Raw genomic sequence first — 72,089 nt, 5'->3', positions numbered from 1 at the left:
TAAACACAAAATTATTTGTACAATATTCTAAAAGTGATAAAAATTAAATTAAAACTAAAATACTTGCAATTCACAGTTGGATCTGGTTATTAAATTTCTTACTTTTAATAAGGGCTAGTTGTTTATCAGTGACCTAAAAGCTGTGTAATGAAGGTTTTGCTTTTAACACATGCAAAAGCAGCATACTTCTGTAAGCTGCTTTGAAACAATGTCCATTGTTAAAAGAGTCATACAAATAAGTTTGACTTTGAATTTAAATAGAAACTGGGAGTGCTGGGTTCCCCTTTCATGGTCTGGTGGGGAAGTGTCCCAAATATCAATGATAGCAGAAACATGTATATTTTGACATAGATTAACTTTTATTCAATCATTTATTTATTTATTTAGTGTTAAAACTTTGCAATAATGTAAAAAAATGTTTAATTATTTAATCTACAAATAGGTTTATAAATTCTAATGAATATGATCCATTGGATAATTTAATATTTTTTACTTGCCTATTCATATCACACACTACTTGCTCATCCATATCTCATCCTGTCTGCTGATGGAAAACTAGTGACATGTTGTCAGGAACAGCTGGATAGTTCCCTGGCAGGCCCAGAGAGAGCGCTAACAGGTGAATCTTGGAAGCCTCCTTCTTTGTTTGTATTTTGTGCCACGCCTTTCCCATTGTTCTCCTACCCTGTTGTGTAACCTGTTCCCAATTAACCTTAATGTGTAGCCCTATAAATAGGGATCCTTGTGTACCTGTCATTGTTGAATGGTCTGTGTGTTATGTTTCAGTTAGAGTCATGGCCAAGTCCATGTTCAGGTTTTTGTTTGTGTTTAATTGGTGCTATGTAGTGTCTTTGTAATTAGGTTAGTCTTCCCCATGTCTGTCTACATCAATAAAGCAGTGCTTCGTGGAATCCTGTGTATGGGTCTGTCTTCACCACCATAGAGGTCCAGGTTTGAGCCCCGCACAGGGTGGGGGCATCCAGATGTGACACATGTGAAGACATGCAAGGGGAAGCAGAGTTACTCCTCAGAGAGATTTTATGAGGTGCATATCGGAGGGAAAAGTTTTGGAGTGGCCACAATGTCCATTAACAGGAAGAAGTGGAGTCAATTACACAGCCCTGAGGATGGATTGTGGACTGTGTTACTGAGGAATGAGAATCAGTATAAGGCTTGTTTTGGTCACTCTGCCCCCTCTCACACTGAGAAAGAAGGTGGAGAAGGTGTGGGTGTTTATGGATTATGAGGAGGGTCTGATTTCCTTTTATGATGTGAAGTCCAGATCTCATATCTACTCTTTCACTGGTCAGATTTTCTATCCTAACTCTATCCATACTTCAGTCCAATGTGATTAAAAATTCAGCACCACTGATCCTCTCTCCTGTATTTAAAACTGAATGTATTTTACCTCATAAATTCAATGTTCAATTAAATGGTAAGAATGACAAAGTTTTAATTTATCAGGTTAAATGTACAAATACATATTCCCTTTTCAAATGCTTTACAGTTCATTTTAATACCTGTAATAGTTTGTTTTCTGAGATTATTATTGTGAAACATTGTCGAATAAAATATCAAGTTCAAGATATAGTTTACACTAAACTTTACTGCAGAATTTAATATGATCACTGTTGTTGTCTTTCGACTGCTCCCTGTTTGGGGTCACCAAAGAGGATCATCCGATCCACATATTTGTTTTGGCACAGGTTTTACACTGGATGCCCTTCCTGACACAACTTTAACATTTTTTTCTTGGCTTGGGACTGGCACTGAGCCCCTCAGTGGTTTGGTTCATGTAGAGCAGTTCATGTAGTGCAGCATTAAATGTCAGAGCCAGTGTTCTGGTCTTCTAGTGGTTCACTTCCCCTGTTTCTCCATCAGTGTGCATATGTAAAATCATTAGGTCAATATGTGCTAATTTCATTATTTTGTATTCATTACTGTAAGGTAGAGTTCAGGTTGCCTGTAAAATAGTTTGGAATTAAATATGTGCTTTAAAGCACAGACTGTTTTGTTGTCAGAGTCCAGAGTCCAGTAGGTAGTGTGTGTTATTACTTTAGGTTCCTGATCTTAACTACACTCTAGATTTTACTCTGAGAATAAGTGAATATAGAAAAGTGGTTTCCTGGAGTATTTTGCAACTACATTACATTTATATCCTATTGTTGTGGTACAGATGTATATACATAAGTTTCATTCAGCAAGATTCATCTGTACATCATTCTTTTACACTAGACCACAGAGAGAACTGGGTTAGCTGGTACTAGTGGAAAGGATATTTTCTCTATATTATTACAGTATATTACACCTGATATGGCTTTGCACTACAACAATGATGATAATCTTTGTCTCTTCATGAACTCTGCAATTTTCATCCATATCCTTTAATGTTTAAGAATACAAAAGAAACAGATTACACTGAGACTAATGTAAAGTAGCTCAGAATTAAAATACTACAGTGATGCTAGTAATGTGTTCTATTGATTCAACTCATCACACCACCCCAGTTGCAAAGTTTGGGGAGATGGATGGGGTTATCTGGAACCACCCATTTTAATAACTGGCTCTTGTAAGAAACCACAGTGAGTGACTGCTACTAGTACTCTGTATTCAGAGTAAAACATCATGAAATGTATGTCAATCAAGTTGCAGAACTGCAGTTCATTGAGAAATGTATGGTGCAAAGATAAAAATGTCTGTACCCATTATCATAGAAATTAAAGTTGTCCTTGGTTTCTTGTGTTCTCTGTGTGAATGAAAGTATTTAATTAAATATGATGAGCCAGTTGGCCATTCTGAATATCTTTGTTAAAATACTCAACTGGATAAAATTACTTTTACTTTGTGTACAGAAAAAAATAGAAATAAAAAGAGAATATATTATTTATAATTAAACAATTTTTAAACTTAAAGTTTATAACCGATAGTTTGAATTATATAAAGTAAGCACATGTAAAATGTACCATATTAATGTAAATTATGCAAATACACTATGAAATCTTGAAAGGATGTTGTCAATTTATAGAAACTATAATTGTTGTAATTTCATTACATTATTAAAACATTGAATAAAGCATGGCTGTTGCAGAATTTCAGTGGCTTGGGTTTGATCCTCATTTTCTCTTTAGACAGAGCATGGAGATTTTTAAAAATATTTGATCAAATCATGTTGGATGTATGAAACCCAATTATCCTAATGTAATTCAGTGCAATTACATGGAACTGATATACACATTTGAATGCAAGTTAATATTTTTTTTTGAGTCATTATAGATCGGGAAACACTCTTAAAATGGATGATTTAATTTCACATAGACTATAGGGCTAGAAGCTAACACCTAATTTCTAATATCTTACACTATCAGTATAATTAATTTCTACTAGCAGAGAAATGAACAGGAAGAATGAGTTGAGCACAGAGACAGAGATAAAAATACAGCTTTGCTCATCTGTTTATATTTAAGCTTTTCATGATAATGCACTAGTAAATAAATTCAGAACAGTCAAAGACCATCAAAACAGTGAAATGTTTTATTCATTGAAATAGCACATTATTTGGGTCACTTATCCTGTAAATAATAAATGACCTGCTATAAATGAAAAAAAACAAAACAATACAGGATTACATATATTCTATGTTATGGACAGTTATGAACAATTACACAATGCCTGCTTAATATCATACATAAGCCATCCATCCATCAGCCATAAGTTCTATCAAGCCCCTCTTTACTGAACCATAATTTTTGTTTTTCAAACATATTTTCTCAACCACATAAAAACATTTTGGGCTTAATTAAATTTTAATCATGTTTGAAAAAAATGTACTTACTTGTACAAGTAAGAAAAAATACATACAATACAATACAATACAATACAATACAATACAATACAATACAATACAATACAATACAATACAATACAATACATTGGACTATTGCAATGTGAAGTAAAGTTAATTACTACATAGAGGATAGGGAAGCTGTAGAAAAACAGGTGTGACTAAAGTACAGGTTACACAGGTTACATGAATGAAATTGTAAGTGTTGACATAGACAAAGAGGCATTTACCATCGTCTCACTAAGAAAAGAAAAACATAAACTGAAAAATGAGTAAGTATTTTGAGTTTTTGGTATAATTGATGTGTGATCTAGGTTAAATTCTTCACCTAGTGTAATTCGTAAAGTATTATTAATCTTGTGAAAAAGACTGAGGCATTGATGATAAACTGTCTTTCAGGGATTATGCTTTGGTGTGTGACTCTGATTCTTTTCAGCTTTATCGAATCTCAATCAGGTATAACAACTCTCTCTGTGTGTGTATGTGTGTGTGTATGTGTGGCTATTCACTGTGAATTCTAAGCTTGTTTTTATGACTAAAGTGATTTTTGTGCCCTCTGAGTTGTACATTTAGTGAAGTTATTAAATCAGTTTTTGAGAGTTTCTGATTTCTGGAGTAAGGGCAACTTAAAAAATGTCTATATATAAATATAAATTCCTCTTTGTGACAATGATGGCGGCTACCAGTTGCCAACATGCTGGAAATCACAAAGCAAAATAGAAATGCATAAAACATATACATTAAACTGGCAGCATGCCCACAGAGGCTCAGAAACAACAGCTGCAAATTCTTCTGCATACTGTACATATCAACTGCATATAGATACACTATATTGCCAAAAGTATTCGCTCACCCATCCAAATAATCAGAATCAGGTGTTCCAATCACTTCCATGGCCACAGGTGTATAAAATCAAGCACCTAGGCATGCAGACTGTTTTTACAAACATTTGTGAAAGAATGGGTCGCTCTCAGGAGCTCAGTGAATTCCAGCGTGGAACTGTGATAGGATGCCACCTGTGCAACAAATCCAGTCGTGAAATTTCCTCGCTCCTAAATATTCCACAGTCAACTGTCAGCTGTATTATAAGAATGTGGAAGTGTTTGGGAACGACAGCAACTCAGCCACAAAGTGGTAGGCCACGTAAACTGATGGAGCGGGGTCAGCGGATGCTGAGGCGCATAGTGTGAAGAGGTCGCCAACTTTCTGCAGAGTCAATCGCTACAGACCTCCAAACTTCATGTGGCCTTCAGATTAGCTCAAGAACAGTGTGCAGAGAGCTTCATGGAATGGGTTTCCATGGCCGAGCAGCTGCATCCAAGCCATACATCACCAAGTGCAATGCAAAGCGTCGGATGCGGTGGTGTAAAGCACGCCGCCACTGGACTCTAGAGCAGTGGAGACGCGTTCTCTGGAGTGACGAATCGCTCCATCTGGCAATCTGATGGACGAGTCTGGGTTTGGCGGTTGCCAGGAGAACGGTACTTGTCTGACTGCATTGTGCCAAGTGTAAAGTTTGTTGGAGGGGGGATTATGGTGTGGGGTTGTTTTTCAGGAGCTGGGCTTAGCCCCTTAGTTCCAGTGAAAGGAACTCTGAATGCTTCAGCATACCAAGACATTTTGGACAATTCCATGCTCCCAACTTTGTGGGAACAGTTTGGAGCTGGCCCCTTCCTCTTCCAACATGACTGTGCACCAGTGCACAAAGCAAGGTCCATAAAGACATGGATGACAGAGTCTGGTGTGGAGGAACTTGACTGGCCTGCACAGAGTCCTGACCTCAACCCGACAGAACACCTTTGGGATGAATTAGAGCGGAAACTGAGAGCCAGGCCTTCTCGTCCAACATCAGTGTGTGACCTCACAAATGCGCTTCTGGAAGAATGGTCAAAAATTCCCATAAACACACTCCTAAACCTTGTGGACAGCCTTCCCAGAAGAGTTGAAGCTGTTATAGCTGCAAAGGGTGGACCGACGTCATATTGAACCCTATGGATTAAGAATGGGATGTCACTTAAGTTCATATGCGAGTCAAGGCAGGTGAGCGAATACTTTTGGCAACATAGTGTACATGCTGCAATCTAAGAAAACATCTGCAATAAGCTGAAAACACAGCATACATTTTTTTTATAGGAAAACAGAAAAATTTCAAAAGGACACGTTATATTAAGCTGCCTTCAAGTAGTATAGAGTTATTCTACTTCCCATTTCTGAAGTGGTAATACAAGTGTATTACTCAGTTAGCTTGCTAAGGATAAGGGAATTTTGTTGCTTATATACATGAATGAATATGAACAAATTGGCAAGCGTAATAAACAATAAAATTGGATAAGTAAGATTAACCTGTTCACATAAAGTGCATGTGTGCAACCTTGTGGAAACAGTGCAAGACATGAGACAGTACAAACAGATAATACCATAGAATTCAGTGGGGAAATTCATATTTACGATAATCATATGCACATGAAGGCAGCATAACTACTTGTCGGAGCATTTTATTTACTTTACTCAAGTTTACTTAGGTTTTAACAGTCTGTTTATTATTAACAGTGATGTTTGATGTAAACCTTTACTGCAGTTCTTCACTTGTACCTGCATGATTTTATGTATTGTACCATCGACACATGATTGGCTTATTGAATAAGTTCATACTGTAAATGAACAGGTGTACAAGTGATCCTATTAAAGTGGACAGGGAGTGTATATAGTGGTAGTGTTACACTATGCAACACAATCATGAAAAGTTAAAATGATAATTTTTTTGTAAAGGTTTGTAAACAAATTAAGTATTTTACTGAATTCATGTGTCTATTTATGTCTATTTCACATCTTCACCATTAAAATGACTACATAGCTAATAGAACATCATTCATCCACCAGAACAGTGTGACTCTGATTAGTGCCTAATGGAAACTACTCAGATGTATTTATCTTTAGTGTTTGCCATGAATGAGTGTTTTATTTGAACTTAAAAATAATCAAGATTTTTTTGACAAAAGCGAGTGTTTTCTGTAAAAACAAGTACAAACCTGCCTCTATGTTAAAAAATAAGTTGTACAAATAAATAAAGTCAATCTTGTTACATGCACAAAATTTATTGATATATTTCATCATCTTTTTTGCCCACAATTCAGAGCATTTAGAGTTGGTTGGTCCAGAAGAACCTCTTGTTGCTGTTGCTGCTGAAGATCTGATTCTGCCGTGTTTTATCAAACCTAACAGCAGTGCTGTGGACATGACAGTGGAGTGGTTCAAGCTACATGTAGAAGACTCATTAGTTCATCTCTATAGGGATCATGAAGACAAAAATGAAGGTCAGGCTCAGTCCTACAAAGGAAGAACATCACTGTTTAAAGAGGAGCTTAGAAAAGGCAACGCTTCACTCAAACTCTCAGCTCTCCGAGTCTCTGATGAGGGAGCATATAAGTGTCTTGTTGAGGACAAATCCTGGTCCGATGACATCACTGTGAATGTCATTGTCGAGGGTAAGATCTACTTCCGCACTGAAGGTTTATACTGTGAAAGTTATTGTTATTTTTACTATTAACTTTATATATATCAAATTCAAATTTTATTGGTCACATACGAAATCATACACCATACGACATGTAGTGAAATGCTTTTACGACTAAAAAAGAGTAAAAAAGAAAAATTTAAAGAGTGGACATGAAAAATAGGGGATATATATATATATATATATATATATATATATATATATATATATATATATATATATATATATATATATATATAATCTCTTTGTTCATGCATAAAGCTCTTTAAATCTATAGCATTTGAAAACCTGTTAAAGTGGGAGTCACTGAGGACTTTATTAGGATACAAATACTGGCTATATGCTCTCAAAACTGTCTCACTTCTTTTGTGTCATGGATTCCACAAGATGTTAAAAACATTCCCTTGAGATTCTGGTCTATATTGTCATGTTTGCATCTTGCAGTTCCTGCAGATTTTTCAAGAGAACTTTCATGTACACTAATTTTTAACAAAGAAGCAGCTAGAAAAACTGGCAATAAATGTTAATAAGTGTTTGTATTTTAGTCATTTGCTTGTTTGCCTAAAAATCACTTGCCTAACACAAATGCCATAGGTGCTGATATAATAAGTACTGTATATTTATAATGTAATATAAAACAAATATTGTTATGCTACTTCTATGATGTTTAACAAAATGCTAAAAGAAGTTGATCAGTAAAACAAACTGCAATTTTACAAAAACAAATTTTTGCCTTGTCTTGTTTTTAGTATTTAGTGTTGAACCTCTGTTGGGAAGATTACAATACTGATGTTTTATTATTATTGACGCTGATTTTCTAATTGATGTTTATTGCTGTTTGTTTGTACCATTAAAAGTTCATTTTTTTGTCTTTACTGATTGTAGTTCAGGGAAGCCACCCAGTGATCAGGATGGAGAGTTATGATAACTCAGGAGGGATTAATCTAGTGTGTGAGTCCAGAGGCTGGAAACCTGAACCTGAGGTTCTGTGGCTGGACAGAGAAGGAGTCACTCTGCCTGCTGAAGATACACAGATACACAGAGACACTGAGGGCTTCAGTGTGAAAAGACGCATCACTGTTTATGATTATAGCAACTCCAACAGGTTTTACTGCAGACTTCAGCAAAAACATCACATGATGGAGACAGAGGTTATCATCAATAGTAAGTGTCTATGATTATAAAACATGTTCATTTAGGTTAGACTGTAATCATTACAGATTAAGGTAATTACTAATGATGCATGAGCTTGATGAACACATTCTATTTACACATCTAAACTGCATTACCGCAGCAATGTTCTATGTAAGAGTATGCTTTATATGAATAAATTAATTTAATTATTTGGTTTCTTTAAAATATATGGTGTGGTAAATGTGGTTTCATTTTAGGTAAAATCTTTGATGCTTGGAAGTGGATTGTCGGGATTTCAGTCTCAGCATGTCTTATTGCTGTTGGATTGATAACTGCAGTTTTTTGTCACAAGAAAGGTACAATTTAAAAAACTTTATTTAATAACACCATAGAATTAAGTTATGGACTATACAACACAGCCATCTTTATTCAGGAGCCCAGTATATCTTTATATCTTATATATATAGATATATATTAGACATATATTTTCATGTTATATTTCTAAGCTGGTTATATAGCTCTTCGAGAAAGTTTCAGTTTGATCGAGACGAGAACATTTTTCAGTATACAGTCATATATAGTCATAGGGCTTAATCATTCACCAAATATATAACAGTATAAAAAGTGAAAACAATCATAAGCATTTTAGGAAAAATAAAGACACAATTACCTGCTTGTATAAGTGTGCAAAACCTTTTATTATTGTCTTCAGAATGAACCAGTCACATTCAATCTCATGTTTAAAAGTGATTTACCTCAAAATAAAGATCAGCTTCTTCTTCAAGACTGTCTTCAAATTGTTTTGGTTCATGTCACAAATAACAGGATTTCCCTCCAAAATGTATGAATGGACAAGACAAAAAACATTCCATAGAGGCTGTGAAGAGACTACATCAACATTACTAGAGACAGCAATCTCTTATGTTCTTAATATGTCTTGGATATGGGGTAGGGTGGTTGACAGAAGCCGTCAACAGAAGCACATCACCAAAAGACCACCATACCCATGACAGCGGAATAAGGGCTGCTTGTCTTCAGCCAGAAGTGCTAGATGAAGATAAATCAGCAAAGAAATGGTTTAAAAAAGATCAATATTTTTGATTGACCTAGCCAGAGCCAAGACCTGAATCAACTGAAACTCTGTGGGTGACCTGACGTGGGCCGTGCACAGGAGATGCCCTTACAATTTAACGGATCTAGATGGAGAGTCAAGGTGTGGCACACTAATAGATTCTAACTCAAAAACATTGTAGGGGTGTAATAAAATCAAAATATGCTTCGACAAAGTATTAGTTTGTTTTAGTAGTGTTAGTATTTCCTCTGGGATCAATCAAGTATCTATCTATCTATCTATCTATCTATCTATCTATCTATCTATCTATCTATCTATCTATCTATCTATCTAGTTTAGGGCAGTGCACTCTTACAGTGGTTAAACATTTTATACTTTTGTTTATATAGAATGTAGACAAAATATTTAAGACAAATTTGTTTAAATCAAATGTGTTTCATCAAATCTCTTTTATTCTCAGAGATGCAGAAGGAGAAGCAGTCCACAGGTTAGAATGAATTTTTGTGCTTTTCAGATCATACTCATACTGATTATGTTCTTGAGCAATCTATTGAAAGAACATCTATGAAACAATCAACAGACTCCAACCTACAGTCAGACAATTTAAATCTGTTAAACAGTGAGAGGTGTCTTCAGAGATGTGTTCACCCTAAATAAATGTAATCACAGAGATATCTGGGAAGTTAGGTTGTTTTGGATGCTGTAGTGATGTAGGTTTCACACCAAAAGTGTTTGAAACAGGATTAAAAAAATAATAACTGTTTACTTAAATTTTCCAGATTAGGGTGTATGTTGTTTGGTCAGAAGTAAATACAAATAAATGATTAAGATATCTTTATAGATGGCAATAGTACTGAACACAAAATCTGCCATTTTACCAGGGGTGAAAAGAAATTTTTGTTTCCATTTTATTGGCAGAAATTACAATCCAAAATTACTACCTATTGTGATGCCCAGTGATCCACTAGAAAACACAAAATGTCCTGAACTGAAAAAACATACTATACTGAACACAGAAACAGATCAAATCCACTCAAAATTAACTTGAAAGGAAATATTTAATTTTGTTAAAGTAGTTAAACATTTCGCAGATGTTTCTTTTGACAACATGTAACTATTACATGTGACATGCAAAAACATCTATAGCTGACTAATAACTGTAATATTAACATTTTAATGTTGTCTGTTTTCAGAGAGGCAGATACAGAAGCTGAATGCTGGTAAATATACCTGAACTTATTAACTATTTTATACAGTGTCTGCAGCACTGTGAGTTGAGAGCATGAGTTTCTGTCTGTCAACACTGCATGATATACTGCTGCTTTTAATGCTGAGACATCACCTGGAGTGTCTGTGGTTATAGGAAAAGAATTTCTTGGCAAGTTAAGGTAATCACTCATTTTTAAAGATATTGAAATGACAGTATAAGCAGAGAATATAAAAACAATTTTCAGATGGATAACTTACTGCTGAGATGGATGTAATTCACTGTCAGCAGCAATATTTCCCCCCTTAAAAATAGTTTTTGTTGAGTGTTGACTAGGCCATTATAAGTTGCACTTTATGTATTGATGTAGTACTGTAGGTAGTGCATGGAGGAAAAGAAAGAACAGTATCCTTCAGTTCTATATTTTCATTTATTTGGGTCTAAAAAGCAGCTTTGTGATCTTTACTATCTTCTGTAAACAAACAAATAACCTCAGATGACCACAAACAAACAAAATATTTAATATTTCATTTCATTTTTCCAAAAAAGTATATTTTTGCTAAAGAATTGCTCTGACAGATTATAGTCTATTGTGAGGACAGAGTGTTGTGTTTATGATTTTTGTTCCATAGTTTGTTTGAGAAAAGACACAATCATAGAACAGCTACAGAATCTGCCAGCCTCGACCAGCTGATTAGTCTGTATAGTCTTTTCTAACACCAGGTAGTTAGACCTAGCGAGACAACATCAAGACGATCCTCAGTTACCAGTTTTGATGATGTTAGGAGATTAAAATAAACATGTATAGCTGATGTTATGTACGGGATATCATTTAGTAGATCTTTTCAATTTAAGGGTAATAAAACCTAGCTTAGAATAAATCCTGACAGGTGCTAATAAACTAATTTTACTAGTTAGCTACTATTTTTGCTTAGCTAACAAGACATTTTATTACTAGTGTTTAGTTTGTAATGCTTGCCTTTATTTGTGTTTGGTGTGCATACAGTGCATGCATTGTACTGCTGTTCCTCCAGGTCAAGCTGATCAAAGAGCACTATGTAACTTATTAAGTTTATTTAAACAATAAAAACCCTTTTTTTCAGTTTGAATGATCACTCAGTTTTAAAGTTCACTCAATTATAGCTACACCTGTTCAGTCTATATTTCATACTGATGTCAGTGAAATATGATGTTTTGGTTAAGCAAGGTTAATTGAGAAGAGATTTGTTTACAGTGTACATAATCATAATGCTTAATCATTAACCAAATCTATAACAGTGTTTAACCAAATATATATTCATGTATAATTACATTTCATAACTGCAATCTGATTTGTGCTGTCACTCTTACAGTGCTTAAACGTTTTATACATTTGTTTAAATGTAGACAAAATATTTAAGACAAATTTGTTCAAATCAAATGTGATTCATCAAATCTGTTTTATCCTCAGAGATGCAGGTGGAGAAGCAGTGCACAGGTGAGAATGAAATTTTTGTGAGATCATAGTGATTATGTATTTGAGCAATATACTGTATAGAAAGAAAATCTATGAAACAATCAACAGACTCCAACCTACAGACAGACACTTAAAATATTTTTAACAGTGAGAGGTGTCTTTAGAGATGTGTTGAAACAGGATTAGGACAATATTAACTAACAATATTAATATTTTCCAGTTTGGGGTGTGTGTACATTTGTGTGTGTGTGTTTGGTCAGAAGTAAATACAAATAAATGACTGAGAAGGACTACAATCTTAACAGATGACATAAGTGCTGAGCACAAAATCTGCCAATTTAACATGGGTGTATAGACTTTTTATTTTCATTTTATTGACACAAAATTACAATCCACAATTTACAGCCATTGTAATGTCAGATGATCCTCTAGAGCAGTGGTTCCTAGCCTTTTTCTCAGGAGACCCCTATTTTAACATTCAAAGATTTTGTTGACCCCCCATACTCCCCAACCACCATTATTACCACAACAAACACACTAGCAGATGCATAACACTTAGTGATGCTACAGTGAGCTACAACATGCTCTCACCACAGATTACACACTCAATTTTTACCTTGTCCATTGCTTCACTGAAACCAAATTCAAGATAACTGTCCAAATAAATCCTTGTTTTCTTTTCAGCGCATACATTTTTCTCTTCTCCCTGGCGTTTCTCCATATTCGCTTTATCACATCTTTTTGTTTGTCCTATGTGTGTGTGTGTTTTTTTTAAACTGTGCCTGTCTATTCCCACTCTTGCCATACACAGTGTAAAATTCTTAATGTTAAGGAAATTATTTCTCATATATTGACCATTATTAAAATAATACAAATGTAATTATTTATCCTGCTGTTTAAAAAAAAAAAATCATGTAACCCTCAAACTAGAGTGAGCTCGGTGACCCCTGTGAAACTTTAGTGACCCTAATGGGGGTCGCATCCCCCAGGTTGGAAACCACTGCACTATAGGACATATGGCATAGCATTTGGCATATTAAAACAATATTACAGAAAGCAGGAATTAAATTGCATTAATGCTTATAACTCATTTCATGTTAAAAAAATGTTTGCAGATTTGTCTTCAAAGGGAAAAACAATGATTAAGTATTATAATGAGTTGGCTGATTAAGATATCTGAGATGTGTTTTTACAAACTGAAAATTCCTGACACTTAGAGAAAGCTGTAGAAGGAACACATTGTGCTTCATAATACTGTAATAAATATACATTTGATTGACACTTTAGTTTGAGGTCATTACATTGATTTGTCTGGCAGTCATATGGGCTTCATAAAATCAATAAGAATGTCCTGTAATAGGTAGATATCACAGTATAGGGCAAAAATGTGTTCACCTGCCTTCTGTGAGATACTAATTTACTCTTACAAGATCACAGAACTGAATGATCAGTCCTTTTGTATACATTTTTAATGGAGCTTTGATCTAATTCAGATTTTTATGAATAAAGCTGACATGCCAGCCATATGAATGATTTTAATGCCATCAAATAATAATAATAATAATAATAATAATAATAATAATAATAATAATAATAATAATAATAATAATAATACATAGTTTTTCATGGGGAACTGCCTGCAGGACCAGTTGGTGTTGGATAACGTTTTCCCCAGAGTAAATTAAATTATATAACTGTAATATTAACATTTTAATATTGTCTGTGTTTAGAGAGGTGGATACAGATGCTGGAAGCTGGTAATTATACCTTAACTTATTAACTGTTTTATACAGTGTCTGAAGCACTGTGAGGTCAGAGCTTGAGTTGAAATGTTTAAAACATTTAAAACAAATGTGATCAAATCAAATGTGTTTCATCAAACCTGTTTTATCCTCAGAGATGCCAAAGGATGAGCTGTACGCAGGTGAGAATGACATTGTTGTGCTTTTAAGATCTTATCTTTATGTAATTGAGCAATATATAGAAAGAACCTCTATGAAACAATCAACAAACACCAGCTGCCTGACAGACAATTAAATCTTTTGAACAGTGAAAGGTGTCTTCAGAGATGTGTTCAAGTCAAGTCAAAAAGCTTTTATTGTCATTTCAGCCACATATAGCTGACGCAGTACATAGTGAAATGAGACAATGGTTCTCCAGGAACCTTGTGCTACCTAAGATAACATAACATATAGCTATAGAACAAAAACAACAACACAGAGCTAAGAACAGAACGTCTGTCCTAGCTACATAAAGTGCAACATGTGCAACCAGGTGCAAACAGTGCAAGACAGAAGACAGTGCAAACAGAAAATTAAAGAAAAAACTACACAAAACAGTCCCAGTGTAAGGATGCGCCTGAGGCGGAAGCATTAGATTCCATATGCACATTTATTTAGCAGGCAGAAAGCAAACTAAGTCAAAATCACTAGCTCAGGTCAAAAATACCGGGAAGTAAAAGGCAGATAAATATAAAACAGCGAGACAGTTCAAGGTCAAGAAAACTGGCAGGGTCAACACAGTAATCCAATACAGAGGCAAGGCAAAAGTCATAGGTCAGATAAACAGGCAAGATCATACACAGAACAAACTTAAAACAATACAATACAAATGCTCAGTATGTCACATAGAACGACACCTCATGAACAATGGAGTGTGCATGTGCCTTAAATGTCCGTGGGGAAACCAGGAAGTGAACCATGTGATTAATCAAAACTCGGGAGAGGGATCCCTCTGGGGCTCAAGGTTCTGGCGAGACAACCAGACACACAGTGCCAAAAAAATATCCAAACAAAAAATATGCAAACTAGAAGAGCTGGAAACCATTTTTTTTTTTTAACGTTTATGCTTGTAACCATATACATATAGCAGCAGTTCAAAGTCAAAGTCAAAGAAGCTTGTCACTTGAACCATATATAGCTGATGCAGTACACAGTGAAATGAAACAATGTTCCTTCTGGACCAAAGGTGCTACACACAACAAAGACAAAGTACAGGTGACGCAGACAAACAGAGCTAAACATAGAGATAAAACTAAACTATACTTAAGGTGCAATCTTTAGAAACTAGACATACAACAGAAGTGCACAGGATGACAAGAGAAGACAGTGCAGACAAACAGGACATATAACACTGACTCTGTGCAAAAGAATAGTGTTGACAGTGAGTGCAAATATTAAATTGACATGTAAACAAGATCAATGTAAAGTGTAAAGTGTAATGTAAAGTGACATATGCGTGCAAACAGGACAATTTTTTGTGTGTGTGTGTGTGTGTGTGTGTGTCTGTGTCCAGCGCAGCTGGTGACAGTATGAAGTGTGCGAAAAAAGCAGTGGCAGCAATTGAATAAGTGTGCAAATATAAGCATGTAAACATTGCTAAACATAGTATGGGTGGAGTATTGAGTGGTGTGTGTGTGTATATGTATTGAGTGGTGTGTGTGTGTGTGTGTGAGTTGGTACAGATCAGTTCTGGATGTTGAGGAGCCTGATGGCTTGAGGAAAGAAAATGTCTGGTTATGAGTTCCCAAATGCTTCGGTACCTCTTTTCAGATGGCAGGAGGGTGAAGAGTGTGTTTGAGGAGTGTGTAGGGTCATTCACAGTGTTGTTGGCTTTGTGGATGCAGCGTGTGGTATAAATGTCTGTGAAAGAGGGAAGAAGGGACGCTGCTGGTGTAGCTGTTCGCCCATCTTCTCACTTGCTCAAGACATGTTCAAACAGTAACCAACAGAGTCGCGCATCATTGACGCCATTTTATTAATTTTTAGAGAAGGGCTATAAGTTGAATACCAGTAGAAAACTCTTATCACACCCATAATCTGCATTAAACTTGGAAAGAAGAGCGAAGAAAACTTGAAGCATATAGAATGAGAAAGTTAAATTACAAGCAATAAAAAGCAGAAAGAACAAGCATCCTATTAAAGTAAGTAACGGAAATATTTTTTTTTAATTACTAGTTTCTTTGTTATTTTTTTAAAATTTTGTGTTCAATTTGTGCATATTTTATTTTTTTTATGACCACAATACTTATGGTGCGAATTTGACACCATACTGGTTTCTACACACAATTCTTGAAAAGAAAACGGTAATAACGTTCTAAACAGCATCCTACAAGTATCTAAGTTGTCACGAGGCCTGAACGCCAGAGGGAGCCGTCGCCCGAATATTAACTGTTTCTGTTCACTTCCGGTTCTATGACCTATATAAACCGCACGCTATCCTAGTTTCATTGCGAAGCATTGTTTCCTTTGTGTTACCTGCCAAGCCTTGATTTATCTATAGTCTCATTTCCTCGTGTATGACCTTGCTCGTTTTTCTTTTGACTTCGTTTCTTGGACTAGCGTTTTGGTTTTGACTTTCTCTTCCTTGCTTTCTGGTTTTCGACTCTATCTTTTCTGTGACCTCGACCAAGATCTTAGCCTTTGGCCCTTTACATCATCCGCATATGGATTCTAATACCCCTACGTCTGACGGTACGTTACAGAATGCTTCGCCAGAAATGAGTCCAGCGGATATGCAAGCGGCACTGTGGCGGCGACCTCCGCCTGGTAAGCTTGAATAAGGACGCGCTGCCGCCACAGTGAGGGCAGCTAACCACCAGCTCCAGCAGCAGCCACTGGATCAGGCAGCCGCCACCGCACCAGCGCATGACAGCCGCCGCGAACTTCCTCGTTTTGCCCTTCCTGAGAAGTTTGACGGATCCGCCGATCGTTGCCGAGGTTTTCTTCGTCAGTGTGATAACTATTTCGCTCACCAACCTGAGGCTTACCGCAACAAAAGAACCAGGTGCGTGTTCATATTATCCTTACTAACTGGTAGAGTGCTAGATACCAGCACTGGTATAGTGCTGGTAGAGTGCAGCAGCAGTTTGGGATTCTGACCCCCAAGTTAAATCATCCGCGGATTATTTCGCTAATTTTATAAGGGAAGTGTTCGAATACCCAGCGGGCGGCAAGGATGTTTCCATTCAGCTGCTGGAATTACGCCAGGGGAGGGACGCCGCCACGGATTATGCTATAAAATTCCGCACGTTGACAGCGCAGTCGGGATGGAATGACACTGCACTCATGGCGGTCTTCCGCGAGGGGCTCAACCCGGAGTTACAAGCAGAAATGGCATGCCGCGACACGAACGTCACGTTGTCCCAATATATTTCCACTGCCATCCGTCTGGATAACCTGCGTCGCCAGCACCGCCCTACAGCCGCCACCTCATGCCCCCTGCCGCGTTATAAAATGGAGGAGCGACCGCACACAGAGAATTATTCTGAACCCATGCAACTGCCACATCCATGGCTACAGCTTCATGACCCAGACATCTCCTGGAAGGACGGTGACCTCCGAAAGTGGGCCCCTTTTTGCATAAAGAAATGTTTTTTGAACCGCACTCCACGTCCATGCCTCGCTACTTCCATTGAAAGCCCAGCCTCGTCCAGCCCCACTTTGCTCCCTCCTGAATACTATGAACTACGTGAAGTGTTTAGTAAGGAAAAAGCAGCCAGGCTCCCACCACACAGACCATGGGACTGCACCATTGAACTCCTCCCCAATGCCGTCCCTCCCAAGAACCGAGTTTACCCTCTCTCCATCCCAGAAAAGAAAGCTATGGAGGACTACATCGAAGAAGCCCTTGCAGCGGGTTATATACGACCCTCTACATCTCCGGCGGCGGCGGGTTTCTTCTTTGTGGAAAAGAAGGATGGAGGGCTCCGCCCATGCATTGACTATCACGGTTTGAACGCTATCACCGTGCCCTACCCTTATCCTCTCCCCTTAGTTCCAACCGCCCTTGAACAACTACAGGGGGCCAAGGTGTTCACCAAACTCGACCTACGCAGTGCCTACAACCTGATCAGGATAAGAGAAGGAGACGAATGGAAGACTGCTTTCCACACCACTAATGGACACTATGAGTACCTAGTCATGCCGTACGGGCTCACCAACGCCCCGGCGGTGTTTCAATCCATGATAAATGAGATATTCAGGGACATGCTCCACAGCCACGTTATAGCCTACATTGACGACATTTTGATCTACTCAACGGACTTGAAACTACATGTTTCCCACGTTCGAGCAGTCCTCCACCGCCTGGCAACCCATAACCTCTTCGTGAAGTTGGAGAAGTGTGAGTTCCACCGTTCCTCCATCATGTTTCTCGGTTACGTGATTTCACAAACGGGGGTGGAGATGGACCAGTCAAAAGTATCCGCGATCATGTCCTGGCCTGAGCCCACCAATATTAAAGGCCTCCAACGATTCCTGGGGTTTGCTAACTTTTATCGCCGTTTCATCCGGAACTATAGCACCATAGCCAGTCCCCTGACCTCGTTATTAAAGGGGAAACCACAGAAACTAAAATGGACTGATCAAGCCCGAACAGCCTTCGATAAGCTTAAGCACAGCTTCTCCTCCGCCCCTATACTCCGACATCCACGACCCGACTTACCTTTTACAGTAGAAGTGGACGCCTCGAACAGCGGGGTGGGAACAGTACTTTCTCAACGCCAACCAGAGTCCGGCAAACTACATCCCTGTGCCTTCTACTCTCAGAAACTAACACCGGCGGAATTGAATTACGACGTGGGCAATAAGGAACTTCTAGCTATGAAGGTGGCCCTCGAGGAATGGAGACATTGGTTGGAGGGGGCAGCTCACCCGTTCCTCATACTCACAGATCACCGTAACCTGGCGTACCTCCGTGAAGCTAAGCGCCTCAACCCACGCCAAGCCAGGTGGGCCTTATTTTTCTCACGGTTCAAGTTCACGGTCACCTATTGTCCCGGCACAAAGAACGAGAAAGCTGACGCTCTCTCCAGAATCCATGAGGTCAGCGAATCACCCTCACACCCCAGTAGTATACTCCCACCATCCGTTTTAGTAGCCCCCATTCGTTGGGGTTTCATAGGAGAAATCGAAAGGGCTTACACCTCCGAGGCTCCCCCCCAAATTGTCCCCCCTCCAAAAGTTATGTTCCCACCATGTACCGTCTAAGACTGATCAGGTGGACGCACGAATGCCCCAGCTCCGGCCACCCCGGCATCCATCGTACGGCCCAATTGCTGCGTCGCACCTTTTGGTGGCCTTCTCTTCACCAGGATGTGGAAAGGTTTGTACGTTCATGCTCTGTCTGTGCCCAGTCCCGAACCGATCGCCATCTGCCTGAAGGCCTGTTGGAGCCCGTACCCGTCCCACGCCATCCCTGGTCTCACATTTCTATTGATTTTCTCACTGACCTCCCCAACTCACAGGGTTTCACAACCATCATGGTTATCATTGATCGATTTTCCAAGGCATGCAAATTAGTTCCCATGAAGGGATTACTTACTTCCATGGAGACCGCCGTGGTAATTTTCCACAACGTCTTCTGGAATTTTGGGCTCCCCGAGGACAGGGGTCCACAGTTCACCTCCAGGGTCTGGCAGGAGTTCTGCAAGCAACTGAGAATCAAGGTCAGTCTGAGCTCAGGATACCACCCCCAATCTAACGGGCAGGCCGAACGTCTGAACCAAGAACTAGGAAGGTTCTTGAGGGCTTACTGCAGCAAGGAACAGCATCGATGGAGTGAATTCCTCCCATGGGCCGAATACGCTCAGAACTCCCTCACCCATTCCTCTATGGGGCTGACACCCTTCCAATGTGTTTTTGGCTATCAACCACCCCTGTTCCCGTGGTCCGGGGAGCCCTCTGATGTCCCCGCGGTGGACAAATGGTCCAGGCGAAGCCAGGGGATCTGGGAACGAGCCCATGTTCGCCTTCATCGGGCTATACGTAGACAGGCGATGCAAGCCAACCGCCGACGCCAACCCCACCCTACCTACCAAGTGGGTCAAAAGGTTTGGTTATCCACGCGCAACCTGAAACTCAAGCTGCCATGTCGTAAGCTCAGCCCCAGGTTCATCGGCCCCTTCAAGATCATCCACCAGGTCAGTCCCGTCTCGTTTCGCCTAGAGCTGCCCGCCTCCTACCGCCTCGCACCCACCTTTCATGTATCCCTGCTCAAGCCCTATCACAAGCCACAGACCGTGGACCCCTCTGCCCATGAGCCACCCCCTCCCCTGGACACTGACGGTTCCCTCGCCTATCGGGTCCACACCATTCTTAACTCGCGTCGTCAGGGCCGCCGCCTCCAATACTTGGTGGACTGGGAGGGATATGGCCCGGAGGAGCGATGCTGGGTCAATGCAAACGATATCCTGGACCCCACTCTCATAGACGAATTCCACCAGAACTTTCCCCACAGACCCGCCCCTCGCCCGAGGGGACGCCCTCGACGCCGAACACCTGGAGGTGTTCTTAGACGGGGGGGTTCTGTCATGAGGCCTGAACGCCAGAGGGAGCCATTGCCCGAATATTAACTGTTTCTGTTCACTTCTGGTTCTATGACCTATATAAACCGCATGCTATACTAGTTTCATTGCGAAGCATTGTTTCCTTTGTGTTACCTGCCAAGCCTTGATTTATCTATAGTCTCGTTTCCTCGTGTATGACCTTGCTCGTTTTTCTTCTGACTTCGTTTCTTGGACTAGCATTTTGGTTTTGACTTTCTCTTCATTGCTTTCTGGTTTTCGACTCTATCTTTTCTGTGACCTCGACCAAGATCTTAGCCTTTGGCCCTTTACATCATCCGCATATGGATTCTAATACCCCTACGTCTGACGGTACGTTACATAAGTAGAATCTCTAACATTAATGTTTTTTCTCTTTTCAGAAATGCAGAGACTGAGTATGGAATATGGTAATTACATCTGTGTTTGTAAACAATTTAGGAATTTCTGTGAGTGGAATATATAGTTTCCTCCAAAAGTGTTGAAATTATTGAAATTCAAGGTCAATTCTATTAAGTGTATTTGCTATAACTGTAACTGCTGTACACTTTGGTTTGAGATTAACATGCTTCAAAAGAAGAGAAATTCAGGCTCCATTTCCTAACATTTACGTCTAGATATAATTCAGAAAATGGCAGTTTTTGTTTGAACCTATGCCTTTTATGTGATAAAAAATGATTGAAACATGACTGACATGTGGTCCATGTTGCTCAAAGGTGCCCTGTTAGAAATTTACTTTGTTTATAGATTACTAAATGTTTTCTCTTGATCTGAGCACCAAGTTTCACCTGTGAAGCATTGGGTTTAGCCAATACAACATTTGAAAAAAGAAAGAAACTGCTGGTGTACTGGTGTAGCAACCAGACATGGAACAGACCAAAGAACTCAAAAGCAGCTGATGACAGAAACATGTGGAGCTGTGAAGAAAACCCCAATAAACAGCATTCAGTAACATCACCAAGAACCTCCAAAGAGCAGAAAGTATCACAATGCACTGGTCAAGAGCAGAAATATATTCACAAAAAAGTACAGAGATCAGCCACAAAAGTTCAGGAATAAAAATTAATGAGTAACAAAGTGATGGAAAGGAAAAAAGTATAATCCAAAACATGGTGGAGGTTGTGTCATGGCTTGGGCTTGCATGGCTGCTTCTGCAATGGGCTCAATAATCTTTATTAATGATGTAACTCATGACTGTAGCAGAAGAATGAATTCAGAAGTTTACAGAAACATTCAGTCTGCCAATTTACAGAGAAATTCACCCAGTCGAATTGGGTGAAACTTCAGCATACAGCAAGACAGTGACCCAAAACACACTGCCAGCTAAATGATGGATCGGGGGAACAGTGGAATATTTTAGATTGGCCAAGTCAGTCACCAAACCCTAACTAAACTAAGCAGCATTTTACCTCCATTTCACACCTAAAACAAACAATAACTGAAAAAGGGGAAATACAAGTACTGAATGCATCACAAAAGAAGAATGCACCAAATGTATAAAAAATGAAAAAGAAAAAATCTTATATACATTAGTGTATATGTTATGTTGTGTTTTGTTTAATGTTAATTTATTTGGACATCATTTAATGTTTAATTCCATATTTTCAGTCTTATTAAAGAAGAAGCAGTATGCAGGTAAGAACAATTTTACCCTTTCATCATTACAGTTAAAGGCCCCAGGTTAAAACAGTCCTAACTGTGAAAATACGGCACGGGACTATTTAATGGATAAAAAATATACAAAATAGCAGCTAAATTGTGTTGTGACTTGTGACCACGTCAGGCTGAACACAGACACACCAGAGATGAGCGTGGTGAAAAAGGTGCTTAAGTGAAGGGGCGGTGAGAAGTTCTGTATTTGGTGATGCACTCTGTGGCAGTGGCTTCCAAGCCAGGTGAAGCAGCACTGAAGCAGCATAACAGGAAAATGCATGGCACAGCAGGTTCAGTGTCATCCTCACTGTTGCCTGTGGGTTATTGGATGCAGAAAATTTAACTGCCAACTTAATTTCTGTATCTACCTGTGAGTGCTGCACCCCATGATACTCTCCCTGCTTCTTATGGAGGGTGCGGTATACTGGTCACCACTCTGATTGACTGCCCACTTAGAGGGCTTCCATCGTCCTACCCTGCCACCACATGCTCCTCTGCTTTCCCAAACAGGGGTGTAGAAGTGTCACTTTCTTTTTAGCTCCCGTGTGGTAGTCATACGAGGAGTGTGATTAGGCCACATGTTGGCAGTGGCATGAACTCCGCAATTACAATAGATAGATTGCAGTAAAGAGAATGAGACATTTTTTGAAAATGGAAAGCTGTACAGGAAACCAGTTATTATTATTATGTTTTTTAATAACACATGAAACCAACAACAAGGTACCACAAATCAAAAAGAAAAATGATGATGATTTAAAAAAAATTGTGTACTTTTTAAAAAGTAAACTATTCTGGTTAATCACATCATGTGTTGAATGACATGGTGTCTAGATCATGTAGCTAAGCTAGCTAGTCTGGTGATGGAAAGAGCTTTTTCAGCTTTTCTGACTGTTTTGTCTTCTGTATTTAGACTATTAATACTTATTCATATAATTAATTTTATAATAATCTGTATCATAGATGTTAAAAATATATCTGTTTTGTTGTGTGATATTTGTTGATACTATTTGAGGTGTATTTGTGTGTGAATGCTTTTACCATAGTATCATTTTTTAAAATGAATAAAATCTAACGAGAGGCAGAGACAAAACCAGAATACAGACAATAATCCAAATAACTAGAAAGTCAAACAAATTCGAAACCACAAAACACCAAGTGCAAAAACCGGCAAAACACTGGATCAAACACGTATGTAGCAAACAATGGCTCATTACAACAGCAAAACTGAAAATACTTCTCAATGTCAAATCAAAGACATCTAAAAGAATAGACCAGACACATCCGCTGCTCCCATTGGCTGGTGCAGTGACTCTGAAGTGTGTTGTAACATTCTGTGTCTCCTGACATTAAATGCACCCCCCAAAGGTTTGAGTTCAAATTCCACTATTTTAGTAAATCCCTGTTTTTTCCCCTTCACTGTTCAGCTTTATGATTTGATTGAATTCAGCTTCACTTGTAAAGATGAAAGATTCTAGATGTTAGTAAAACATTGTGTGGAAATAATGAATTATTCTGAAAGATTGATTTGTTACACCCTGTATGAGTAAAAGTGATGAGTATAAAACTCTTTGTCTATCAGAGCTGAATGTTGTTGTTTTGCTGGACAAAGACGACTAAGAGATTTATAATCATACAGTTAAAAAGAATATAAAATCATACAGTTTTTCTCAATGATTGACTTTAGATATTTATCACTAGAGATAATCGCTGAACTTATTTTGTCCTGCAAGTTTTTCCTCAAATGTTTTTCTCTCATGTTCTGGGACTCTTTATGCATTTCCTGAAAAACAAAAATTACAAATTCAAATAAATCACTAAAATTTCAGAAGAAAAACATTTCATATTTATCTTTGACAGACTCCTATTATAAACTGTACAAGTTTGTTTCATTTTTTTTTAAATCTTCTACAAATCCTCTTATAAATCCTAATGAATATGATCCACTGGATGATGATTTAATATTTCTACCTGCATACTCATATCACACTCTGTGTGTTTCTCTCAGTGGATGTGACTCTGGATCCTGATACAGCAAATCCTGAACTCATCCTGTCTGCTGATGGAAAACAAGTGACATATGGAGATGCATGGCAGAATCTCCCTGATACACCACAGAGATTTAGTTATCCATGTGTTTTGGGAAAGCAGAGTTTCTCCTCAGGGAGATTTTATTATGAGGTGCAGGTCAGAGCGAAAACTGACTGGTTATTAGGAATAGTGAGAGAAAGCATTAACAGGAAGAGGTGGATTACAGAGAAACCTCAGAACGGATTGTGGACTGTGGTACTGAGGAATGAGAATGAGTACAGGGCTCTTGCTGGTCCTGATGTCTACCTCACACTGAGAGAGAAGGTAGAGGAGTTAGGGGTGTTTGTGGATTATGAGGAGGGTCTGGTCTCCTTTTATGATGTGAAGTCCAGATCTCATATCTACTCTTTCACTGGTCAGTCTTTCACTGAGAATCTCTATCCTTTCTTCTGTCCTTGGTATAATGAAGATGGTAAAAATTCAGCACCACTGATCATCTCTCTGTATTTAACACTGAATGAATTTCACCTCACAAATTTAATAATCTATTAAATGTTGAAAATAAAAAATATTTTACATATTTTAATTAATTTTAGAAATGTATATTCTCTTTAAAGTGCTGTGTGTGTGTGTGTGTGTGTGTACAGATTATTTAAATTCCTGGTTTTAATTGTAATCCTACAGTCTGTTATGTTTATGATTCTATGACATTATGATTGTGTAACTTTGTCATTACAAATCTCACATTAATAAAGATCATTTACACTTTGCTCTTGTATTTCTTACAGAAATAAAAAAAAAAAAAAGAATCCTCTATCTGTTCTAAATTCTGTCATCTGCAGGTAGAAAGGTGAAATGACAGGGTTGTATACATATATATATACACTACCAGTCAAAAGTTTGGACACACCTTTTAATTCAATGTTTTTTGTTTAGGGATTTATTTTCTACATTCTAGAACAATACTGGAGATTTCAAAACTATGAAATAACACACATGGATAAATCATAAATCATATGTAATGACAGCAAAAAACATTCAATTGTTATTTTAAGACACGACGGTCAGGTGTTCTGGAATAGTTCTTGCAAGAACAGTATTGTCAAGTGCATTTGCAAAAGGAGGAGAAGAGAAGTTCATTTAGAGTTACCAGCCTCAGAAATCACCAATTAACTGCACCTCAGATTAGAGCCGTTATGAAGGCTTTACAGAGCATCAGTAGCAGACATATCTCAATATCAACTGTTCAAAGGACATTATTGTGTATTTCGGCCGCCTTCAGCATTGTTTTACAATGTAGAAAGAAATAAACATCAGGAAAGACCATGGAATTAGAAGGTGTGTCCAAACTTTTGACTGGTAGTGTATATCTCTCCTCACAACAGGTCCCACTATAAGGAGATAATCAGTGTTATTCACTTCACCTGCCACTGGTTTAGTATTATTTTAGATCACTGTCAATAGCTAAATTAAAGCAAATTAATGTGGAATATAATTTTTAATCACGATCAGATCAACTCACGCTGAAGTGGTTGCAATTAACTTTTGATTTAATGATCATTACAGAATTGATTTAATGAAACCTGGCAACACTTTAAAATGTTCAAAATATATCATGTAATGCAGAACAATATAAAATAAAAAAAATTACTATAAATAAAGTAACTACAGGCTGAAAAAGTGTAAAACACTGATTTAACATCAACTTTGTATATTTTTTATAAATAATGCAAAAACATTTATCCAGTAGTAGATCAGATAGTAAAGTTGTGAATTAAAGACCTTTACTAAGTACTAAAAAATATGTCTTACACTAAGTAAATTAAGATTCTTCCTTAACAAACTTATTTATCTTCTGCTCTGCCTTCATACTCAGCTAGTGAAAACGTTGACAGATGTGCAGATTCAGGACCGACTGATGAGGATAAAAGAGATTAAACACTCAGTAGAGATCAGCAAAGTCAAACATGACATGAGTTTATATCTGCTACAATCAATAGTTTTCATTTTAATTTGTAGAAAATGTATTTTCTTAAAAATTAGTTCACAATTCACTGTTATGTGATAAAAATTAAAATATGTTCCTTCTTTAGAGAAGTACAGAGAAAGAGAAAGCAGACAGTGTTGAAGTCTTCACTGCTCTGATTCGCTCCATTGAGAGAAGTCAGGCTGAGCTGCTCGAGGTGATGGAGGAGAAGCAGAAAGCAGCAGAGAGGCAGGCTGAAGGACTCATTAAAGAGCTGGAGCAGGAAATCACTGTGCTAAAGAGGAGAGACACTGAGCTGGAGCAGCTCTCACACACTGAGGAGCATCTCCACCTCCTACAGGTCAGTGTTCCTCTCTCTGCTCACTGGCAATGCAGAACATTACAGAACAACACTCACCATGCTGAGGGATTTCTCCTCTCTCCTGCTCTACTGTAGATTTACTCCTCCATGTGCAGCCCTCCACACACCAAGAACTGGACTGAGATCAGTATTAACACTGTGAGGACAGCTCTGTCTCAGCTTCAGCAGACTCTGAATAAGAAACTCACTAAATTATATTGTATTTTATGCTTGGGAAATAAGTCTCTAATAATAAACTGTCATGCAATATTTTGCTAAATCGAAATAAAAAAATACCAATAACTGATCTGTCAACAAGAATGGACCCAAGTGCAGGAAGCCAGACAGAAGTCAGGTAAAGGAGTTTAATAAGGGCAAAATGGCAAACAAAAGATCCAGCAATCAGTGTGTGGCAAGCAGCAAATAAAGAACAATATCCCAGAGAGCAAGATGCACAAAGTAGCTTAACCCCAAAACTGCACGGCCGATGTTAATCCTAAGAAGTAATAGAATATAATCACAGTAATCCATATGTGGGGCAAAAATCCAAAGTATATATATAAATGTCCCTCTATATTTACATTCAGAATGGTTCCGGAAAATTCCCAGTAGCAGTGAAAACAAAATTTTAAAGTTCTTCATGACAAACTTTGATGTTGGCTTGACAAAGCAAGTTATCATAATGTCTGATATCGTAATGGCTTTTCAGAGGTAAGTGGATAGACAGGTTGCCAATACATTTGGTGGAAAGCAGACAGATAGGGTGGCGATCCGTCTGGAGGCGAGTGGATATGTCACCAGGATACATGTCACGCAGTTCCTCACATTATGCTGAGCGTTTTGATATGTCACGTGCATGTTGCAGTAATTTTGTGATTCCCCTTATTTTGGGGGTTGGCGTGCATGTGAAGTCACCAGAACACATGTCACAAAGTTCCCCTCATTGTGCTGAGCATTTTGATATGTCACATATCTATGTTGAGGTAATTTCACAATTTTGTTTATTTTGAGGGTTGACCTCTGGTCTAGGAGGAACGTTGTTTCATTTCACCATGTCCTGCATCAGCTATATATGGTTGAACTGACAATAAAGCTTCTTTGACTTTGACTTTGACAATCTAAGCAGGGTAGTCCGAGCTTTTCTCCAAACTCATCTGCAACGCTTGACTAAGGCGAGTGCAGAGGGGACTGAGGCCTCTAACTCCTGAGGAGCAAATAGCAGTTGTTGGTAGCCATAGGCAGCCTGGAATGGTGATAACTGTGTGGCAGATGATGGCAGGAAGTTATGGACAAATTCAACCCAGACAAGGTTGGAGGACCAGGCAGAGGGATCTTCAGAGCAGAGGACTCAGAGTTTTGAGTGTCTCGAGTTCTTGGTTGAGACTCTCTGTCTGGCCGTTGGTCTGGAGATGAAAATCAGGAGATAGGCTGACGGACACTCCCAAAAGCCGGCAAAATTCATTCCAAAATTTAGAGTTGATTTGGGGCCCTCGGTCCGAAAATATGTTGCAAGGTAGGCCGTGCAGATGAAAAATTTGTTGGAGCATGAGTCTCCTTGGCGGAGGGGAGCTTGGAAAGTGGTATGAAGTGGGCCATCTTGGAGAATCTATGAAGTACCGTGAGGATGGTGATGTAGCCTGAGTAGAGACCAGTTACAAAGTCCATGGAGATGTGGGACCACGGTCTCTTAGGTACTGGAAGAGGGTGGAGGAGACCCGCAGGTGGGGTCTTAGGGCTCTTTTGCTGAGACAGATGGGGCAGGCCACCACGAAGTCACAGACATCCTTCCTGATAGACGGCCACCAGAAGCATTGCAGGAGCACGGCCATTGTGCGGGAGGTTCCAGGATGGCAGAACAGGCAAGAGTTGTGGCACCACTGGAGAACTTGGGAACATAATGGTTCAGGGACATAGAGCTTTCCCTCAGGGCAGCTGTTGGGGGTGGGCAAGTTGAGACCATCTGGGAGCCAGCGAGAGACAGGAGTGTCCTTAAATAGTGTAAAAGAGTTTAAGAAGAAAGCATCTGCCCTGGAAGTGCTAGATCCAAGATGGCTGCTGACCCAGAAGTGCTAGCTGCAACAGGACAGGGTAAGGTGAGCTATGACATGATCTGAAATCTAATGAAAGTGATTTTTGTTGCAACTAGTTGAAGAGGATTTAGCAGTATGCAGGTACAGGAGGTTTTTGATTTCCTCTAATCTTAAAATGTAGATGTCAGCATTACACCACTGCATCATCAGACTTATTTTCATCTGTAGATATCTCCAGCTTGGAAGTCTTAAAGTGTCTCTCATTATCCTCCTCACTAAAGCTCCATTTTACTGCCATGCACTAAAGCCCTAAAACCCTTTTCTACTTTAGAAAAAGTTCTTATATTTCACTAATAAAGTAATACAGTTGTCACATTACAGGGCTGAAGGAGGATGCAAGGGCAGAAGTACATTAATTAAGAACAAAAACAACTAAGTTGTGATGCAGAAACTGAGCAAAACACAACACAGCTGAGCATAATCCTGGTACATAAGGGTACATAACAACCTGGTACATAACAACCAGTTAGAGGACAGGAGCTGACGTATTAGTTCCTCAGGAGCTATTGATTGCACAATTCCACATGACTATTAACTGTTGAAGAAACATTATTTACATTTACATCATTTACTGTCCAGTGTCACCTAAATGAGGAAGGTTTCTTCCCCATATCCCCTTAGGGAGTTTTTTCTTGCCACTGTCACCTCAGGTTTGCTCAATAGTGATGAATGTTTGGGATAAATAGTAACTTAACTTTAAACTTTATCATTTTTATTCTATGTTTATATACTTCTGTAAAGCGCTATATAAAAAAATTCAATTTGAATAGAAACAGAGACAAGACATGAATCAAAATCAAAAGGCTGCCCTCTGGTGGTTCCAAAAATTAATGACAATAGAAACATGTACAGTATATTTAGACTGAACTTTTATATTTACAGAAAACATTGTATATGTCTCATCTTTGACAAGCGCCTACCTTAAACTGTATACGTTTTACTTTTTCAAGGAATAAATTTAAAAAAATGTTTAATTATTTATTCTTCTACAAATCCTTTTATAAATCCTAATGAATAGGTTCCACTGGATGATGGACTCACTGGACTCTGGATACTGATACAGCTCATCCATATCTCATCCTCTCTGTTGATGGAAAACAAGTGACATGTGGAGACACACAACAGAATCTCCCTGATATACCACAGACATTTTAATACAAGTTTCTGTGTTCAGGGGAAGCAGAGTTTTTGCTTTGTCTTGCTGGACCCTCTGTCCCCCTCACACTGAGAGAGAAGGTGGAGAAGGTGGGGGTGTTTGTGGATTATGAGGAGGGTCTGGTCTCCTTATGATGTGAAGTCCAGATCTCATATCTATTCTTTCACTGGTCAGTCTTTCACTGAGAAACTCTATCCAGTCTTCAGTCCTTATAAAAATGATGGAGTTAAAAATTCAGCACCACTGATCATCTCTCCTGTATTAAATACTAAATCAATTTTTTAGATTATTGTTGTGGAACTTTGTCATTAAAAATCAAGATCAAGATACACTTTACTCTAAACTTTACTGCAGAATTTATATGATCATTGTTGTCTTTCGGCTGCTCCCTGTTCGCAGTCACCACATTGGATCATCTGATCCATATATTTGATATGGTACAGGTTTTATACTCGATGCCCTCCTCCCATTTTTTCTGGGCTTGGGACTGGCAATAATCCCCTCAGTGGCTGGGTTATATTCCTGCTATGGAATCAAACCCAAGCCACAGCAGTTCATGATAGTACAAAATGAAATGTCAGAGTATTGTTTTGGTTCTGGTCTTCTAGTGGTTCAGTTCCCCTGTTTCTCCATTAGTGTTCATGTGAGAAATCATGAGGTTTTCTCCTGTTGCTACTTTGAGTATCTTGTCTATGCTCAATGTGTGTTAGTTTCTTTATTTTGTATTTATCAGTGTAAGGTGAATTTCAGGTTGCCTGTAAAATACTTAAATACTTAAATAAGCACAGAAAGTTTTGTTATCAGAGTCAGATATCTGATCAGATCAGAGAGTTATCACAGTATGTAAGTAGTCTGTGTTATTATTTTAGGTTACTGAGCTAAGCTACATTCTAGAGTCTAGACTTTACTCTGAGAAGAAGTGAACTCAAAAAAAGTGGTTACCGTGAGTATTTTGGAAAATCATTGCATTTACATCCTACTGTTTTGGTACAGATGTATATACATCACAGTTTGATTCGGCAAGTTTCATCTGTACTTCATTCTTTCACATTAAACCACAGAGAGAACTGGGTTACCTGGTACTGGTGGAAAGGAGGGTTTCTTCATATTATTACAGTATATTACACCTGATATGGCTTTGCTGATAATCACTGACTCTTCATGAACTCTACAATTTTCATCCATATGCTTTAATGTTTAAGAATACAGGAGAAACAGATTTCACTGATACTCCCTATAATTGGTTTCTCTAGAATAACTGGTTTAGAATTAAAATACAACAGCAATGTTAGTAATGTGTCTGTGTCACATCCTGGTGTCTCTGGGTGGTGCCTTTCTAGAGTGATGTCCATGGAGACCACCTCGATGCAGAATTTGCTGAACGGTGGATCTTGATACCGTCTCCCCTGCTTGGTTGAGGGTGCCTATAAGAGCTTTGGTGGTGATACTGGGGTTGTTGTTTGCATCATGGTAGATCTTTCTAGAGACTCTAGAGGATACTTTGTGCTTCCTGCCACGCCCATCCAGGTTTTTGACAGTGTTGAACATCTTGAACTTCTTCATGATACTCTGTATGGTTGATACAGGGACATCCAGTTCTTTCGAAATTGCCTTGTAGCTTTTGCCTCCACTATGGGCATTGACAACACGCATACGAAGATCATGACTGAGTTCTTTTTTCTTGGCCATGGTGACATGGTGACACCTAAACTGATTAAATTGGTTATAGTTACTGTGAAACCACGTGCACTTTTACAAAAAGAACAGGCTCAAAAGAGAATCTATATATATATATATATAAATTATTCATACCCCTTGGGGTATATCTATCTATCTATCTATCTATCTATCTATCTATCTATCTATCTATCTATCTATCTATCTATCTATCTATCTATCTATCTATCTATCTATATATATATATATATAAAAAATAAAAAAAACATTTATTAAAAATTACACAATGTCTGATTAATATCATTCATAAGCCATCCATCCATCAGCAATAAGTCACATCGAGCTCCTCTTTTCTGAACCATAACAAAATTTTTCAAACAGGTTTTTTTTAACCACATTAAACAGTTGGCCTTAAATTTTAATCATGTTTGAAAATTTTGTACTTATTGGTACAGATAACAAATAAAATATATTTGGAACAATTCATTGTGCAGCAAAGTTCCTCTTTCTTAGCTACAAAGAGGAAGCTTCTGTTGAAAAAAAGAAGTGTTACTAAAGATAAGGTATCACTGGTTACAAAATAAAATTAAAGGTGGTTACTTAGACAAAGAGGCTTTTAGCATCATCTTACTAAGAAAAATATAAACCGAAAAATGAGTGAGTATTTTGAGTTTTTGGTATAAATAATGTGTGAACTAGTATATATAGTTCACCTAGTGTAATTCGTAAGGTATTATTTATCTTGTGAAAAAGACTGAAGCAATGACGATAAACTGTCTTTCAGGGATTATGCTTTGGTGTGTGACTCTGATTCTTTTCAGCTTTATCGAATCTCGATCAGGTATGAAAACTGTGTGTGTGTGCATTTGTGTGTGTGTGTTTGTGTATTGCTATTCACTGTGAATTCTAAGCTTGTTTTATCACAAAAGTGATGTTTGTACCCTCCATTGTACGTTTAGTGGAGTTATAAAATCTGTTTCTGAGAAACCTGATTTCTGTAGTGACACAAGATAACTTTTTCAAGATAATTTTTATATATATATATATATAATTTCCTCTTTTTGAAAATTACAGTGGCCAGCAGTTGCCAACATGCTGCTAATCACAAACCACATAGAAATGCATTAAACAGAAACATTAAACCGGCAGCATGCCCACAGAGGCTCAGAAACAGTATAGCTGCAAATTCTTTGGCATGCTGCACACATCGACTGCATGTAGAAACACGCAGCTATATGAGAAAACATCAGAAGCACTGCAATAAGCTGAAAACACAGCATAAACTATAAAAAACAGAAATGTTTCAAAATGACACGTTATATAAAGCTGCCTTCCAGTATTATATAGCTAGTCTGCTTCTCATTTCTGAAGTGGCAATACAAGTATCATGTGTAAACACTTTGTTGTCATAAAGCACATTTAAACATGCATAACATCAGCTTTATTCATACATAATTTCTTCTCATTTTTTTTAACTTTTGACAACAAAACACATATTAATCCGTTATCTTGCTAAGGATAAGGGAATTTTGTTGCTCATGTACATAAATGAATATGACCAAAACACCAAGCACTAACACTTAAACAGGTGAGACAGCCAGACAATACACTACACTTCCTAGTGGGGAAATTCATACGTATGAATTCCCATAGCATGTGAAGGCAGCATAACTACTTGGCGGAGCATTTTATTTACTTTAATTATTTTTGTTACATTTTAACAGTTGTTTTAGTATTGAGTAAAATAATGCTCTTATACATCATCTTTTTCCTGTACTTGTCTTCTTTTTTGGTCCATCTGACACCATCAACCAAATGAGTTCAAATCACAGAGATCACATTTTCCCCAATATAATGTTTGATGTAAACATTAACTGCAGCTCTTCATTTGTACCTGCATGATGTTATGCATTGTACCATTGACACATGATTGGCTAATTGGATAACTTCATTAGCAGGTATACAATTGATCCTGTTAAAGTGTACAGTGAGTGTATATTGTAGTAGTGTTATACTATGCAACACAATCACGAGGAGTTACAATGATAATTTTTTGTAAACGTTTGTAAACAAATATATTTTACTAACTTCATTTGTCGATTTACATCTTTACTATTAAAAATACCACAGTCAACAATTTACTTCATATGTTTATTGAGTGATGTTGTTTGTACTATTTAAAAGCCTATATAGCTAATAGAACAGCATTCCATCACCAGAAGAATGTGACTCTGATAAGTGTCTGTTGGAAACTACTGACATATATTTAACGTTAATGTTTTCCATGAATATTCTGTATTCCTTTAATGTGCCCTTAAATGTTTTTAATACATAAATATTATAGATTATTGTTACGTGCCACGGCACATATTTCGGTTATTATGATGGCTTTGTTTACAGCGTCTTCTGAGAAAAGCAAGTGTTGGTCTGTAAAAACAATTATGAACTTGAACACTTGTAAAGATGCTCAAAAATAAGGTATACAAATAAATAAGGCCAATCTGATCTTTTTTTCCCCACAATACAGAGCATTTACAGGTGGGTGGTCCAGAAGAACCTCTTGTTGCTGTAGCTGGTGAAGATCTGATTCTGCCATGTTTTATCAAACCCAACACCAGTGCTATGGGCATGACAGTGGAGTGGTTCAAACTATATGTAGAAGACTCATTAGTGCATCTCTTTAGGGATAATAAAAGCATAAATGAAGATCAGGCACAGTCCTACAGAGGAAGGACATCATTGTTTAAAGAGGAGCTACAGAAAGGCAACGTTTCACTCAAACTCTCAGCTCTCAGAGTCTCTGATGAGGGAGAATATAAGTGTCTTGTTGAGGACAAATCCCGGTCCGATGACATCACTGTGAAAGTCATTGTTGAGGGTAAAATCAGTTTCTGCATTTAAGATTTATACAGATGTTGGAAACATTTTCTTGAGATTTTGTCCATTTTGACACGACTGCATCTTGCATCTTTTATTTATTTTTTTATTTTTATTTTTTTTTAATAAGCACTTTAATGAACATTCATTTTTTTTCACAAAGAAGCAGCTAGAAAAACTGGCAATAAATGGTAATAATTGTTTCAATTCAGTCCTTTGTTTGTTTAACTAAAAATTACATGCCTAACACAAATGCCATAGTTGATCATTATAATAAAAGTAGATTTATAATGTAATCTGCAATAAATATTGTTACTGTATTCTAATGCGTTTAACAAAATGCTAAAGGAAGTTGATCACTATAAAAAAGAACGTAGAAATGTAGCTGCATTCAATAGGTTTAGGACAAACAACCAGTTTCAGATGCCTCTTTTGGCAAATCACAAAAACTAATTTTTGGCAAGTATTGTTTTCAGTATATTGTGTTGATGAACCTTAATATTATTAATAATAATAACAATAATAATAATAATAATAATAATAATAATAATAATAATAATAATAATAATAATAATTGTTTAATTATGGATGTTTATTACTGTTTGTTTATATTATTAAAAGCTTTTGTTGTTATTATTATCATTTTTTTTGTTTATTGATTGCAGCTCAGGGAAGCAAGCCAGTGATCAGGATAGAGAGTAATGATAATTTAGGAGGGATTAATCTAGTGTGTGAATCCAGAGGCTGGAACCCTGAACCTGAGGTTCTGTGGCTGGACAGAGAAGGAGTCACTCTGCCTGCTGAAGATACACAGATACACAGAGACACTGAGGGCTTCAGCGTTAAACACCGCATCACTGTTTATGATTATAGCAACTCCAACAGGTTTTACTGCAGACTTCAGCAAAAACATCACATGATGGAGACAGAGGTTATCATCAATAGTAAGTGTTTTACACTTAGGTTAGACTGTTACATTCTACAGGAATCATTACAGATTAAGGTTAAATATAATGACACATGAGCATGAAAAACACTTAATATTTATACATTTGAACTTATTATTTTTATCTATTGGCAATACTGCAACACTGTTCTGTGTAAAAGTATGGTTTATACCTATAAATGAATTGAATGGTTTCTTTAAAATATTTGTGATCTGGTAAATGTGGTTTCATTTTAGGTAAAGTCTTTCACGCTTGGAAGTGGATTGTCGGGATTTCAGTCTCAGCATGTCTTATAGCTGTTGGATTGATAGTAACTGCAGTTGTCTGTCCCAAGAAAGGTACAATTTAAATAATTTTCTTTAATAACACCATTGGAATAAGTTATAATGCAGATTTTACAACACAGCCATCTTTAGTCAGGAGCCCAGTGTATCTTTATATCGTAGATATATCTTTGCATGTTATATATCTAAGTTGGTGAAACAGTTCTGCAGTTTTAACAAGTTTCATTGAGATGAGAACATATTACAGTGTAAATAATCATAGGGCCAAGTATATAACAGTATAAAAAGTGAAAAGTGTGCGAAACCTAATATAAATGTCTTCAGAATGAACCAATCACATTAAGCTCATGTTCAAAAGTGATATACCCCAAAATAAAGATCTGCTGATTCTTCAGGATTTTTTTCACATCTTCTCAGTTCACATCACAAAGAACAGGAAAATGTACAGTATAGATAGACTATCCCCATCTTCTGCATCCTCAACACTTGCACCCACTAGCTTCATATCCTCATTTATTACATCCATATACCTCCTCTTTGGCCTTCCTCTTTGCCTCTTGCCTGGCAGCTCCATGTCCAACATTCTCCTACCAATATACTCACTCTCCCTTATCTGAACATGTCCAAACTATCTTAATTTGGCCTCCCTAACTTTGTTCCCCAAACGTCCAACATGAGCTGCCTCTCTAATGTACTCATTCTTAATCTTGTCCAACCTTGTCACTCCCAAAGAGAACCTCAACATCTTCAGCTCTGCTAACTCCAGCTCTGACTCCTGTCTCTTCCTCAGTGACACTGTCTCTAAACCATACAGCATGGCCGGTATCTGTCTTTTCACTGTCTCACCTTCCCCTTGATTCTCGCTGAAATTTTTCTATCACACAGAACTCCCGACACCTTTCTCCACCCATTCCAACCTGCCTGCACCTGTAGTTAAACTCCTGTACCTTCTTCACCTCTTCACCCTGTAATCTTACTGTTCCACTTCCCTCCTTTTCATTCACACACATGTACTCAGTCTTACTATGACTGACTTTCATTCCTCTTCTCTTCAGCGCAAACCTCTACCTCTCCAGGTTTTTCTCCACCTGCTCCCTGCTCTCACTACAGATCACAATGTCATCTGCAATCATCATTGTCCAAGGAGACTTCTGTCTTACAGTACCTCTTCTGACAACTGGTCCATCACCATAGCAAACAGGAAGGGGCTCAGAGCTGATCCCTGATGCAGTCCCACCTCCACTTTGAACTCCTCTGTCTGACCTACAGCACACCTCACCACTGTCCTGCTCCTCTCATACATGTCCTGCACCACTCTGACATACTTCTCTACTACTCCTGACTTCCTCATACAGTACCACAGATCTTCTCTTGGCACCCTGTCATACGCTTTCTCCAAGTCTACAAACACAGTGCAACTCTCTCTGACCATCCCTATACTTCTCCATCAAAATTCTCAGAGCAGAAATGGCATTGTTTGTGTTCTTTCTGGGCATGAAGCCATACTGCTGCTCAGAAATTTCCACTACCTTCTTTCACTAACTTCCACTACTCTTTCCCGTAGCTTCATTGTATGGCTTATCAACTTTATCCCCCTATAGTTGCGCCAACTTTGCACGTCCTCATGCATCTTCTTACTCTCTAAAACCCTGCTAAACAAACTAGTTAAAAATTCCACTACTGACATTCTTAGACACTTCCAGACTTCCACCAGGATGTTATCAGGACCAACTGCCTTTCCACTTTTCATCCTCTTCAGCCTTAGACACCTCCCTCTTCACTCTGCATTGTAACTCCTTCCATTCCTGTCTATTCTTTTCAGTCCTGTCCATGTCCCACTTCTTCTTGGCTAACCTCTTCCTCTGAATACTATCCTGAACTTCCTCATTCCACCACCAAGTCTCCTTATCTTCTTTCCTCCTTAGCAAAGTCCACTACCATCTGTCCTTCAAGGTTCCTTTCCTTAACTCCAAACTTGCCCATCACCTCCTCATCACCTGTGTTCCCCTCACCAACATGTTCATTAAAATCTGATCCTATCATCACTCACTCAACCATGGGAATACTCTCTATCACCTCATCTAATTCACTCCAGAATCTCTGTTTCTCCTCTAACTCACAACCTACCTGTGGGGCATAACCACTAACAACATTCAACATCACCCCTTCAATCTCTAACTTCAGACTCATCACCCTGTCTGACACTCTCTTCACCTCCACAACATTCCTCACAAACCTCTCCTTCAGGACCACACCTACCCCATTTCTCTTACTATCCACACCATAATGAAACAGCTTGAATCCTGCTCCTATTCTATGAGCCTTGCTACCCTTCCACCTGGTCTCCTGTACACACAATATATCGACATTCCTTCTTTCCATCATATCAGCCAGCTTCTGTCCTTTCCCTGTCATATTACCTCCTCCACTTCTTCGACCAACAGTAGCCCAATTTCCACTGGCGCCGGTAGGTCAACGGCACTGATGGCGGTTGTTGTTATCCCAGGCCTCGACTGATCCAGTATGAATTTCAGAGTACTGACGATTTGCATGATTAGATTTGGCAATGTTTTACACCGGATGCCCTTCCTGATGCAACCCTCTCTATTTATCCGGCTTGTGACCGGCACAGAAGTCACTGGATTGTAACCCCCATGGCTAGATTACAGAGCCCAGACCTGAATCAACTACATTTCTGTGAGTGACCTGATGTGGGCTGTGCAAGGGAGATGCCCTTACAATTTGATGGATTGGGAATGCTGTTCAATCATGAGAGAGAAAAAATGTGCCAGATTAATACACCCCAAAAAAGTTTTTGTGGTGTAACAAAATCAAAATATGCTTCAACAATATATTACTTTAGGGCTGTGCACACTTGTTCAACAAGGTCCCTTGTACATTTTTATTCATATCAAAACAATAGGAAACAGGAAAAAGGAATGAATTTGCATTAATTTCATAAAAGTTTATATCATTTTATCTTATTAAAAAAAAACTTTAGTAAAAAAATATAGAAAGATAAGGTAAGACTATTTGAAGGCCACCTGCATAGTGCTTTTATAATACTTTCCTAAGCATAGCATAAATACTTTATAAAGCCATGCTTTTTAAAGTTATGACAAGCTTCTTCCAAATTTGTCTTCAAGTGGATGAACAATGATTAATAATTATAATGAGTTAACTGATGGAGATATCTGAAATATATGTTTTTACAAACTGAAAATTCCGGAAGGAACACATTGTGCTTCATAACACTATAATAAATATACATTTGTTCAGCACTTAAAATCATTAAAATGATTTGTCTGGGAGTCATAAGAATGTCCTGTAACTGGTAGATACTACAGTAAGGGGCAAAAATGTGTTCACCTGCCTTCTGTGAGGTATACTAATAGCATTTACCAGTGGCGGGCCGTGCATTTCACACCTAGGCCTACACTGGTGTCTATACCATCATTATGAAGCCACGGCAATAGATGCTAATCAACTGTTAAATAGCAAAGTAAAAAAGAAATTAGGCTACAGTATTTTATGAGGAATAGTCCATTTTATTACGGTCCGCCTTGAAAATGCAATTGCAAGGATGTCTGCGACCAAATTGATTTCTTCTCTTCTGTCAGCCAGTGTGAGTTAAAATATATATATTTTATTTAGCTTGTGCGGTTAGCTGCCTCTGACTACTCCAATTATCCAATCAAAGGACAGGAAATTGCTGACGTAATCATATGCCTGCTAGATGGCCCCAGTGATGCCAACTCAAACTCTGATGGGTTAATGTAACAATTTCATTGCCACTTATTTTAAGCTACAGGCGCCTGCACTATTGATTCTGAAGGCCTTAAGGCAGATTTCTTTCACCCTGGCAATGGTGTCTGCCACTGGCTGAAATATGATTGGTTAAATACTCTTATCATAAATAAACTCTACTGGAAGCAGCGCAACTGAGAGAAAAGCTATTAAATATATTAAAATGCAAGTCAGTGATTCAGATAACTACTGTTTAGGCCAGCAGAGAAGGCCTTGCTGGCCCTGACGGCCCACCACTGTTATCTACTTCTTAAATGATCACAGAACTGTATGGTCAGTCCATTTGTATACCTTTTTATTGGAACTCTGGTCTAATACAGATTTTTATTTATGGAGCCCACATGCCAGCCAAATGAATGATTTTATGCCATCTAGTGATAATTATACATATATTCACTTTTACTCAGTAAGGGAGTAAATACTGCCCCTGTATGCAAGTTAGTGGGTTACATTATTTTGAAGAAGAATATTGCATGCAGGTTGGAAAATGTCTTAGATCACATTGTCTCACCTCACTGTCAGCTCTTCAACTATAGCTAAGTAATAACTGTAATATTAACATTTTAATGTTGTCTATTTTCAGAGAAGCAGATACAGAGGCTGGAAGCTGGTAATTATACCTGAACATATTAACTATTTTATACAGTGTCTGAAGCACAGTGAGTAAAAAGCATGAGTTTCTGGCATCCGCACTGCATGTTATACTACTGCTTTTAATGCTGAGGCTTCACCAGGAGTGACTGGTTATGAGAAATCTGTTGGTGAATGAGCTGCACCTTTACCTTTACTGCTGAGTTGGATGTCGGTTTTAGGTGTTTAGTGTAAACACTGACTAAAGTTTACAAGTAAAATTTTAGTTGATATTTTACTTTTGCTATTTTAACTTACTTTGATTAAAGTGATGAACTGTGAGCTAGCATTTTATACATTTTGCAATTTAAATCAAATTAATTTCATCAAATCTTTTTACCCTCAGAGATTCAGAGGGAGAATCAGTACACAGGTGAGATTTTTGTGCTTTTAAGATCATTCTGATTATGTAGTTGAGCAATCTATAGAAAGACCATCTATGAAACAATCAAGAGACTCCAAACTACAGACAGACAATTAAAATAAATGTAATCATAAAGGTATCTTGTAAGTTTTTCAGGTTGTTTAGGCCAGTGATTTTCAACCATTATGACGAGGCACACAAGCGTGCCATATGAAATCATCTGGTGTGCCATGGTAAATTTTTCAGTTACACTTAATTGGTCCAAAAAATGATTATTTAGTGACTACAAATATTTTATCATTGTTGAACGCCTGTGCATGCCATGTAGTGACTGTCAGAGTAATGGAAATACTCTTCCGCATTAGTAGGAGGTGCAATAATGGAAACACTAAGAAACAGGCAACTTTGAACAAAACAAACAAAAACAAAAAAAAACACAGTGGTGAATGAGAGAGCCCAGGTTTCACACAGAGAGAGTATAAACAAAAATAAAAAAAAATTCATTATATACTTTGTTAGGCTACAGTGTGTCATTTTGTAAAATGTTTGGTTGGTGGTGTGCCGTGGGTTATTTTTTAATGTACAAATGTGCCATACCCCATAAAAGGTTGAAAAACACTGGTTTAGACTGCTATAGTTAGGTAGGATTTACACAAAAAGTCTTTGAAGGGCTTAAGACAGTATTAACTGTCAACTGAAATTTTCCAGATGTGTGCATGTGTTTGGTTAGAAGTAAATACAAATAAATAATTGGGATAGAATATCTTTATAGATGATCATAGTGTTGAATTATTTAGTGCTAACTGTTAATCTAATGAACAGATACATTTACCACATTAATAACTAAAACCCATGTCTAAATCTACAGCCATTGTCATCATCTAAGGACACCAAATGCAGATTTAATACTCTAGTTGTGGTTGTAAAAAGTAGTGAAAGCATAAATAAATGCTTATACAAATAAGTCACTACTGAAACAAATCACATCCACTTGAAAAACTAATTTAGGCATCATTTTAACAACACTGAAAAATACAGTAATATCAGTGGGAGGGGAAATTAATTAATCTGAGTAATAACTGTAATAACTGTGTAAAACACCAAACTTTTACAAAAAATGTAGAGCAGAAACACACTGTAACATCCGGGTTCCCAAACCGGATCTCCATGGTAACTGCACTCCATGCAAGGCAGACCCATGTGCTGGATTAAACGAAGCACTGCCTTATTAACAGAGTAAGACAAGGCTAAAACAAAACGTAAAACAAAACATGAGCGATCCGTCATACGGACCAACAACACTAGAGACATGGAAACATGTACAAAACAAACAACAAACAATGACTGGCAAAGATGACACACAAGGGCTCATATATATATATATATATAGATTATATATAATCTATATATATATATATATAGATATCCACTTAGATACTTGTAGGATGCTGTTTAATACATTATACATTATATATATATATATATATATATATATATATATATATATATATATATATATATATATATATATATATAATGTATAATGTATTAAACAGCATCCTACAAGTATCTAAGTGGAATCTATAATATTAATATTTTTCTCTTTTCAGAATTGCAGAGACAGGGTGTGGAATATGGTAATTACACCGATGTTTGTAAACATTTTCTGTGACTGGAATATATAGTTTCCTCAAAATCTACTGTACTACAAGGTCAGTTCTGTCTTGCTATACACTTTGGTTACAGATCAAAGATGAACATGTGACAACAGATCAGAATTTTAGCCTCCTTTTCCTGACATGTACATCTAGATATGATAAATAACTCAGAGAATTGCACCTTTTGTCTGAACCTATGATAAAATGATTGAAATAAGACTGAAGATTGAAATGTTTTTTAACCACACAGAACTGAATGTTTTCTCTTAATTTGAGCTCTGGGTTTCACCTCTGAAGCATTGGATTTAGCCACTACAACTTTTGGAAGGATTTGAAAAAGAAACAAACTGCTGGTGTACTGGTATAACAACCAGACATGGACCAGGCCAATAAAATCAACAGAAGCTGATGACAGAAACATTGTGAGAAATGTGAAGAAAAACCCCCAAAACAACATTCAGTGACATCATAAACAACCTCCACAGAGCAGAGGTGAAAGTTTCGCAATCCACTGATCAATAGCAGAAATATATTTACAAAGAAGTACAGAGATAAGCCACAAATGTTTTGGAATCAAGACTAACAGGTACCAAAGTGATGGAAAAGAAGAAAGGATCTGTACATGATTCAAAACATGGTGGAGGTTGTGTCATGGCTTGGGCTTGCATGGCTGCTTCTGCAACAGGCTCACTAATTTTTTATTAATGATGTAACTCTCTGCTTGCCAATTTACCCAGAGAAATTCACCCAGTCATACTGGGAGGAACGTTTAGCAGGACAATGTCCCAAAACACACTGCCAGCAAAACAATGGACTTAATCAGAGGGAAAATTGAAAGGTTTTAGATCAAGCCAAGTCAGTCACCAATCCTTATCCAAACTGAGCAGCATTTCTCTTCCATTTCACACCCAAAACCAATAATAACTGAAATAAACTGCATTATAAGCATGGAAAGCATCAAAAAAAGAAAAAAATGCAACAGTTTGGTGATGTCCGTCAATCATCATGAAAAAAATGTTTTAATTAATTTTTTATTTGTTCTATTTTGTTTAATCTAACTTTATTTGGAAAAATAGTTTTAATTACATGTTACATGTTTTTACAGAGTTTGTAAAGAAGAAACAGTATGCAGGTAAGAACAATTTTACCTTTTCATTATTACTTTACATTATTTTCATTTATTACAGTTAATCAGTAACCCTACTGTGTGTGTGTGTGTGTGTGTGTGTGTGTTTAGTATAGATGCTAAAGACATCTGTGTGATGCGTGATATTTGTTGATACTTTTTGAGTGCTTTTACCATAGTATCATATTCTTAGAGTAAAATACAACACAAGAGGCAGAGACAAAACCAGAACACAGACAATAATCCAAAAAAACCGAGGGGCAAACAAGTCCGAAATCACACAAAAACCGGGAAAACAAAACACTGGATCAAACACGGGTATAGAAAACAATGGCTCATTACAGCAGCAAATTGACAATACTTCACACCGTAAGCTAGCATGGTCATAGTTTAAATCATAGACATCTAAAAGAATAGGCCAGACACATCTGATGCTTCCATTGGCTGGTGCAGTGACATCATGATGCCATATTGTTTGTTGCTAGATGCTGAGAGAAAGGCTGTGCGCTATCAAGTTTTCAATCTCATGATATAAATGACTGTATTGTTTGGAATCACCTAGTTCACCCAGTCATGAAAACACAAAGTAAACAATAGAAAAGCTCTGGCCCTCAATGTTTTGCGAATAATTGTTACAATTACAGAAATGTACATGCTCGATTGGAAGGAATCATATTTCATATGTACCATACATAGAATATATTTTCTTACTGAGTGTTTTAACATGTTAAACATTACTCTTGGAACTAATAATTAATAATAAGAATTTAATATTCATTTATGTGATTCTTCTTTAATTATCTGTCAAGAAATATGTGCCCACATTCTTTAGTTGTTCACCATGACATTTTCCATATTTGTCTCCATTCAATCCCATTAATCATGCCTAATCACATGAAGCACAAGTAGGGAAATTCATATTATACGTTTGGGTTCTTGTGCAGTAGCAACAACTCGTACAAGGTCAAGCTGAAGTAGTGAGTATGTCCTTTTCGATGTCTATAGTAATAACATTTACATCACAATTATATGAAATATATTTAAGAAAATCCAAACACAGCTGATGTTCTTATATCAGTAAAATAAATTAAAACTGAGACATAAATAATTTGGGTTTGAGATCAAAAGAATACAGTATGGGAAGAATTTACAGTTTTAGCTTTTATTTACTGGTATTTATGTAGATTTGTTTATATGGTAAACATGCGTGCATGTGTGTGTGTATGTGTGTGTGTGTGTGTGTGTGTGATAAGCTACATAAACACAAAGAAATGATTTTTTCTAACTGGTAGAAGCTCTTGGATTTTATGCCTGTCTTATGTCTTACTGTTTTGGATTTCTCTGTTTGGATTAAACTGAGAGATAGAGAGAGAGAGAGAGAGAGAGAGAGAGAGAGAGAGAGAGTGTGTGTGTGTGTGTGTATGTGTGTGATGAACCATATATTTCATATTTTCAAAAATAATAATGAATCAATATTTCAATTTATTTTTAGTAATCACAAATTCAGATTCAATATTTCAGTTTTCAGATATTCAGAAACATTTCAGATCTCAAATTCAGCACAAAAAAAGGTCAGGTTTATGGTCCGGGAAATTCCGGGCTGGGCAAAAGCAATCGAGCCTGAAGCGTTGTACCATTTTGTGTACAAGGTTTGAGTACAAATTCCATGATTTCAGTAAATCACGTTTTTTTCCCCTTCACTGTTCAGTTTTATGATTTGATTGAATTCAGCTTCACTTGTAAAGATGAAAGATTCTAGATGTTAATAAAACATTGTGTGGAAATAATGAATTATTCTGAAAGACTGATTTGTTACACCCTGTATGAGTAAAAGTGATGAGTATAAAACTCTTTATCTATCAGAGCTGAATGTTGTTGTTTTGCTGGACAAAGAAGAGATTTATAATCATACAGTTAAAAATAATTTAAAAACATAGAGTTTCTCTCAATCACTGACTTTAGATATTTATCACTAGAGGCACTTGCTGAACTTTTATGGTCATCAGTTTTTCCTCAATATTTTTATTACTCATGTTCTGTGACTCTTTCTATGTATTTCCTGAAAAACAAAAATTGCTGTACAAAGTCAAATAAATCACTAAAATTTCAGAAGGAAAACATTTCATATTTCTTATCTTTGACAGACTCCTATTATAAAATGTACAAGTTTGTTTCATTTTTACCTGCCTACTCATATCACACACTGTGTGTTTCTCTCAGTGGATGTGACTCTGGATCCTGGTACAGCTCATCCATATCTCATCCTGTCTGCTGATGGAAAACAAGTGACATATGGAGGCCCACGACAGAATCTCCCTGAAACAACAGAGAGGTTTAATACAAGTTTCTGTGTTCTGGGAAAGCAGAGTTTCTCTTCAGGGAGATTTTATTATGAGGTGCAGGTCAGAGGGAAAACTTACTGGACATTAGGAGTTGTGAGAGAAAACATTAACAGAAAGAGGTGGAGTCCATGGACTCCTCAGAATGGATTCTGGACTGTGGGTCTGTGGAATGAGAATCAGTATAAGGCTCTTGCTGTCCCCCTCACACTGAGAGAGAAGGTGGAGAAGGTGGGGGTGTTTGTGGATTATGAGGAGGGTCTGGTCTTCTTTTATAATGTGAAGTCCAGATCTCATATCTACTCTTTCACTGGTCAGTCTTTCACTGAGAAACTCTATCCTTTCTTCTATCCAGGTTTTGATGGAGGTAAAAATTCAGCACCACTGATCATCTCTCCTCTATTTAACACTGAATGAATTTTCACCTCACAAATTTAGCCATCTATTAAATGTTGAGAATAAAAAGAAATGTACTTAAAATGACTTTTTTGGTTAATTGTAGAAATACACATTCCATTAAAAGTGCTGTACAGATTATTTTAACACCTGGTTTTAATTGTAATCCTACAGTCTTTTTTGGGGTTTTTTATGATATGACATTATGAGTTTTACTACAGAATTTAATAACATCAGTAAAATGTATGAAGTTCAGCTGCTGATGTCTGTTTAGATAAAATGAAACAAAACTTCATCAAACACAAATACAATCAAATTCGTATTTGATTTAGAAATAAAAATTTCAGGCTTCTTAAAAAAAGAAAGAAAGAAATGAATCCTCTATCTGCGCTAAATTCTGCAGGTAGAAAGGTGCAATGACGGGGTTCATCATAAAACCTCTTTCACAGCACTGTTTCTAATTTATTACTAATAATTTCTAATTTCTAAAATGTAGGAGGACAGAGGGTGCTTTATGCTTCATGATGAAAACACTACCTGATTGGTCAGTGACACGTTTCAGCTCTGACGTTTCATGTTGATGCACGTGACTGTTGTATGACTGCTGTGAAAAATCATCTTGAGGAGATCAAAGAAAAAGGATTAACCAACCGGAAAAATACAGTTTACACATTTTATTTTATTTTTCTGTAGTAAAAGGCAGCAAACCATGTGTTCATAAACATTTGGATCCCACTGTGGTTTTATTTACTACATTCTCCACACTGAAATGAAAATTGAAATGTCATTATATGATAAACGGGTAAATTCTGAGCGGGACAGTAAATCACTGTAACTTTAATCTGTTTGTAGTGAAGTGATATCGAGTTCAGTGAGACATTATTAAAGCAAACCTTCTCTTGGAGAAAACCTTATTTCTACATGTATGAGGTCTGAAAGTTTCTACTTTTTAGGTATTGTTTATTTTTTTATTTTGTCTGTGGTTGCCATGGTGATTAAAACTGTAGTGCAGCATAAAACCATTCCTGAATGTTTGCAGTGACCAGGACCATTATCCTGCTGAAGGACTCCACTGCTATTAGGGAATACTGTTGCTATGAAGACATGTATTTGGTCTACAACAATGTTTAGGAAGGTAGTGTGTGTCAAATTAACATCCACATGAAAGCCAGGATCCCAGCAGAACATTGCCCAGAGCATAACATCGCCTCTGCCAGCTTGCCTTCTTTCCATAATGCATCCTGTTGCCATCTCTTTCTCAGGTAAGCAACATTAACTTACCCGGCCACAAAAGAAAATGTTATTTATCAGACCAGACCTTCACCTTCAGCTCCATGGTCCAGTTCTGATGCTCATGAGACTATTGTAAACACTTTCAGCAGCGGACAGAAGTCATCATGGAAGATCTGACCAGTTTGCTGCTATGCAGCCCCATGCACAGCAGACTGTGATGCACTGTGTGTTTGACACCTTGCTATTATAGCCAGCATTAACTTTTTTAACCATTTGTGCTACAGTAGCTCTTCTGTGAGATCATACCAGATGGGTTATCCTCTATCCCCACAGACATCAATATATCACTGGATACAGCAGGGGTAGTGTGGCTGTTGCAGAATTTCAGTGGCTTAGGTTTGATCCTCGTTTTCCCATAGGAGAGAGTGTGGAGATTTATTTATTCAAAGCTTTGAAAATATATGATCAAATCATGTTAGATGTATGAAACCAATTTATCTTAATACAATTCAATGCAATCACATGGAACTGATATACACATTTAAATGAAATAAACTCAGTACAAGTCAATATTATTTTGTTTGTGTCATTATTGATTGGGAAAGACTATAAGCCTACTTAACCCTTTAATGTCTGCAATAAGGAAAAAGCAATGGAAAAAATCTTTTCTTTGCATTTTTTATTTACTTGGGTCAATAATAACAACAATATATGACTGTTTTTTTTAACAGACCCCATAATTATTTAAATATAGGCCTCTACCAAACGGCTGACCAAACAGCTTGGGTTAAGTTAAAAAAAAAATTGCAAATGAAATATAGTGACTCAAAATGTGGGCTACCAAAAGGTTGCACAGAACATTAAAGGGTTAATATCTTACACTATCAGTGTAATTCATATACTGCATTTTTACTAACAGAGAAGTATAATGTAGAGTGAAATAAGCCAGATGTTCAAAAGAACTAAACTTTTTGTAGACGGTCATAAGGTGGTGAGCAATAAATGTTAAATAAAATTTAGAATTCAGTCACTTGTTTGTTTACTTAAAAATGGCTTGCCTAACACAAATTCCATAGTTGATCATTATAATAAAAGTAGATTTATAATGTAATATAAAACAAATATTGTTATTGTACTACTATAATGTTTTTAACAAAATGCTAAGGGAAGTTGATCAGTATATAAAAAAAGATGTAGAAATGTAGCTGTGTCAAACAAAAGACATTTAGCAGAATAGGTTTAGGACAAACAACCAATTTCAGATGCCTCTTTTGCCTTGTCTTGTTTTTAGTATTTAGTGTTGATGAAACTCTGTTGGAAAGATTACAATACTGATGTTTTATTATCATTGATGTTTATTTACTGACTGATGTTTTGAACTGTACTTGCTGATGTTTTGAACTGTATTTGCATCATTAAAAGCTTATATTATTTTTATTTATTTATTTAATTATGGATGTTTATTACTGTTTGTTTATATTATTAAAAGCTTTTGTTGTTATTATTATCATTTTTTTTTGTTTATTGATTGTAGCTCAGGGAAGCCACCCAGTGATCAGGATGGAGAGTTATGATAACTCAGGAGGGATTAATCTAGTGTGTGAGTCCAGAGGCTAGAAACCTGAACCTGAGGTTCTGTGGCTGGACAGAGAAGGAGTCACTGTGCCTGCTGAAGATACACAGATACACAGAGACACTGAGGGCTTCAGTGTTAAACGCTGCATCACTGTTTATGATTATAGCGACTCCAACAGGTTTTACTGCAGACTTCAGCAAAAACATCACATGACAGAGACAGAGGTTATCATCAATAGTGTCTATAATTATAAAACTTTTACACTTAGGTTAGACTGTTACATTCTACTGTAATCATTACAGATTAAAGTAATTACTAATGATGCATCTGAACTTGCACATTATTTTTATTTTATCTATTGGCAATACTGCAACACTGTTCTGTGTAAGAGTATGGTTTGTAATTATAAATTAATTAAATGGTTTCTTTAAAATATCTGTGATTTGGTAAATGTGGTTTCATTTTAGGTAAGGTCTTTGATGCTTGGAAATGGTTTGTCGGGATTTCAGTTTCAGCATGTCTTATTGCTGTTGGATTGATCGTAACTGCAGTTGTTTGCAATTGTCTCAGGAAAGGTAAATTTTAAATAACTTTATTTAATAACACCACAGGATTAAGTTATACTGCAGATAATACAATACAGCCATTTTAGTCAGGAACCCAGCTGGATATGCTCTCTCTTTAGAGGATGATTTAATCTCAATCTTAATCTCAAACTCCTGTCTCACACTGTATCTTCATCTGTTCAGTTTCATGTCATTAAATAAAGATCTGGCATGTCAGAGCAATATCACAGGAAGCAGGAATGAACTCTATGAATTAACAGAACAAGCAGTTCAAATCTCACTCAATTCTAGCTTTATATCTGATCACACAGTATTTTTATGCTAGTGAAATTGTTTTGATGTTTTGTCTTAACAAGTTTACTAGAGAAAATAACTTTTTACAGTGTACATATTCATAGGGCTTAATCATTATAAATATATAACAGTATGTAGCCAGATATATACAATGGATATAAAAAGACTACACAGCTTTGTTAAAAAGGTTTTTGTGATGTAAGCAAATGAAACCAAGATAAATGATAAACTCTTCCATCACTGTGAAATTGCAAAGTAAAATGAAAATGTAGTAAAAACAATTAGACAAATGTTATGAAAAATAGATAAAAACAACCAAAAAATGTTACAATAACCTGTTTGCATAAGTTGAATAATTGGGCATGTGGCTGTCTTCAGAATAAACAAATCACCATCAATCTTATTTTAAAAAGCAATTATTATACAGCTGTCAATGAAATTATTCTGATTAACCCCAAATAAAGATCAGCTTTTTCTTTCTAAGTAATTTAAATAACAACAACAAAAAAATATTTCGGACTGGTTGTTATTTTTTTATTTTTAATGATACCATAAAGGCATCCCTTCAAATTTGAAATTAATCTAATATTTATTTATTTTTATTCCCTGAAATTATTCCTTTTTGCATTGACAAACGAATAAGTAAATAAATTAAGTAAAAGTACTGTTCCTCTTGGTCAGGGTAGTCAGTAAAGCCAAAGAGTACATTTTCCCATAAGAGTGAACAAGGTCTTAAACACTGAATATTTTCATTAATAAATTTTGGACCTTACACCATAGTGTAACTGAGTATGTACAGTGCCAAAATAAGTGCAAGGCAGTTTCCTCATATTCATTACAAAAACTACAATTTACATTTATTCCTTTTTTAAATTTTTGTAAATAATGATTGCTGGATAAAATCTGTGAATGAGCTTATAAGAAACCTCTTTAACCTTATTTCTAAGATGATATTTCTGTGGTAACAACCATACTTTCCTCCAGCAAATCAATTTACCATTCAATAAAGAGACCCAATGAGATAAAACATAAGGTACAGTAACAATTTCTCTTTGGAAAAGAGTACGAATGGCTCTATTATTATTCTTGAGGTTTGATGAAAAACAGATTTTTACCAGCATAAGATTCAGTAACATCAAAAGATACTGAATCAGGAGAACGGTATTTATCAATACTTCTAAATAACATATGAGTACCTGAAGGGACTGAACCAAGAGCAATTGCAAATACTTTTTGAGTAACAAGAAAGGAATTCATCATAAGAAAAGAGTGTTCCTTCCTCATTATATAACTGACTAACCAATTTAATATCGTTGTCAAACCAGTTCTTAAAAAAAAGACATTTGTGTTTGTAAAGAATATTTCTGTTATTCCAGATAAAACAGTGATGTGGAGAAAAATTGTGCTTATATATTAATGACCAAGATAGGAGCACTTGTTTGTGGAAGGCAGATAACTTAGTTGGAATTTTATCTATACTATAATTAGACATCAAAACAAACCTAAGACCTAACGTGAACTTTTATCAGGCTCGCTGACTCGCGCTGTGTCTTTTTATCATGTAGGTAAATGTGTTGACAACTCATAAAAATGTAGAATATAAATTATTTTGGGCAACTTTTAACACTTAGAAGAAAACGTTTTAATGAAATATGACTCTGTGCAAGGACGTTCGTTACTTTTTGTCTATGCTATTTTCCCACGTTTTTATATCCTGTATTAGTTTAGCATGCTGTGGCTTATGTGAACAGAGGAATTCTCGTTGTTAAGCTGGTTTCGTAACGTCAAAAGAGTAATGTTAATTTTGGGGTAATTTTAATTTTACCTTTTGTGTTTGCCCTAATGGGCAGCACGGTGGCTTAGTGTTTAGCACTGTTGCCGCACATCAAGAACGTCCTGGGTACGAATCCTGGGTTTGACGTGTACATTAGGTTGGTTGGCAATTCAAAATTGGCTATAGAAGTGAGTTTGTGGTTGTCTATCTATACGTGTGACCCTGTGATGCACTGGACTGCTGTCTGTGCTGGGATAGGCTCCAGCAGACCCCTGTGACCCTAATTAGGAATAAAGCTGGTATAAACAATGGATGTGTTTGGACTAAGAAAATGTCCAAAAGGGCCAAACACCTGATGAATAAAATATTTCTTACTTTTGGGTCATTATTTTGGTGTTCAAAATAAGACCTCAAAATGTGTATGTCAAATTGACGTCAAGTTTTTACAACTTTGCAAAACTAGTCGGCACGAAAACTCGTGCAGTGTGAACCCCGCATAACTGGAACTGTCGGTGACTCAAAGTCCAGCTGTGTGAAAGGAATTCTGACTGAAAAAATACCCCAGTGATGACCTACAGCCAATGACAGAGCAAGATACAGGGCAGCGGGCAGTTACGGGAGGAGTTATAGACCACAATATCAGCAAGCATGGCATCGGTTGGAGCACAATATTATAGTTGAACAGAGTTAACAGGTTTTTATGAGAAAAAAATGTCTTAAATATAGTTTTATCAGAATAAATAAGCTTTACAATTACATTAAACAGAAAGCAGAAACATTTGCTTGACACTAGAGAGCCTCCCCCTTTATGTATTGTACCATCAACACATGATAGGCTATTTGGATAACTTCATTAATGAAGATGGGGGAAAAATAGTCTGTTTCGGTTGGGGAAGAAAGGAAAAAAAATTGGGAAGAAGGTAGCGCTCGCCTTTATTATAAACCATTGGTCTTGCGGATATTTTTCAGTTTGTGGTTGCTCAAGAAAACTCATTCTAACTCTCATATAAATAATTATTTATAACTGTTAAACTGTTTTCTAGAATATGTTTTCTTTAGTGTGTTACTGTTCTACAGATCTGGGCTGAAATGTCTGATATGATGAGAGCATCAAAATGATTGAAGGTGGAAAAGAGAAAGTCTAATTCTATTGGACTAGTCTATTGTCAATAGACAGGATATGTTTACGTTACAATTTAAGTGTGAACAAGTATAAATTTTCCATTTTTTGCTCTGTGTTTTCAATTAAACTTCATTTTAATGCTAGTCCTTATATTTCAGTGTTTAAGAATACTATCAGTTAAAACCCCATTAGAGAGGAGACAGCAAAAAAGCAACACACAAGTCAAGGGACTTGTTTAAATACTGTAGTAATCATTTATTTGCTTGGTGAAGAGTCAGGATTTAGTTTGAAGACGCTAACCAACTCGAGTATCCAACAGTGCAAGCTTTACAGCACCAGGATTCAAGCTCACAACCTCCTGATCAGTAGTCCAGAGCTTTAACCACTGAATCACCAGTACCACACAGTGTAGTGTCCTTCTATACATGTGAGGAATAGTAGGTCAACTCCAGCTGTAATAGGGGTGTGAAGGGAATGATGGTGTGATAAATATGACTAAAAATGTGTTTCCATCCTTTTCCTCAAACACACTTCATTTACTTTTTTCTTGAATTGCAGTGGGCTGTGTCTCAAATTGCATACTACTGGATGTCAATATTGATGTGGTGTATTTATTAGAAAGATTATTTATACACCTCTAATACTACAGTCTGTATTTTGAGATTATTATTGTAAAATATTGTCATTAGAAATTAAAATTTCAAGATCAAGATACACTTTACACTAAACCTTTCTGCAGAATTTAATATGATCACTGCCATTGCTTTGTGGCAATCACAGCACTAAGATGTCCTCAATGGTGTGGTTAGAATCAGTGAAAAGCTTAAAAGTGTACTTTACCAGGAGATATTGCAATCCAAATAAAGAAATATCTTATATATTTACTTATTGGCTCTTTGGTTTTTGATTGCTACTGCACTGATGGTTAAATGCAAAATTATTACTCCAATATTCTAAAAGTGATTCTAAAATCACTAAAATACTTGCAATTCACAGTTGCTTATGAAATTTCTTACTTTTAATAAGGGCTAGTTGCACTGTTTATCAGTGACTTAAGAGCTGTGTAATGGAGGTTTTGCTTATCACTCTAGCAAAAGCAGCATACTTCTGTAAGCTGCTGTGAGACAATGTCCATTGCTAAAATGCTATACAAATAAGTTTGAATTTGATTAGAAGCAGAGACAAGACATGAATAAAAAAGTGCTGGGTTCCTCTCTCATGTCAATGTCAGCAGAAACATGTATAATTTATGTTTTTACATGTATATAGGAAGGTGAGAAACACTGATTGACATCAACTTTGGACTTTGTTAGAAAATGCAAAATAATTTATCCAGTAGTAGATCACATTATAAGGTGGTGAAGTTTCCTAAAATCTGTACAACATACTCAAATATTATGTCTTATGGGGATAAATTAAAACAAATTACCTCATTAACAAAATTATTTGTCCTTTAGTCAAATTTTATTTTTATTTGTATGTTCTGTTCTCAGATTCAGCTGGAACATTCAGTAGACCAAAGCAAAGTGTGTACAAACATTATCCGAGTTTATAGCTGTTACATTTAGTTTTCTTTTATTTTGTAGAAATGAACAAACTGCTTTAAAAATTAGTTTATCTGATGGAAGTGAAAATGTGTTACTCTGTTAGAGCAGCACTGCTCTGTTAGAGTCTTCACTGCTCTGATTCGCTCCATTGAGAGAAGTCAGGCTGAGCTGCTCGAGGTGATGGAGGAGAAGCAGAAAGCAGCAGAGAGGCAGGCTGAAGGACTCATTAAAGAGCTGGAGCAGGAAATCACTGTGCTAAAGAGGAGAGACACTGAGCTGGAGCAGCTCTCACACACTGAGGAGCATCTCCACCTCCTACAGGTCAGTGTTCCTCTCTCTGCTCACTGGCAATGCAGAACATCACAGAACAACACTCACCATGCTGAGGGATTTCTCCTCTCTCCTGCTCTACTGTAGATTTACTCCTCCATGTGCAGCCCTCCACACACCAAGAACTGGACTGAGATCAGTATTAACACTGATCTGAGTGGGGACACTGTGAGGACAGCTCTGTCTCAGCTTCAGCAGACTCTGAATGAGAAACTCACTAAAACACTCAATGACAAGTTAAAGGAAACAGGTGAGAAATAATTTTGTATTTTATATTTGAGAAATAATAGACTGTTTGATATAATATTTTATTAATAAAAAAATACCAATAAATGATCTGAAATCTAATGAAAGTGATAAAAAAGCAAACAGCTCAGCTTTGCTTGATGGTTTGTGACCATCCATCTTCCTATTGACGACATTCCAGATGTTTTCAATAGGGGTCAAATCTGGAGATTGGGCAGTGGTCTCTTATTTTTTTTTCCAGGGCTATGTATATATATGTGTGTGTGTGTGTGTGTGTGTGTGTGTAATATATATATACACATACATACATATATATATTTATATATTCAAAATTGGTTGAAATATTTTACTTTATTTATAATGAACCTAAAATATGAGACTTTCATTTTAATAAAATTTTGAAAGTTTGAGTTGTTCCACGACAGCGCTGCAGCATTACTTACAAGAACATGGCCATTCATGCAAACAGTTAATAAAAAAACATTCAATGACTTAATGACTACCACAAAATATAACTAGTTACCTAGCTAAGACTACACTGACATTTGCAGCCAGACTGGTCATAGCAGGGCAAGACTTGCTAACACTACGCATGCTAGCTAATATTAGTCTAAAAAAAGAACGTAACTTCGCTTATTGACTGCCACTGTGCCGGACACACACACACACACACACACAAATTAACAGTACACTAAAATAACTCATACTGCCCTATTAATTAATAAAACTAATGTAACTTACCCCTTTGCCTTCACAGCCCGCAATCCCTGCACTGTCACTCGGAGAGTGAGAGCCGCTTCTCCGCTGCAGGTTCATTACAAGAGCCGTGTTCCAATCGGAAAGTGATTCCCCTCCAAGTGAACTGTACAGGGAGCAGGATGTACACTTTAAAGTGCACTGAGACACGGACCCGAGACATCGGCAATCCATTGCGCTCCCTGTAATAGCCCGGATGTTAAGACCTGAAGTTTTCCACCTGAATTTTAATACCTGAATTTTTTCCACCTGAATTTTAGAGGTTGAAAAATAATGAAGATTGTATTTTTGTAAATACAAAGCAGAAAAATTCAATGTGATTCAATATGCTATTTTGCAAGAATTTTGGCACTATTATACTTCCATACGCTAGGCCATTTTTTTTTCAACATTTCGACTCAGCCCTCCTAAAATTCTGCGATTCTCCATAAACTGTACCCTAATTGGTGATCTCCTCAGTCCCCTTTAAGTTTCATATGAAAACGGCGGCTCTTCGGCTCCTCCCCGTCTTTCAGCGCGTTCTTCAATCCGCAGACCGCGGTGTCACAGAGGATCAGAGGACAAGTGTGTGTGTGTGTGTGTGTGTGTGTGTGTGATCAGGAAGACTCGTATTTGGCTTGTTCAGTACTCAAATATTATACACGTCTGTGCAACACAGTGGAATGCTGCAATAAGTTTACCACCATACCCTGTTAGTCAAACCTTTATTTTATTTATTTATTTATTTATTATTTATTTATTTATTTATTTTACTCTTATACCCTCATTGCATTTATGTGTATATATATATATATATATATATATATATATATATATATATATATATATATATATATATATATATATATATGTATATACTTACACCTATATTTTCATATTTTAATTTTATTTTTATTTATTTATAGTATATTTTATTTTTACTTTATTTTCTATTTTCTATTTTTCACTTTTAAGATACTCTAGTTTTATTTTTATTTTTTATCTTTATTTTTATGGATCTCTTTTTTTCACATACTTTTTATAAATGTTTACATGCCGGACAGTCGTACAAAACATTTCACTGCATGTCGTACTGTGTATGTATATGTATGTGAGAAATAAAATTTGAATTTCTTTCTCTTAAATGAAAATCCTAGAATCGCCCCTGCCCGCACTGACCACTTGGCTCGCATCGGGATAACATTTCCAGTCTCGCGCGAGAACTCTGACGTCACGTGTGATCTTGCGTTATTTCCTTATTATTTCTCGCGTACGTTCGGTTGTGAAACGCAGTTTGCGGACCAGACAGAGATCATATTGTGTAGTCATGCAGTGTGACAGCTCCTGGTGCTGATCCATCGTGCAGGGTGAACACAGCAGAGACTGAATGATACCCAGATACTGGAGCAGTGTAAGAACAACCGTGATCCGATGACTGTGAAAATCGTGCAGTGTGAACCCGGCATAAGACAAAGAAGCTTTTACCGTCGTCTTACTAAGAAAAATATAAACCGAAAAATGAGTAAGGATTTTGAGTTTTTGGTATAATTGATGTGTGAACTAGGCTATATTGTTTACCTAGTGTAATTTGTAAAGTATTATTTTTCTTGTGAAAAAGACTGAATCATTGATGATAAACTGTCTTTCAGAGATTATGCTTTGGTGTGTGACTCTGATTCTTTTCAACTTTATCGAATCTCGATCAGGTATGAAAACTGTGTGTGTGTGTGTGTGTGGCTATTTACTGTGAATTTTGAGTTATATGATCTGTTTTTGAGAAAACTGATTTCTGCAGTGACTCAGGGCAACTTAAAAAATCTTTATATATTAAATATAAATTCCTCTTTGTGAAAATTATGGTGGCTACCAGTTGCCAACATGCTGCAAATGCACAAAGCACATAGAAATGCATAAAAGATACATTAAACTGACAGCACACCCACAGAGGCTCAGAAACAGCAGCTGCAAATTCCTCGTATATTGCACACATCGACTGCATATAGACACCATCAGAAAACATCTGAAACACTGCAATAAGCTGAAAACACGAAACGTTTCAGGAGGACACGTTTTATAAAGCTGCTTTCAAGTAGTAATTCAAGTGTATTAATCAGTTAGCTTGCTAAGGATAGGGTAGATGCTTCATCATCATTTGTTGCTTCGTCATTCTTTGTTGATTGCATCAATGTAGGGGTATATATATATATATATATATTCCGCCTGCGCCTCACTCCCGCACGCATGTGACGCAGTCGCGGGTTTCTCCATACATCAGTATGCCGAGCTCATGCTGATTTCCTGATTTCCAGTCCTGATTTCCAGTCGATGACAAATGCCTGAAATCGGAGGCAAATCGGAGCTCGTGCACGCGAGTGAAATCGCGCAGTGTGAATTACCAAAGACGCGATCTGAGAGAGTCACCGAGTCGCTGACGCCCGTGAAATATTTGGCATGCTAAATATCTGGAACTGTTGGCGTCTCAAAATCCTGCTGTGTGAAAGGAATTCAGACTGAAAAAATACCCCGGCGATGACCAACAGCTAATGACAGAGCAAGATACTGTTGTGGCCGTAGATTTTGGAATCCAACTCGGACAAAACACAGAATTACAAACAATAGTTTTAAATTACGCACGAATAAATTATAATTACACACAAACGTTTTGAATTACTCATGATAATTTTTGACGGTGATTTTATTCCATAGGGCAGCGGTCAGTTCGGGGAGGAGTTATAGACCACAATATCAGCAAGCATGGCATCTGTTGGAGCACAATATTATAGTTTAACAGAGTTTATAGGTTTTTATCAGAGAAAAATGTCTTAGTTATATCAGAATAAATAAGATTTACAATTACATCAAGCAGAAATAAAGCAGAAACATTTGCTAGAGAGCCTCCCCCTTGTACCTGCATGATGTTATGTATTGTGCCATCGACACATGATAGGCTAATTGGATAACTAATTAGCAGGTGTACAAGTGATCCTATTAAAGTGGACAGTGAGTGTAGTGGTAGTGTTACACTGTGCAACATACTCATGAGGATATAAAATGATCATTTTTTGTTAACTTTTGTAAAAAAAAAAAAAACGTCTATTTTACATCTTTACTATTAAAAATGCCACAGTCAACTATTTATTTCATATGATTATTGAGTGATGTTTTTTTGTGCTATTCAATAGGCTTTATATAAAATAGAACATCATTTATCCACCAGAACAGTGTGACTCTGATAAGTGCCTGTTGGGAACTACTAGCATATTAAACTTTAATGTTTGCTGTGAATGACCTGTATTCCTTTAATGTGCCTTTAAATGTTTTATTTATTATGTATTTATTTATTTATAAATATTATAGATTTTATTTGACAAAAGCAAGTGATTCTACTGTAAAAAAAACAAGTACAAACTTGCTATGTTTTTATGTTCAAAAGTAAGTTGTACAATGAAATAAAGTCTTTACTTACACAAAATATAGTGATATATCATATATGATATCATATTTTCTCCACAATACAGAGCGTTTACAGTTGGTTGGTCCACAAGAACCTCTTGTTGCTGTCACTGGTGAAGATCTGATTCTGCCGTGTTTTATCAAATCTAACACCAGTGCTGTGGACATGACAGTGGAGTGGTTCAAACTATATGTAAAGGACTCATTAGTGCATCTCTATAGGGATCATAAAGACAGAAATGAAGGTCAGGCTCAGTCCTACAGAGAAAGAACATCACTGTTCAAAGAGGAGCTACAGAAAGGCAACGCTTCACTCAAACTCTCAGCTCTCCGAGTCTCTGATGAAGGAAAATATAAGTGTCTTGTTGAGGACAAATATGGGTCAGATGACATCACTGCGGACGTCATTGTCGAGGGTAAGATCTTTTTCTGCACTGAATGTTTATACAGTAAACTACATAAAATCTATATGTAAATAATACATAAACCTTTTTAAATCTGTAGCATTTGAAGAGGCATTAGACTGGACGACACTTGACTTAGTTCACTTTCTGACTGAATGATCCACAGCACAGGAGTCACTCAGATATACACTCACTGAGGACTTTATTAGGATACAAATACTGGCTGCCATCTTCTCTCCAAACAGTCAGAATTCTTTATGTCATGGATTCCCCAAGATGTTGAAAACATTCCCATGGGATTCTCGTCTATATTGACATTTGCATCACACAGTTCCTGCAGATTTTACAAGAGAACTTTCATGCACATTAATTTTTCACAAAGAATCAGCTAGAAGAACTGGCAATAAATGTTAATAAGTGTTTGTATTTCAGTCAGTTGTTTGTTTGCCTAAAAATTACTTGCCTGAAATGACTACCATTGTTGATTATAAGTAAATTTATAATTTAATATACAACAAATATTGTTATGGTTCTTCTATGATGTTTAACAAAATGCTAAAAGAAGTTGATCAGTATAAAACTTCAATTTTACAAAAATTAATTTTTGCCTTGTCTTGTTTTTAGTATTTAGTGTTGAACCACTGTTTGGAATTTTACATTACGTTTTATTAATTTTGATGTTTATTTTCTAATTGATGTTTATTGCTGTTTGTTTGTATCATTAATGTTTGTTTATTAATTGTAGCTCAGGGAAGCAACCCAGTGATCAGGATGGAGAGTTATGATAACTCAGGAGGGATTAATCTAGTGTGTGAGTCCAGAGGCTGGAACCCTGAACCTGAGGTTCTGTGGCTGGACAGAGAAGGAGTCACTCTGCCTGCTGAAGATACACAGATACACAGAGACACTGAGGGCTTCAGTGTTAAACGCCGAATCACTGTTTATGATTATAGCAACTCCAACAGGTTTTACTGCAGACTTCAACAAAAACATCACATGATGGAGACAGAAGTTATCATCAATAGTAAGTGTCCATGATTATAAAACATTTATACTTTGTTATAGGTAATTAATAATAAACCATGAGTTTAATGAACACATCTGAACTTGTTTGTTACTATTCTATTGCCAATACTGCAACACTGTTCTGTGTAAGAGTATGGTTTATACCTATAAATTAATTGACTGATTTATTTAAGATATCTGTGATGTGGTAAATGTGGTTTCATTTTAGGTAAAGTCTTTGATGCTTGGAAGTGGAATGTCGGGATTTCAGTCTTAGCATGTCTTATTGCTGTTGGATTGATAGTAACTGCAGTTGTTTATCACAAGAAAGGTACAATTTAAACAACTTTATTGAACAACACCATAGAATTAAGTTACAATTCAGATTATACAAAACAGCTGTCTGTATCTGTACACAGCCCAGTGTATCTTTATATCTTAGATAGATCTTCTGATTCATGTTATATTTCAAAGCTGGTGTTTTGACTTAACAAGTTTTAATGAGAAGAGATGTCTTGGCTATGGGGTACAGCAGCTGACAGAATCCCTCAAAAGAAGAACATCACTAAAAGACCACCATACCAATGACAGCAGAATAAGGGCTGCTTGTCTTCAGCCAGAACTGCTGGATGAAGATAAAAAAGAATTTTAGCTTTCAGCATTACAATGACCCAAAGAACACATCAATATCACCAAAGAAATGGTTTAAAAATAGATCAGTATTTTTGAATGACCTAGACAGAGCCCAGACCTGAATCAGCTAAAATAACCTAATGTGGGCTGTGCACATTGTTGTACATTGATTGTACATTTTTCTATTCATATCAGAACAGTATTACATGAAACGCGAATAAATTTCCATTGATGTTTTTATTTTGTTATTTAAAAAAAAACTTTAGTAATAAAAAAGACTATCTGAAGGCAATTTGCATAATTTCTATGCAAATTTGTCTTTAAATGGAAGATAGAACAATGATTAATTATTATAATGAGTTGACTAACTGAGAAATCAGAGATATGAATTATTACAAACTAAATATTCTTGACACTTGGAGAAAGCTGTAGAAGGGACACATGGTGCTTCATATTACTGTAATAAATATACATTTGCTAAATACTTTAATTTGGAGTCATTACATTGATTTGTTTGGCAGTAATATGGGCTTCATAAAATCAATAAGAATGTGCTGTAATAGGGAGATGCCACAGGATAGGACAAAAATGTGTTCACCTGCCTTCTGTGAGTGTAACTGGTCTGTTTTTGCCTGCTGTTACTCATTTCTGCGTTGTGTACAAGAAAGACCAGGATACTTGGTATTTCCATTCACCGGAGCAGGTTTATTAACGGTCTCTCCCAACATGGACTGGCCACCGTCTGTGGATTAACATCAATAAAGCTGATAAGTCACTCATGGGCATTTCATGACAGGACATTCCTGCATGATATAATACTTGTTAGATGGCTAAGAACTCTAACTCTAGTGCTAACAAATACCCACAGCCCACACGATATATCTTCAAATTTCTAATCTATCCACACGTAAAACATACAACCAAACACTGCATATAATAATATTACTGGAGAGAGGCGTGCCATCACTTCAAAACAGTGTTAGGACAGAGCTAGAAGCAAATTTCAAAATAAAATCTCCAACCATTGAACAGTATAGATCAAAATGTATAACGCCCATAGAAAATAAATAGATCAGTTATACAATAAAAAGAATTTTAGTGTGAAAGCAAACAATGTGTTACATTCAAACTGTGCTCATTATAACCAGTTACATAATGTATACTAATGGTATCTATTCTTACAAGAGCACAGAACTGAATGGTCAGTACTTTTGTATGCATTTTTAATAGAGCTCTGGCCTGATACAGATTTTTGTGTATGAAGCCCACATGGCAGCCAAATGAATGATTTTGATACCAGCAAATGATAATAAACATAGCTTCACTTTTATGGGGGTGTTTCTACAGGACTCAGTAAGGGAGTAAATACTTCCCCTGAATGCAAGTTAGTGGATTACATTTTGTTGATTATATATTGTAGAATAATATTGCATGCAGTTATGCAAAATGTCTTAGACACCATCATCTACAGCTGACTAATAACTGTAATAGTAATATTTTACTATTGTCTGTTTTCAGAGAGGCAGATACAGATGGTGAAAGCTGGTAATTATACCTGAACGTATTAACTATTTTATACAGTGTCTGAAGCACTGTGAGTGACACAGTGTAACACAATAATGCTGAGACTTCACCAGGAGCGAATGCTCAAAATATCTTGGCAAGTTTATATAATCACTCCTTTTTAAATGAACTGCAACAACAGGATGAGCAGATGATATAAACATTTTTTGGATGGATAATTTAAAGCTCAGCTGGATGTAATTCATAGGCAGCAGCAATATTTTCCCCCCTTAAAAATAGGTTTTGTTGAGTGTAAACACTAAATACAGTTTACCACTATAATTTCAGTTGATACTTTACATTTGCTATTTTAACATACTTTGATTAATTTGATGAACTATGTGAGCTAGCATTTTATACATTTCTTTATATAGTTTAAAATACTTAAAACAAACTTGTTCAAATCAGATATGTTTCATCAAATCTGTTTTATCCTCAGAGATGCAGAAGAAGGATGAGTATGCAGGTGAGAATGAAAGTGTTGTGCTTTTAAGATCATATGTTTGCGCAATGTGTGTGTGTGAGCAGTTTGTGTGTGTATGTGTGTGTGTGTGTGTGTTTGGTCAGAAGTAAATACAAATAAATGACTCTAAGAGAATATCTTTACAGATGTGTTTAGTGTTGAACTATCTGGTGCTAACTCATCTAATGAACAGATTAATTTACATTATAACTAAAACCATGTCTAAATCTTTAGCCATTGTCATCATCCAAGGACAACAATGCAGATATAATACTCCAATTGTGGTAGTAAATGGTAGTAAATGCTGCTACAATCTATTCACTTCTGAAAAAAATCAGATCCATTTGAAAAAATAATTCAGGCATCATTTCAACAACACTGAAAAATACAGTAATGTCAGTGGGAGGGGAATCTAATTAATATGATTAATATGATTAAGATTTATGTTATACTTATGATGGTAACAAATTAAAACCTGATAAAACACTTTACCATGCAGATGGTTTAGAGGGCACACGTATTTGTGCATGGGCACTACACAGCAAAAAAGACCATTATATAAAGACAGGGTCTGTAGCTTGTAAATTGTTTCCTACATAAAGTGCTTAAAAATGAAAACATATGTAACACAGCAGAAGAAAATAATAAGTACTATAATCTGACTTGGTAACTCATACAGAATAACTAATGTGTGATGGATACACCTGTAACCTGGGGAATCAACAAACAAATGACAATCAAGGGTCTAAGCAGATTCACTTTAATAGAAACTTGCTGCTTTGCAGATTCAGAGGAAAAGAAGTTTAAATTTTTCAATTCTTGTGAGAAATCATATGTTACTAAGGCAGGCAGAGCAGGCATCTGAATATGAAAGACTATTTTTTCTGTTCTATAACCTGAAACAAATCCTCCAGGTCAGGCCATGGGTGTAAGGGTGACGGAATAGGGTTAGGGTTTTCTTCCAACATAGGCTACAGTATTTCAGGCTGGAAAACTCCAGTTATACTGCTTCTGTACTGTGCCCGCTGCATTTAGCGAATTGCATTTACTTCATTGCTGCCCTCCACTATAATAAAGGTAAACATAATGCATCAAACACCACACTTTTACTGTGATACTGTCTACAAAAATGTAGAGCAGAAAAGACACACACACACACACACACACACACACAGTATCTGGTTTCTACACACATATTTCTTGGATATTAAATAATAATAATAATAATAATAATAATAATAATAATAATAATAATAATAATAATAATAATAATAATAATAATAACAATAATGTATTAAACAGCATTCCACAAGTATCTAAGTAGAGTCTCTAATATTAATATTTTCTCTTTTCAGAAATGCAGAGACAGAGCGTGGAATATGGTAATTACACTGCTTGTAAAAAAAAAAAATTAGAACTTTCTGTGACTTTAATATATACAGTTCCCTCCAAATGTATTATATTGAAAGGTCAATTCTGTTTTGCTATACACTTTTCAGATCAAAAGATGAACATGTGACAACAGATCAGAATTTCAGTCTCTGTGTCCTGACATATACATCTAAATCTGTTAAATAACTTAGAAAATTGCACCTTTTGTCTATACCTATGCCTTTTCAATTGATAAAAATGATTGAAACGTGACTGACGTGTTCCTTGTTGCCCAAAGAGGCCTGTTACATTGACTGATTAAACACATAGTACTAAATGTTTTCTCTTGATCTGAGCTCTGGGTTTCACCTGTGAAGCATTGGGTTTAGCCAATACAGCTTTTGAAAAAGAAAGAAACTGCTGGTGTACTGGTGTAATGACCAGACAAGGAACAGGCCAAAGAAATCAACAGCAGCTGATGACAGAAACATTTTGGAGCTGTGAAGAAAAACCCAAAACATTCAGTAACATCATCAACAACCTCCAGAGAGCAGATGAGAAAGTATCACAATCCAATGTTCAAGAGCAGAAATATATTCATAAAGAACTACAGAGATGAGCCTCTGAAATATTAGAATCAAGACTAACAGGTACCAAAATGATGGAAAAGAAGAAAGGATCTGCTCATGATCCAAAACATGGTGGAGGTTGTATCATGGCTTGGGCTTGCATGGCTGCTTCTGCAACAAGCTCACTAATCTTTACTAATGATATAACTCATGACTGTAGCAGCAGAATGAATTCAGAACTTTACAGAAACATTGTGTCTGCCAATTTACAGAGAAATTCACCCAGTCATTTTGGGAGGAACTTCAACATACAGCAAAACAGTGACCCAAAACACACTGCCAGAAAAACAATGGACTTAATTAGGGTGAAAAGTGGAAGGTTTTAGATTGGCCAAGTCAGTCACCAAACCGAGCAGCATTTCACCTCCATTTCACACCCAAAACAAACAGTAACTGAAAGAAGAGGAAATAAAAGCATTGAAACTATCACAAAAGAAAAATGTACAGTTTGGTGATATCCATCAGTCATCATGAAAAAATGTTTTAATTTGTTCTGTTTTGTTTTATTTATATATATTTGTTTTAATTACATGTTTTCACAGAGTTTGTAAAGAAGAAACAGTATGCAGGTAAGAAGAATTTTACCTTTCCATCTTCATTACAGTTAATCAGTAACCCTACTGTAGGGTGTGTGTGTGTAATGGTATCGAGGTAGGCAGCAAGGCCCCAGGTTAAAACAATCCTAACTGTAAAAATATGGCAGAGGACTATTTAATGGCTACAAAATATATAAAGTAGCAGGTAACTAGACTGATAGATTGCCGTAAAGATGATGGGAATTCTTTTGGAAAAGCTGCACAGGAAACCACCAGTTACTTTCAGCAATGTTGTAATTTTTTAATAAGACATGAAACAATGTGCCACAAGTCAAAAATAAATATGATGATGATTTAAGAAATATGTACTTTTTAAAAAGTAAACTATTCTGGTTAATCACATCACATGTTGAGTGACATGGTGGCTAGATCATGTAGCTAAGTTAGCTAATCTGGTGATGGAAAGCTTTTTCAGCTTTTCTGACTGTTTTGTCTTCCGTGTTTAGTCTATTAATACTTATTCATATAATTAATTTTATAATAATCTGTATCAAATAGGTTAAAGTCATATCTGTGTAATGTGTGATATTTGTTGATACTGTCTGAGCTGTGTTTGTGTGTGAATGCATTTATCATAGTATCATATTCTTAGAGTAAAACCTAACAAGAGAAGCAGAGACAAAACCAGAAGACAGACAATAATCCAAATAACCAGAGAGTCAAAGCGAGGGGCGAACAAATCCAAAATCACAGTGACATCATGACGCCATATTGGTTGTTACTAGATGCTGAGAGAAAGGCTGTACACTATGAAGTTTTTTATCTCTTTTATTGATATAAATGACTGTATTGTTTTGAATCCATAGTTCACCCACTCATGGACACACAAAGTAAACAATGGAGAAGCTCTGACCCTCAATGTTTCGTGATTAATTGTTACAATTACAGAAATGTACATGCTCGATTGGAAGGAATCATGTTTTATACGTACTGTACATAGAATATATTTTCTCATTGAGTTGTAACGTTAAATATTACTCTCGGAACTAATATATTACTGCTTACAAATTACTTGCAGAAAATAAGAAATATATTACTTATCACATTATGCCCTCGAAAATGTCTTATAATATTATGCCATGTTCCAGTCCATCTGTAATCACAGAAACAAATTTGAGTATTAAAATAAAGACTGTAGGCAGTATGTGTTCAGGATATATAAAGAAGCCATCTTCCTCTGTGCTCAGCAATTCCTTCTTTCAGCTCATAGTGACGGTGTATCTGAGGATCAGGTACAAGTTTCTAGACATTTACAAGAATTTTATATTCATTTATGTGATTCTTCTCTAATTGTTTGTCAGTAAATATGTGCCCACATTCTTCAGTTGTTTGGCATGACATTTTCTATATTTTTCCCAATTCAATCCCATTAATCGTCCCTAATCAGATGAAGAACAAGTAGGAAAAGCAACAACTCGAACAAGGTCAAGCTGAGAGTAGCAAGTATGTCCAGTCTGTCCTTTTAGATGTCTATCATTTTAATGTCCACAAGTAACATCTTGACCCAAAAGTGTTAGCAGTTGGAACTGTTACTATATCATAATAATAATTATATTATATTATAATTATATTAAATATATTTAAGAAAATCCAAACGCAGCTGATGTTCTTATATCAGTAAAAGAAATTAAAACTGAGGCATAAATAATTTGGGTTTGAGATCAAAGCTTTTATTTACTGGCATTTATGTAGATTTGTTTACATGGTAAATAACATAGATCATAGCACATCTTGCATCAGAGCATGCAATTTTTAGATGAGCAAAAGTATTGAAATATGTAACTGACAGGAGTTTCTTGTTATCCAGATGTGTCCTGTTAGATTGATTGTTTAAACAATAAATAGCTCTGAACATCTACACATGGTTTTAGCCTCCAGTTTTACTGGTGAAGACTGAATGTGTTAAAAAGGATAAACCAGCATGAAGATCAGAGAGCTGTCTATGGGAGAAAAGCCTCTGCACTGTAGCAACACTTATCATGGAGTGTGAAATCTCTTACATTTACATTTATCAGTGTATAATCATTCCCAACAAGAGATTTGATTAGTTCTATATCCCAAAATATAAACATATCATTATTTTCATCATCAGTAAAACTCTGTAACACTGGGCAGGAGAATTCAATCCAGATGGTACACCAGTCCATCACAGAGCAAATAAATCTAATATATAAATAACTTTAGACTGGAAGTGTAAGTTATTCTGCTGTGACACTGAGCAGTTCAGTTAGTAAAAACCTCCACATGTTCACACTAATGATAGAGAGAGATTCATGCAGCAAGTAAAAAACAAAAGAATTTCACAAACTTGTGCTTCTGTAAGAGAGGGAAAGAGAAGGAGAGAGAGAGTGTGTGTGTGTTTGTTCTAAATGACAACCTGCAAACGCTTCTTGTAGGTCTCCACAAGATTCTCTACTGGTCTGCTGTGGAATGTTTCCCCACTCTTCCTTCACAAAAGCCTCCAGTTGTTGGAGATTAAAAGGCTTCCTAGCCCTGACCTGGATCTTAAACTCTCTCCACAAATTCTCAGTTGGGTTCAGGTCAGGGCTCTGACTTGGCCACTCCAGTACATTTATGTTGTTGTCCCTGAAACATTGCTTGACCACTCGTGCCGTATGCTTCGGGTCATTATCCTGCTGGTAGGTCCAGTTCTCTGGCAGGTTGAGCTTGTGTGCTGACGCCACCAGGTTTTCATCAAGAATCTTGACATTGTCCTCCTTTTTCATGACACCATCTATCTTAACAAGGTCACCTGTATCACTGGCAGAGAAGCATCCCCATAGCATGATGTGACCACCGCCATACTTGACCAATTGGATAGTATTCATTGGATTGATGGTTACTCCTTTCTTACGCCAAACATATGCAACATCCATATATCCAAAGAGTTTCAGTTTAGTCTCATCTGACCAGAGGATGGATGACCAGAAGTTCGGATTTCTATCTAGGTGACCCCTAGGCCAGGTGTGCATCCCGGTGTGTCTGGGTAAGAAGTGGTGTCTTTCTGGGGCGATGTCCATGGAGACCACCTTGATGCAGAATTAGCTGGACGGTGGATCTTGATACCGTCTCCCCTGCTTGGTTGAGGGTGTCTATTAGAGCTTTGGTGGTGATACGGGGGTTGTTGTTTGAATCGTGGCAGATCTTTCTAGAGACTCTAGAGGATACATTGCGCTTCCTGCCACGCCCATCCAGGTTTTTGACAGTGTTGAACATCTTGAACTTCTTCATGATACTCTGTATGGTTGATACAGGGACATCCAGTTCTTTCGAAATTGCCTTGTAGCCTTTGCCTCCACTATGGGCATTGACAACACGCATACGAAGATCATGACTGAGTTCTTTCTTCTTGGCCATGGTGACAGTGACTGAGAATAATTTAAGCTTTGCCCCCTTCATTATACTTTACAGAGCAGGTTTTACCATTTAACATTATTAGGCCTTAATTGATTACAGATAAATTGATTACATTGATTAAACCACGTCCACTTTTACAATAGAAGGAATTTTTTCTGAGATTGGGAATAGGGTATGATTAATTTTGAACAGGCTCAAAAGAGAATCTCTGGCCATATCTACTGGTATATGAATGAAGTTTAGTAACACATATGTGAGATTGTGCATAGCAGCTAATATATATTGAATACAATGGAAGTTTCACCAAAGTAGTTTTTATAAATGAAAAAATTAAGTATTGATTTCTCCAAGGGGTATGAATAATTCTGACCACAACTGTATGTGTGTTTGTGTGTGTGTGTGTGAACAGAAGTAAATGTTACACTAAATACTTTTATATTCACAAATTCAGATTTAATATTTCAGTTTTCAGATTCAGAAAAATTTCAGTTCAACAAAGAAAAGTCAGGGTTATATAAGGGTAAAAGTAAGGGTTATGGTCTGTGTTACTTAGGGCTAGGCAAAAGCAATTGAGCCTGAAGTGTGTTGTAACATTTTGTGTCTCCTTACATTAAATGCACCCTCAAAGCTTTGCGTTCAAATTCCTCTGTTTTAGTAAATCCCTGTTTTTTCCCCTTCACTGTTCAGCTTTATGATTTGATTGAATTCAGCTTCACTTGTAAAGATGAAAGATTCTAGATGTTAGTAAAACATTGTGTGGAAATAATGAATTATTCTGAAAGATTGAGTTGTTACTCCCTGTATGAGTAAAAGTGATGAGTATAAAACTCTTTATCTATCAGAGCTGAATGTTGTTGTTTTGCTGGACAAAGACGACTAAGAGATTTATAATCATACAGTTAAAAACAATTTAAAAACATACAGTTTCTCTCAATCATTGACTTTAGATATTTATCACTAGAGATAATCGCTGAACTTATTTTTTCCTTCAAGTTTTTCCTCAAATGTTTTTCTCTCATGTTCTGTGACTCTTTATGCATTTCCTAAAAAAAAAAAAATTACAAACTCAAATAAATCACTAAAATTTCAGAAAAAAAACATTTCATATTTATCTTTGACAGACTCCTATTATAAACTGTACAATGTTGTTTAATTTTTAAGAAATCTTTTTAAAAATCTTCAACAAATCTTCTATAAATCCTAATGAATATGATCCACTGGATGATGATTTAATATTTTTACCTGCATACTGATATCACACACTGTGTCTCTCTCAGTGGATGTGACTCTGGATCCTGATACAGCTCATCCCAAACTCATCCTGTCTGCTGATGGAAAACAAGTGAGATATGAAGACACACCACAGGATCTCCCTGATACACCACATAGATTTAATTTTCTCTGTGTTCTGGGAAAGCAGAGTTTCTCAGGGAGATTTTATTATGAGGTGCAGGTCAGAGAGAAAACTGACTGGATATTAGGAGTTATGAGAGAGAGCATTAACAGGAAGGAGTGGATTACATGGGCTCCTCCGAGTGGAGTCTGGACTCTGGATCTGAGGAATGAGAATCAGTACAGGGCTCTTGCTGGTCCTGATATCCCCCTCACACTGAGAGAGAAGGTGGAGGTGGTGGGGGTGTTTGTGGATTATGAGGAGGGTCTGGTCTCCTTTTATGATGTGAAGTCCAGATCTCATATCTACTCTTTCACTGGTCAGTCTTTCACTGAGAAACTCTATCCATACTTCTGTCCTTGGTATAATGATGAAGGTAAAAATTCAGCACCACTGATCATCTCTCCTGTATTTAAGACTGAATGAATTTTCACCTCATAAATTTAATCATCTATTAAATGTTGAGAATAAAAATAACTTTTACATTTTCTGGTTAATTTTAGAATTAATTTTCTCTTTAAAGTTGTGTGTGTGTGTTTGTGTGCGTGTGAGAGAGAGAGAGAGTTTGTGTGTGTGTGTGTGTGTGTTTGTGTGCGTGTGTGAGAGAGAGAGAGTTTGGGTGTGTGTGAGTTTGTCTGTGTGTGTGTGTGTGAGTGTGTGTGTGTGTGTGAGTGTGTGTGTACAGATTATTTAAATTCCTGGTTTTAATCCTACAGTCTGTTATGTTTATGATTCTATGACATTATGATTGTGTAACTTTGTCATTACAAATCACATTAATAAAAGATCATTTACACTTTACTCTGAGTTTTACTGCAGAATTTAATCACATCAATAAAATGTATAAAGTTCAGCTGCTGATGTCTGTGTAGATAAAACCAAACAAAACTCTGTTTCTCCTTAAAACTTCATCAAACACAAATACAATCAGATTCATATTTTATTTAGAATTTTTTTATTCTTTCTTAAAAAAAGAAAGAAATGAATCCTCTACCTGTGCTAAATTCTGCCATCTGCAGGTAGAAAGGTGAAATGACGGGGTTCATCAGAAAACCTCTTTATCAGCGCTATTTAATCAAATTTCTAAAAGGTAGGAGGACAGAGCGTGCTTCATTAATATTCATGATGTAAGCGCTCCCTGATTGGTCAGTGACACGTTTCAGCTCTGACGTTTCATGTGGAGTTTCATGAATGCTGTGAAAAATCATCTTGAGGAGATCAAACTGACCAGAGCAAGAAACAGGATTAATCAACCGGAAATATAGAGTTTATACATTTTTTTTTATATATTTTTCTGTTTTAAAAGGCAGCTAGCTATGTTTAATAAACATTTGAATTTGTTTTTATTTACTACATTCTCCACACTGAAATGAAAATTAAAATGTCATTATGTGATAAACGGGTAAATTCTGAGTGGGACAGTAAATCACTGTAACTTTAATCTGTTTGTAGTGAAGTGATATCGAGCTCAGTGACACATTATTAAAGCAAACTTTCTCTTGGGGAAAAACTTATTTCTACATGTATGAAGTCTGAATTCAAATTCAAATTCATGAACAGTACTAGTAATTAAAGGAAATTGAAGCCACAGTAGTGATAAAGTACAGAATAATCTGCAATAAACAATGTTATACTGATGTGCCATTGACCCTAATACTGTGAATGGTTCAGAAAGATGTAAACATTTACAAGTTGCAGGAAGTCACAAGTTATTGCACTGATGAGTAATAAATAAATAATATAACCAAGTAACTGGTCCTGTTGGGTGCTAGAATGTGTGAGATAGTCCTTAAGGTGCATAATAACTGAGGAAAAGCTGGATGTGTGGGTTTGTGTGGGTTTGTGTGTAGGAGAGAGAAAGATTGGGAGGCATTAAAGATTGGAGTTCAGAA

General features: G+C 36.6%; 3 protein-coding genes across 4 annotated transcripts; all 3 read left to right on the top strand.

Annotated features, from left to right (window-relative positions):
• Positions 1 to 4,031: 4,031 nt before the first annotated feature.
• On the top strand, positions 4,032 to 24,834 carry LOC131355806 (butyrophilin subfamily 2 member A2-like). Of its 2 annotated transcripts, XM_058394310.1 has the most exons (13): positions 4,032 to 4,113; positions 4,241 to 4,297; positions 6,976 to 7,326; positions 8,241 to 8,519; positions 8,747 to 8,845; positions 10,022 to 10,048; positions 10,755 to 10,781; positions 12,219 to 12,245; positions 13,955 to 13,981; positions 14,122 to 14,148; positions 20,931 to 20,957; positions 22,156 to 22,182; positions 24,206 to 24,830. In XM_058394310.1, the coding sequence occupies exons 1-13, from the start codon at positions 4,110 to 4,112 to the stop codon at positions 24,778 to 24,780; spliced, it is 1,554 nt and encodes a 517-aa protein (XP_058250293.1). In that variant the 5' UTR covers positions 4,032 to 4,109; the 3' UTR covers positions 24,781 to 24,830. The 2 variants fall into 2 exon arrangements, with proteins under 2 accessions (XP_058250293.1, XP_058250294.1); XM_058394311.1 differs by lacking the exon at positions 4,241 to 4,297 and having other exon boundaries at positions 4,052 to 4,113; positions 24,206 to 24,834.
• A 7,220-nt stretch (positions 24,835 to 32,054) lies between these two features.
• LOC131355810 (butyrophilin subfamily 1 member A1-like) lies at positions 32,055 to 45,947 on the top strand. The gene is made up of 9 exons (XM_058394317.1): positions 32,055 to 32,135; positions 32,263 to 32,319; positions 34,006 to 34,356; positions 35,021 to 35,299; positions 35,539 to 35,640; positions 40,364 to 40,396; positions 41,998 to 42,024; positions 43,151 to 43,177; positions 45,392 to 45,947. The coding sequence occupies exons 1-9, from the start codon at positions 32,132 to 32,134 to the stop codon at positions 45,925 to 45,927; spliced, it is 1,416 nt and encodes a 471-aa protein (XP_058250300.1). The 5' UTR covers positions 32,055 to 32,131; the 3' UTR covers positions 45,928 to 45,947.
• Positions 45,948 to 56,597: 10,650 nt separating this feature from the next.
• On the top strand, positions 56,598 to 70,998 carry LOC131355808 (butyrophilin subfamily 1 member A1-like). The gene is made up of 10 exons (XM_058394312.1): positions 56,598 to 56,852; positions 56,980 to 57,036; positions 58,849 to 59,199; positions 59,933 to 60,211; positions 60,422 to 60,523; positions 62,344 to 62,370; positions 62,828 to 62,854; positions 64,207 to 64,233; positions 65,394 to 65,420; positions 70,082 to 70,998. The coding sequence occupies exons 1-10, from the start codon at positions 56,762 to 56,764 to the stop codon at positions 70,621 to 70,623; spliced, it is 1,530 nt and encodes a 509-aa protein (XP_058250295.1). The 5' UTR covers positions 56,598 to 56,761; the 3' UTR covers positions 70,624 to 70,998.
• Positions 70,999 to 72,089: the final 1,091 nt, after the last annotated feature.

Source organism: Hemibagrus wyckioides, linkage group LG07 (assembly GCF_019097595.1).
Source record: "Hemibagrus wyckioides isolate EC202008001 linkage group LG07, SWU_Hwy_1.0, whole genome shotgun sequence".
NCBI classification, from domain to species: Eukaryota; Metazoa; Chordata; class Actinopteri; order Siluriformes; family Bagridae; genus Hemibagrus; species Hemibagrus wyckioides.
Note: the sequence above shows the minus strand (reverse complement) of the source record. Positions and strands in the feature narration are given on the sequence as shown.

Coding starts and splice junctions, on each gene's coding strand:
- LOC131355806 (XM_058394310.1), top strand. Junction 7,327..8,240: donor TGTGAATGTCATTGTCGAGG/GTAAGATCTACT, acceptor TACTGATTGTAG/TTCAGGGAAGCCACCCAGTG. Junction 14,149..20,930: donor AAAGGATGAGCTGTACGCAG/GTGAGAATGACA, acceptor TTCTCTTTTCAG/AAATGCAGAGACTGAGTATG.
- LOC131355810 (XM_058394317.1), top strand. Junction 35,300..35,538: donor GACAGAGGTTATCATCAATA/GTAAGTGTTTTA, acceptor GTTTCATTTTAG/GTAAAGTCTTTCACGCTTGG. Junction 40,397..41,997: donor GAGGGAGAATCAGTACACAG/GTGAGATTTTTG, acceptor TTCTCTTTTCAG/AATTGCAGAGACAGGGTGTG.
- LOC131355808 (XM_058394312.1), top strand. CDS start 56,762: ATGACTGTGAAAATCGTGCAGTGTGAACCCGGCATAAGACAAAGAAGC. Junction 59,200..59,932: donor TGCGGACGTCATTGTCGAGG/GTAAGATCTTTT, acceptor TATTAATTGTAG/CTCAGGGAAGCAACCCAGTG. Junction 65,421..70,081: donor AAAGAAGAAACAGTATGCAG/GTAAGAAGAATT, acceptor TGTCTCTCTCAG/TGGATGTGACTCTGGATCCT.